This window comes from Durio zibethinus, chromosome 4 (genome assembly GCF_047325235.1).
Source record: "Durio zibethinus cultivar Kanyao isolate XHJ-2024 chromosome 4, ASM4732523v1, whole genome shotgun sequence".
Classification (NCBI taxonomy): domain Eukaryota; kingdom Viridiplantae; phylum Streptophyta; class Magnoliopsida; order Malvales; family Malvaceae; genus Durio; species Durio zibethinus.
In genome coordinates, this window is record NC_143165.1 from 630,111 (window position 1) to 702,199 (window position 72,089).

The 72,089-nt window shown below is 31.6% G+C and overlaps 5 protein-coding genes and 4 pseudogenes across 7 annotated transcripts; 5 read left to right on the forward strand and 4 right to left on the reverse strand.

Moving 5' to 3' along the window:
- The first annotated feature begins 11,147 nt into the window (after positions 1-11,147).
- On the forward strand, positions 11,148-18,319 carry LOC111287433 (uncharacterized). Its single transcript, XM_022878008.2, has 9 exons — positions 11,148-11,659; positions 12,676-12,861; positions 14,731-14,823; positions 15,185-15,367; positions 15,481-15,583; positions 15,674-15,859; positions 16,016-17,208; positions 17,399-17,811; positions 17,896-18,319. The coding sequence occupies exons 1-9, from the start codon at positions 11,432-11,434 to the stop codon at positions 17,954-17,956; spliced, it is 2,646 nt and encodes an 881-aa protein (XP_022733743.2). The 5' UTR covers positions 11,148-11,431; the 3' UTR covers positions 17,957-18,319.
- An 835-nt stretch (positions 18,320-19,154) lies between these two features.
- LOC111287407 (putative serine/threonine-protein kinase WNK5) lies at positions 19,155-23,943 on the forward strand (annotated as a pseudogene). The gene is made up of 7 exons (XR_016341325.1): positions 19,155-20,262; positions 21,140-21,407; positions 21,503-21,726; positions 21,850-22,007; positions 22,087-22,402; positions 22,752-23,097; positions 23,249-23,943. The product of XR_016341325.1 is annotated as a putative serine/threonine-protein kinase WNK5 (transcript).
- Positions 23,944-27,876: 3,933 nt separating this feature from the next.
- LOC111288502 (transcription repressor OFP1-like) lies at positions 27,877-30,381 on the reverse strand. The gene has a single exon (XM_022879410.2). It carries the CDS (start codon positions 29,430-29,432, stop codon positions 28,215-28,217), a length of 1,218 nt encoding a protein of 405 aa, XP_022735145.2. The 5' UTR covers positions 29,433-30,381; the 3' UTR covers positions 27,877-28,214.
- A 178-nt stretch (positions 30,382-30,559) lies between these two features.
- LOC149519000 (uncharacterized) lies at positions 30,560-37,136 on the forward strand (annotated as a pseudogene). The gene is made up of 4 exons (XR_016341305.1): positions 30,560-30,762; positions 31,077-31,133; positions 31,650-32,150; positions 36,878-37,136. The product of XR_016341305.1 is annotated as an uncharacterized LOC149519000 (transcript).
- LOC149519001 (S-adenosylmethionine decarboxylase proenzyme-like) lies at positions 37,013-38,677 on the forward strand (annotated as a pseudogene).
- Positions 38,678-40,973: 2,296 nt separating this feature from the next.
- On the reverse strand, positions 40,974-42,557 carry LOC111287672 (uncharacterized). The gene is made up of 3 exons (XM_022878346.2): positions 42,183-42,557; positions 41,570-41,629; positions 40,974-41,321 (listed from the first exon to the last, which is right to left on the reverse strand). The coding sequence occupies exons 1-3, from the start codon at positions 42,411-42,413 to the stop codon at positions 41,211-41,213; spliced, it is 402 nt and encodes a 133-aa protein (XP_022734081.2). The 5' UTR covers positions 42,414-42,557; the 3' UTR covers positions 40,974-41,210.
- A 5,072-nt stretch (positions 42,558-47,629) lies between these two features.
- On the forward strand, positions 47,630-48,677 carry LOC111288583 (uncharacterized). Its single transcript, XM_022879525.2, has one exon. The coding sequence runs from the start codon at positions 47,808-47,810 to the stop codon at positions 48,372-48,374; it is 567 nt and encodes a 188-aa protein (XP_022735260.2). The 5' UTR covers positions 47,630-47,807; the 3' UTR covers positions 48,375-48,677.
- A 10,271-nt stretch (positions 48,678-58,948) lies between these two features.
- Positions 58,949-60,125, reverse strand: LOC111287676 (peroxidase RIP1-like; annotated as a pseudogene).
- Positions 60,126-61,175: 1,050 nt separating this feature from the next.
- LOC111287613 (cationic peroxidase 1-like) lies at positions 61,176-63,446 on the reverse strand. The gene is made up of 4 exons (XM_022878266.2): positions 63,129-63,446; positions 62,189-62,380; positions 61,868-62,033; positions 61,176-61,746 (listed from the first exon to the last, which is right to left on the reverse strand). The coding sequence occupies exons 1-4, from the start codon at positions 63,351-63,353 to the stop codon at positions 61,361-61,363; spliced, it is 969 nt and encodes a 322-aa protein (XP_022734001.2). The 5' UTR covers positions 63,354-63,446; the 3' UTR covers positions 61,176-61,360.
- Between the last annotated feature and the right edge of the window lie 8,643 nt (positions 63,447-72,089).

Consider the following 72,089-nt stretch of genomic DNA (forward strand, 5'->3'; position numbering starts at 1 on the left):
AAAAGAAAAGGCAAGAAAAAAAAGTAAAAATGAACAAAAAAAGTAAAAAAAAATGATTGAATGGCAAGTGTGAAAAATGAAAAGATAGAAAAAGAAGCCCTAAAAAGAATTCTGTGTATAAGATAAAATAATCCTTGATTTAATCACCCTTAAATAAATTTTGGACCTATTTATCCTTTTTTTTACAACCTCGAACATTGGCTTATATTACATCCTAAAAAAATTTATATTGGATCAAGCATGAATGTTTAAATTAAGAAGCACTTCTTTAAAGAACTACAATAAAACTTGTAAATCATTTGCTCTCTTTCATTGCTAAGATACCTATTTGATCTAACAACTCATTTTGAATGAAATTGGAATTTTAAAGTGCAAGGTGGAAACAAAAAACAAACAAAGAAAAAAATAAGAAAAAAAAGAAACGAGGTTCTATGGTGAAAACCTTTAAAAGGGTGATCTAGAGTAAATATGAATACTTTGAAGCCAATTCTGTGCATAGAAAATAAAAAAAACTAGTAGGAAGCCACTTTAATTTTTGAAAGATCCAAGAATGTTGATGCTCTAGAAGTTTGAAATCTATCAAGGGATTAATTTTAAATATTTGAGCCTTTTTCTTTCATTTCTAAATGATCTTTCAAAATTTTAAGCCCATCATAATTGACCTTGATATTTATCTAAATGTCATATTTGAAAACTAAAAAAAGCATCGAAATGTTTGGTTTTCAAAAGATTCTTGCTTTTAAAAAAATTTATATCTCATTTGTGAGCTCCGATTAAAAGTATACATCCTTTTTGTTTCCTTCAAATGGTAAACCTTTCTTGAATAAACTAAAACTTTAATATGTTGAACCATTTAATCCATTGTCACATTTTTCATTTCTACTAGGGAGTACCAATTTTCAAAAAACTCTAAAGTCACATTTGTTTGGATATTTCATTGTTTGTGACCATAGAAATTTAATTATATGGGCAATTTTGTTCGTCATTTTAAAAAAATTTTGAATGATTAATTATGCATTTTTGTGAAAAATAAGAAAATCGTATTTGGGTGTAAAAAATATTCTCAAATTATGAGAACCTTTAGACTAGTTTGGATTCAAAAAAGGAAAATGTTTTTGATGAAAAATTATAAGAAAAAGAAAAAAATTATTTTATAAGTAATGTGGTGGTTGTCTTTTTTATTTTGTTATCAAGTCCAAAATACATGTTGCATGTTGTATGAAAATGGAAATAAAAAGGAAAATGTGTTGAAAAATGAAAGAAAAATTGATAGAGCACATTTGAAAAGATAAAAAAAAGTAAAAATTGGTAAAGAAATGAGATGAAAACAAGTGAAAAGATAGGAAAAAAATAAGTTGGAAAACCCGATTTGATGGATAACAAAGAATAAATAAAATTGGAAAGGAAAATTTTTGGAGAAGGGTATTTTTAGCATCCACAACGCACATTTACGTCACTATTATTATACATTGGTGTTTGCATCTATGTCAGGACATATGCATCCTAGAAGTCTTTATATTTGCATTAGCATTTTTTAAATGAAATTTTATAGTTGCAAGCAACATTCACATTATTGAAAAAATAAAACAGTTGAATTTGCAAATTTGCATTCATACCATTAGGGCTTTTGTATCATACGTGAACATTTGCATTTGTATTGGTAAAAGGCATTTGCATGTGAAAAACTTGTTATTGCATATTTGTCGAATACATTTATGCCATGAAAATTTACATTTACATCATTGTAGGGCATTTACATGGAAAAAATATTGATATCTGCATTATAGAGATAAGTTTGGCATCTGCATCTTTGTTAAGGTATGTTTCCATTGTGGAAAATCATTCATATTGCAAATCACAATAAAAAAATTTTACACTTATGATCATTTGCATTGGTGAAAAGACATTTACATTTTTGGATTGGACATTTATATTTATATCATAACTTCATTTGTCAAATTTGTAAACAGTGAAAAAAGTAATGTGGACATTCTTTTAGGTTTTGAAAAAAATAAAAGTAAAAAAAAAAAAAAGAGAAAAGGAAATTGTTAAGAAAAAAGTCTATCAAGGAAAAATAAAAGAAAGAGAATTTATCAAAAAAAAAGAAAGAAAAATAGCAAAAATAAAAAAAATGATCTATCATAAAAAAAATAAGAGAGAAATAAGAAAAATAAAAAATAGTTTGACAAGAAACTAAAATGTCAGAAGGTTTTGAAGAGTCAAAAGAAAAAGATTTGCAAAAAATGGATGGGTTGTTAAAACAATGATTCAAAAAGATAAGGGACAATACAAAATAAGATTTAAGTTTAGTTTAATTGGCACTTAAATTGTAAGCCCAGTTTAACTAACATTTAGATTTAAGCCTAGTTTAGCTACCATATAAATTTTAAGTCCAGTTTAACTGACATTTAAATTTAAGCCTAATTTAGCTGGCACTCATATTTAAGTCATGTCTAGCTAGCACATGGATTTAAGCTCAGTTTAGCACTTAGATTTTAAGCCCAGTTTAGTTGGCATACAGTTTTAAGCCCAGTTTAGCTAGCGTATAGATTTTAAACCCAGTTTAGCTAATACTTATATTTAAGCCCAGTTTAGTTGGTATTCAAATTTAAGCCCAATTTAACTGGCACTTTAAGCTTAGATTAACGAATACTCGAGCCTAGATTAGTTGACACTCAGATTTTAAGCCCAATAAAATTGGCACTAGTTAAAAAAATATTATGATTAAGTTTTCTTCAAGATTACTCGGTAGTGATATCCGAATCAATTTGCATCTTTATTCAATGGTGATATCTATGTATTCATATTCGTATATCATTAAAGTTTTATCGGTGGTGATATCCAAGTAATCATGTTTAATTATCATTTGCATATTCACTTGGTGGTGATAATCAAGTTCCTTTCGATGATAACACTTGAAATTCAAAAAGTTTTAAAATTTTGAATGATTCATTTCAAAAAAAGATTCGTAAGGCTTTTTGGTAGAATATTTTAAATTTTAAAATTTCAAGGCATCTTTTTAGAGGAGTATTTGTAGATGTCGAGATTTATAAGTCCTATTGGCAAAATATTTTAAAACTTAAAGTTTCAAGGCTTCTTTTTAGAAGAGCATTTATAGGTGTTGAGACTCATAAGACTTCTGAACATAGTTTCTAAGTCCTTTAGGTGAAATTTGTAAGTCTTTCAAGCCGAATCTATTTTTAGTGTCATAATTTGTAAATCCTCAAGGCAAAATATTTTAAATTTCAAGTTAAGATTTTAAAATTTTTGAAACCTCTTATGGCAAAATAATAATAATAATAATAATAATAATAATAATAATGAAAAAAAATAAAAAAGAAAAACAAAAAAGAAAAAAAAAGGCACTTAAACTAAAATCTTAGAAAAGGTGGTTTGAACCAAAAAAAGAATGGTGGTTCAATCCTAATCGTTTTCATTTCTTAACTCGTGATTCAGTCTCAGTTATTTTTATTCTTCAACTTGCGATTCATTCTTAGTTATTTTCATTCTCTGACTTGTGATTTAGTCTCGGTCATATTTATCCTTAGACTTGTAGATCAGTCCTAGTCATATTTATTCTTCAACTCATGATTCAATTCCGATCATTTTTATTTCTCTACTTGTAGCCCAGTCTCAGTAATCTTTATTTTCTGACTCACAATTCAATTCATTCATTCTATTTTACAATCCAAGTTCAATTCAGATCATCTTCAACATTATATGCCTTTTAAAAGTAACAATAATAATAATTAAAAAAAGTACAAAACAAAAAAAACCTAATAAAAAAAGGAAAAAAAAAACATTAAAAAAACAAAAAAACATTAAAATTTTTTTGAAAAAACCCAAATCATTAACTTTAGACAAAATTGTAGTTATGTTTTTGCCCTATTCCTAATTCTCATAAATGTGTAAAGAGAAACAGTTGTAAACACCAAATTTTATCTCGATAAGTAGGTTTCAATTGATTTTTTAGTCTGATTGCACATTTTAATTGGAGCTAAATTTGATGCTTTAATCAAATTTACCCTTTAAGCCTAAGCCATTTTTTTATTATTAATTAAATTACCTTAAAATCCAAGAAAAGCCAATATGGTAGCTCAATAAGAACATTGGTTTTTTTTAGACTGTTGAATCCAAATTGGGTATTATTCTAAGCTTTTCTATTTTCACTTGATGTTTTGTTTGATTTTAACATAAATTCATTGATTTTTTACTCCCTTAACTCTACCACTTACCATTTTAAGCTTTTCGATTTTTAATCGATTTTTACCTACTAACCTTAACATACCTTCATAAAAAAACTCAATGTTCAAAAAGCAGCATGCTTCACTAGTCCCAAAAAGTTAGAAGCCATTGCTGTATTTCTGCTATACTAATCTAAGAAAACAATTCCAAGGTGATTAACTCATGGTTGAATAATGGGATTGAAGAAAGGAACATGAATTATTTATATTTTAGGGACCATTTAAACAAAAGAAGGCTTTTTAAAAAAAATCCATTCGATTATAAAAAAAAAAAAGCTTGCAACAAAAGTCTCAAACCCTAAACGCAAACTATCCCAACTCCATCCCAAACCACAGTAGCACTAAGCATCCTATTCCATGTTCATTGCACCTAACCTTCACCCCATTGTGACCACACATCTCACTGTATGCACCCATTCCCACATTCGCACCACTACTAGACCTCAAACCTCCACACTAGAAACCATGCCATCATTAGCCATTAAACTATCCTCTACCATCACCAATCACCACCATTGTAGACCACCATCACAGCCCGTGTAAAATGCCACCACAGCCCCAAGGCTTTTGACCTCCATTAGTAAAAATCACCCCTACACGTACCCAGAACCAAGCCTTTACACTTTAACAAAAAAATCAAGCAAACTATAACCCAACCCATATACCAACACCCCAACTAACCCTCGGTAAAACTTAGACTCGCCCGCATCCTTGCTTGTGCCAACACTGGCACTAATACCGAGTTTGTTCCAACACCTCAGCCTCTCATAATAAAAAATGACCCATTGTCAAAAAATTCTCAAATAAAAAAAAAAACCTTTCATTTGTTTCTTTTTTCTGTAAAAAAAAATGTCCCAATCAACACAAACCATAAGAACAATAGTCATAATAACAAAAAAAGAAAAAATCGAGGATGAGAATGGGGATTATTTTCAATTAAAATAGTTTATATGTTTTAGAGATCTTTTGGAAAAGGAAAAAAAATGAAGTAAAAAAATGAGAAATTAAGAAAAAAAAAGTGAGTAGGCATTAGGTTTAAGAAGTAGGAAAAAGGAAAAGTAAAGAAAAAGAAGAAGAAAAAAGGAAAAATAAGAGAGAAAAAAAAAAGAGAAAAAATTTGAGAAAAGAGATTAAAAAAATCAAAAAGAGAGATTTTTTTATAAAAAAAAAAAGAAAAAAAGGCTTTAAAATGCCAAAAAAAAAAATGGAAGGTAGGTTTGAAAAGTCAAGTCAAAAAAATTTTGAAAAATAAAAGAAAAAAAAATTTGAAAAGTCAAATAAAAACTTCAAAAAGTCAAAAAAATGAAAAGTAAAAAAAAACCTTTGAAATGTAGAGAAAAAAAAAGTTAGGTAATATTTGGTTTCATAAAACAGTGCCATTTTTCGTTTTTATTTTTCAAGAAAATAAAAAATATGATTGAAGATGCATTTGGTAATTGAAAATGAAAACAAGTTTATAAAAAATAAAAATGAAAATGGGTTGAAATATGAAAACAAAAAAAAAAAGAAGATGTTTTCAACTATGAAAATAACATTACTTTTTTCCTTAAATTTTACAAGTTATCATGTTTAAACACTTTATAATGTCATTAATTAATAAATACATATTATATTTTTATAATTAAATAACATTAATAGTAATATTATTGAATATTTTATTTATTTCCTTATTTTTGCATTTTAGAAAACAATTTTTATTTTTGTTTACCAAATACATTTTTAGAAAACAAAAAAAAATAAAAACTATTTTTTTAGAAAATAAAAATAAATAATATTTCTCAATCCAAATAGAGCCTTAACTTTTGAAAAGTAAAAAAAAAAATAAAAAGACTTTGAAAAGTAAACAAAAAAAAAAAGCTTTAAAGTCAAAAAAGTTTGACGAATAAAAAAAATGTGTGCTTTAAACAAACAAACAAAAAAAAGGGAAGAAAGAAGCAGATTAGTTCTATTAAAGGCCAATCGGTTCAAAAGTCTTTTAGACATTGGATTTCATTTTAGGTTCTAATCCAAAACTTTATTTTGAGGTATATTTTATTTTATTCTGTTTATTTATTTTATCATAGTTTTGGTATGTTTCTTCTTGTCAATTTGTTTATGAATGTTTGATATTATGATATTATTTATGTATTGCTTGCAAAAAAATATTTATTTTTTTTAAAAGAGAAAGGATAATTTCTATTTAAAAATATTTTTTAGAAAGATGGTTTTAGAAATTAAAATGGAATAATAGGTTTTTTTTTTAATGAAATGCAATGACTTTCAAAACCTTACCTAGAGTTTGGAGAAAATTCAAATCATGTGTTAAAAATTCTAATTCCTCTTAGATATTGGAGAATTAAAGAATTAAAAATAAAAATTAATTAAGTAAATTAAATTAGAATTTAAAATATAAAGTAAAAATTTTAACAAGTAAATTAAATAACAAATAAAATTTATTTCACTTTTAATTTTTAGAAAGAAAATGGTAATAAATAAATAGGAATAAAATATGCATAAAACTTATTAAATTGGTTGTCTTAATTTTTAGTTTTTATTTGCATAATTTATTTGTTTCATGTTACATTAATATAAAACTATAAAAAAAAAGAGAATTATGAAAACTAAACTTACTTTGAAAGTCTGCTTAGATGTTGAGAATAATTGACAAAGTTTGAATTATCGATGATTCCTATTTTTTCAACAAAAAAAAAAAAAAACCTTTAAAACCCTTAAGCTCCAAAACTCTAAAACCCTCAAAACTCAAAACCTTAAAACCATCAAAACCCTAAATTTTAAAATTCTAAAATTTGAAACCCTAAAATCCAAAATCTTAGAACCCAAAACCTTGAAATCCTAAAATGAGATCCTAAACCCTAAATGCTCAAAACCTTAAAATCTTGACCTAAACCTTCTAAAAACATCCTAAAATTCTAATGATACGTATGAAAATCTTACATGAAATAATTTATTCCTGAATGTCATCTAGAAGATAGAGTATTTAAAAAATTTTATTTCACCAAGTTTTTCGTGCAAGTCCTTAACTTGTAATAATAATAAGATTAAATATAAATAATAATAAAATGAGATCTTAAATATAAATAATCGCATATAAACTCTATCTAGATGTTGGTGAGTTAGGATATTCTCATTACATTTAAGAACTTTATTCTAAAATTGCATTTTATCATTATGCATATCATTTATTAGCATATATGCACTTATCTATTAATTTCATTCATTTCGCATGTTTATGTTTTTTACTATTGTTTCTTAGTTAATTGTAATATCATCAATTTTTTTTCTTTTTGTACAAAATGTTTTTATGAAAAGTATTATTAAAAAAATAGATTTTTAAATAAAATAAAATTAACATTATAAAAGAAATAATTCTTGGTACTCTACCTAAATATTGAAGAGTCATCAACAATTATCATCTACAAAGAATGCTTATTTCATTTTAAGGAATGTTGTGACAAATCTTAAGTAAAAAAAGTTATCCATAAATTCTGCTTAAAAGTTGAAAATTTTTAAGATAATTTTTTAATTTAAAAATTTTCTTAATATTCCTAAACAAATAATTTTAATAAAATTTTTTCTTTTTCAAAAAAAATTAAGGAAATTATTATTAAATTTCAAATTGAAATTATTTTATCTAACACAAAAAATAATGCATAATTAATTAGTATCAATTTTCATGAGCGTTGTGGAAATGCTAATCTTTCCTCATACATAATTGACTATCGAACGTAATTCTATTTTTGTAGACTAAAAATAATCTTTTTGATAAACTTTTGGACTCATTTTATCATTTTATTAAAAAAATAAATTATTTAAGTGATCAATTATACCTATAAAAAATTATTTATGATAATTTTTTATTTTTTTCGATTTTAAAATTTAAACATCTAAGATCTCAAAACTATTATGACAAGTATAAGAGCTAATGTAACCGGGTAGCTTTGCTATAGGAATCGATACCTTAAATTTTTATTTTTCGAAAACGAAAGTTTGAAAAAGAAACAGAAAACGAAATTCTCGAATGCTGCCAATATAAAATACTTGTTTTCTTTTTTCTTTTTTTTTTTCCGATCGAATCCACCCTGGGCCTCAACCTGATGCCAAATGTGGCCCAATATTTCTGTTTCTATCATCTCATAATTTCACCTTTAACATCTTATAATTCAAGTTTGAAATAGAACCTTTTCAATTTAGTGATTTAGTATTTCTAGTTTGAGGCGTAGTTTAATATTATTGTTCCGATTGAAAAAATTTTATATATTGTAAAAAAATTATAATTTATAATTTTGGAATGTTTTAAATTATTGTAAAAAAGTAAAATAAAAAATTACATAATGTTGGAAAGAAAAATTAGATTATTTTTTCAAAATAAATAATTAAATAGAAATTTGATGATTTATTTTTAAATCATAAATTTTCGTAATTAATTTTTACAGGTGATTTATTTTTAAATAAATCATAATGTATTTAATATTATTTTTGCATTTAGGTTTACTAATTAATAATGGATATTTAAAAACAAAATCTTAATATTAAAAGCGGGACGGTGTGCGACAACCGTATATCATATCCATTCACCATGCTTATGAAACAAAATAAACTAGTTTGCCCCGAGTCTTGTCCCGATTTTCAAAAGAATAAACCACCTTTTTCAAGGCGGATTGATGGCCAGTCTATCAGGTGAGTCATGTATTGCGATCTCTACTTGAGGAATTTTTTTTAATTAAGATTTTAATTATAGTATATTTTTAAGATTCGGTGATTTGGGTATTGTATAAATTATTAAAATTTATATATTTATATTATATTTTATAAAAAAATTATTTATTATAATTTGTGTTGATATGAAAATAAAAAGTATATATTTTTATTTTGTTAAATTCATATATAGTAATTATTAAAATTTTAAATCATATCATTTATTTTTATATTACGTTTATATTATATTGTTATGTTATATTTTTAATTATCAAATATGATATTATTGTATTAAATGTGATAATTAATAGTTTGATTTAATGAATTTTTTTTTGCTACATACGAAGAAGTTCGGGAGAGAAAAGATTTTAAACTTTTGACCTTTTCTTTTCTAAGGAGGAGTAACAATAGTTAGGTCAACATTAAAAAAAAAAAAAAAAGTTAGGCCAAATGTGATTCAACAAAATGAGCTTTGTTTTTTTTTTTTTTTTATAAATGTTTTTTACAAAGAAGCTTATAATCTAAAATAAAAGAAGAGATCATAAAGTATTGAGATTTAAATATTAAAAATTTTGATTTATTAGATATTAATTTTTAAATTTGATTGGATAAAATAATTATTAAATCTTGAATTTAATGTAATGAATTTTAATATATGTCATCTCAATTGAATGAACTAAGTCAATTAAATTTTGGATTCAAAGTAATAAATTTTAATATATGAAGAGAAGATATTACTTTATTAATATAATAATATTTAAATAAAAGAAAAAAGATATGAAAAATAAATTAAAAGTAAAAAAAGTAGAATTAAGTATGATTTTGAGACATATAAAAAGAATAAATTATTAAATATAATAGTAAATTTTTTAATTCTATAAGCGGGATTAAATTGTGATATATGTTCTTTAGTTTATATTTAAAAAATAAAAAATAAATTTTTTAAAAAATAAGATATGTGTTACTATTTTAATTTGTTTATAAAATTAAAAAATTTCACTATATATGTATCAAATTTTTTTAAAAAAATAAAAGATGAAAAAGACAATGTGATAGATTGTTGGTGGAATTTAAAAGTTACATTATTAGTAATTTAATAGGATAATAATGCATAAAAGAAAGAAGGCAGCAATTTTTTTCCCAAGATTTATATATTTTTTTAAACTCTATAAATGAAATTAGATAGTTATAATTTATATATAATAATTTTATTTATTATTTATTGATATATATATATATATACACACTAATTGGACATAATTGGGAAAAATTTTCATTGTGAATTTATACAATAATTTTTTATATTAAAATTGCTAAAATTGACAAAAAAAAGAGTTAATATTAACTAATATATTAATGATTAAAAATATATTTTAATGAAACATGTGTCAATTGTTAAGTCCTATTTATGAAACTTAGAATTTCACTATGGAGATATAAAAAAAAATGTGACAATTGTATGTAAAATTTAAAATTTTCACTATTTGTATATTTAATAGTTAATAGGATAACCATCATTCATTAAAGGGAAATAAGGCACCGAATAAAAATTTTCCAAGATTTTTGTTAATACTTCAAGAGAAAAATTTACGCGAAAGAGTTTAAATAATGCATTTAAGAAAAAAGTAGTAAGATAGGAAATTAAATTAATTGTTTTTTTTTTTTGGCTAAATAGATTAAAAAAAAAGCTTTTGACTTAAAATTTAATAACTATCAAAGTTTTTATCATTTTTTTAATTAATTAAAATTTTAAACATTTATTTTTATTAATTGAATCATTATAATAAAAAATAATTAATTATTTTTGTTTAATTGATAATTTAATTGAATAAAATTTACGTTTAAGGGTTAATTTTTAGATAAAAATAAATACTTAAATATTCAATTAAATTAAAGTAAAAATTTCATAATTTAATTGATTATAATAAAATATAAAAAATTTATTAATTTTTCTTTGATAAATTTTTTACCCTTTACTCTTTTTTAAAACGGTTTTCCCTTTGATGGGGAATGGAGGCACGTTTACCCTAACAAAAATGGCAAGCAGTGCTGCCGCGGTTAAAACTTAGCAAGTGAAAAAAAAAATCGTCACTAAATAAGATTAAAAAAAAAAAAGAAATAATCAATTAAATAGAAAAGGAAAAAAATTTAAACGGTCAATTGATCCCAAAAAAACTTTAAAAATAACTTCTGGTCGCACTCTTTTATATTCTACATTTTACGACCACCAAATTTTCCGTTCAAAAGATAGAATCCACAGTTGCACCGCCGTTTTGTTGTAATTTTCCTGCCGTTTTATGCTTTTCTCCCCTTTTGAAACCCTGTTCGTGCAAAATATCCTTCAAATTAAGAAATAATAAAAAAACGTGTTTAGATCTGAAGGCGCAGTTGGATTGGGGGGGCGGCGTATCGAAGCGCTTGAATGATCGGACGTTCTGTTGAGTTCTGAGGGTGGAGAACTGGTTTCCGTTGGGAGGAGAGGGTGGTTTTTGATGGGCGATCACCGAGATTGGTCGCCAAAATCAAACGACGTCGTGTCTAACCAGAGGTCTTCATCGTCATCGAATCAAGCGGGGATTGGTGCAGAGTATTTGCAAAAGGCTGAGGAAGCAACGCAGGGGATCATAGCCCAGGTTCAGCCAACGGTTATTTCAGAAGAAAGGAGAAAATCGGTCGTCGATTACGTTCTGAGACTAATTAGGAATCATCTTGGTTACGAGGTCAGATTATCAAACATTAATGAAGCTTTTAATTATCATCGTATATGCTATAATAATAATAATAATAATATTATTATTATTATTATTATTTGATCGAATGTTAACATTGTGTAATTAGTGAGTTAGTTGGAAATTACTACTCTATTTGTTATATTTTACTGGGAATGGATTTTTAGAATGGAGTTGAGTTTAAAACTGAACTCTTATGTAGTTTGGAGTAACAGGAAAAAGAATTCCAAATTTAAGAGAAAATAAGGTTAGTATTTATTGATTAAATTAGAATGAAGAGTGGTGGCAGTTTGTTTTTGTTATTAAAATGGTTTCAAGAGGGGACAAAGTGGAGTGTAAGGTAATGTGGTTTCCGACAAAGGGTTGCTCCGTCAGTTGATTATGTAGAAGGTGGAGTGTGGGTCATTGGTAATTCTCTATTATCCTGTCCTAACCATATGTCCTTTGTAGATGAAAGTTGTTGATAAGACCTAATAGTTGTTATAGATAGATATCAACCCAAATGGAACTTACAAATTCTGTTACATGGATGAGGTTCTATCGTGTTAATGTTCCATTGTTATGACTGTCAAAGGTAGCCAACTTCTCTTCTATTGGTAGTTGGATGGAATGATAAGACTATTGATGGGGTGCTTTTGAGTATTTGACGTCTATGATAGTATTACTTTTGTTAAATTCAGTTCATTTACCCTGAATTAGGTTATCAAGGGGTTTTTTAGACTTACTCCAAGTTAGCAAAGCCCTTAATTGCAATTACCTTGGATTGTAAAAGTCAATTGGAAAATTTATCATTTAATGTTTGCAGCTGAAAGGAACCTGGTTGTTGTTGACAGACCAATATGTACATTTTATTTCAATAACATCAGTAGTCATATATGTCTCATTGTCTTTTTATTTTTCTTGTTTTGATAGCTTTTTATTGCTTTGATCATGAAGATAAGAGCATTTTATTTGAAGTAGTGAACAGTTTAGATAGATATTAATAATTTATCTTGTATTTATTTCAGGTATTTCCATTTGGGTCAGTGCCCTTGAAGACCTATCTTCCTGATGGAGATATTGATTTGACAGCCTTTGGTGCCCTAAACTCTGAGGAGGCTTTGGCCAATGATGTATGTTCTGTTCTTGAAAGAGAAGACCAAAACAGAGCTGCAGAGTTTGTGGTGAAGGATGTCCAATTAATTCGGGCAGAGGTTTTTAACTTCCTAACATGTTGCTACAGATCTTTTCTTAGTCAATATTATTTGTATTTTGCTTATGTAGGAGACTAACCTGTTTATATTAGGTTTACTTCATCCCTTATTTTTTTTGTTGACATTTACATCTATCTGCATTTTGAGTTTCCCCACCTTGACCATTTATTTTAGTGTTATTATTACCTGGACAAATGAGCAGAAAAGTAATTTGATGCATCCACATGTTTTCTCTTTGTCATTTTGATGAATGTTATTTCTGGAGAAACACAAGGACTAATGATTTCTATGCTTAGATGGAGATAAATGCTATCCCCACGAAAGAGTTTCTCCAATTAAATGTTATACACTTAAAGACCACAATAATTTTTCCACTTTTGGCTTTGTACATAATTTGTCTGGTCATCTCTGCTTCTTAATTGTAGTCCATTGCTGATTGCTGAGGGGCACAATGATTTCCAGATCATTGCTGGTATCTCTACTGATCAGTTTGGGTGGGTTGAACCTGTGACATAGACAATGTATGCTTAAAAGTTAAAACCCTATCCATGACTGAGGGTGGGATGTTTTGACTGGACTATGGGGGCAACTGGTGTAACTGATAACTAGAACACGTACAAAAGAACATTATTATATCTTCTTCTTTTTTATATCTTTCTGAACCTGTGAAATTGTGCATACTTAAATGCAGCTCCTATCTCAAGTTAATGGACAGTCAAGTAATACTCTCATTCCTTTATGCATGTTTTCAAACCTTGTCTAAAAAGGCAACAAGGTCTGAAAGTTGAAATATAGAAAGAGCAGATGAATATAGACAAAGGTAATGCTGAACTTATAGACCATTTTAATTGCATTAGCTCTGCCAGCCTGTTAGCATGGAGTTGTCATTCTAGGTTATTTTTAGATGAAGTCATTCTAGGTTATTTTTAGATGAATAGAGAGGGTGACCTGTGATGTAAAGTTCAAAATACATTACTTGATTATCTCTACCTCTTGACTGAGAAGTATTTTAAAGTTGTTGCAAATCAATTGATCCTAGGCATACGAGTACTATTAATGCTTAGTTATAGAGCGAACTGAGGGAACAGTAATCTAAGATATTATACATGATTTGTAAATTTGGCTTGGTGACAAAAGGCCAATATTTGGCTTCCTTGATGATGCACCAGAAGTACTTTGAGCAAGAGAATATGTATGAATGTCATTCTCTAATCAAACATACAAGCTCACTGCTAGAGTATAGTAATGTTTGATTCAATGAATAATGATTGACATAACAGTCTCTCTTACTTGTAAACTATGTTGCCTACGAAGTTTGTTTTTTGTGTCATATCATAGATCCTAACTACATGTCTCAAAGTTGTATTTTCTTTTCTCAAGAACAAAAGCAAAACTTTTATAAGGTTTATTTTTTGCTGAAACTTTAACTAAGCTTCAGCAAGAGTTCAACCCTTCATGTTTTGTGCCATTTTGATATTTGTGACAACCATTCATTTTATAAATATCAGATTCAGTGGTTTTTGCAGCGATGTTACTGTTTTCCCCCTGATAAATATCCTTTGTTACAGTTTTTCAAGTTGATCTTATTTTTCAATTTGTGGACTGCAGTATATAACTATGTTGTGTATAAAACACATTATTGTGTATCCATGGCCATATTCAAATATGTTAGTTCTTTTACTAGGCGAAGACTTTACACGTGTTTCTTTACCATCCCAGATTTCATTGGTATGCATGGTAGAAATGATTGCATATTCATATGCTCTTGCATTATTTGAGATGATTTTTTATTGTAACAATGTACATTTCAGAAATCATTTGTTATCATATGTAGCTGGTCATCTTTAAATTTGGCTTCTCTGGTGGCAGGTTAAGCTTGTAAAGTGTCTAGTGCAGAACATTGTGGTAGATATCTCTTTTAATCAGTTGGGGGGGCTATGTACGTTGTGCTTTCTTGAGCAGGTATGGTACATTATCAAAAATTTGCGTGTGAATGAAAGCCGTTTACTTTCAAGTTAATTGAGTTCATCTGCAAATAGACAAAAAAAAAAAAAAAAAACGAATTGCTCTCTCTCCCTCTCTCTCGTTAAATATATGACAATCAACTTCTTCCCCTTTCTGATTTCATGTTTTCATGTTTGCAGAACTTTGTTAAAATTGAGATATGGATATAAAATCTCTGTTATTCTATCTTTCTGTATATGTACATGTTGGGAGAGCTGGCATGGTTATAGGGGTAGGGGTGGCTGTATCATATTGGATATCAGCAGAAATGTGCCTTTTTTTTTTTTTTCATAAATTAACATCCCCAATAACTTTACAGGTTGATCGTCTTATTGGAAAAGATCATCTATTTAAACGCAGTATTATACTGATAAAGGCTTGGTGCTACTATGAGAGCCGTATTCTTGGGGCTCATCATGGTTTGATTTCTACCTATGCTTTGGAGACTTTGGTGCTGTATATTTTCCATCTATTCCACTCATCACTTGATGGTCCTTTAGCGGTGAGTGCTGCAGGGATATTGGCAGTGTAAACTAACTGATCACATAAATGTAACTGATTGATATATTTCAGGTTTTATATAAATTTTAAATGTAACTGATTGATATGTTACAGGTTTTATATAAATTTTTGGATTACTTTAGCAAATTTGATTGGGAAAACTACTGCATCAGTTTGAATGGTCCGATCCATATATCCTCCCTGCCAGATATTGTGGGTGAGCAACTTCATTTTACTTTCATGCCCAATTGTGTTTATTCTACTTTATACATGATTAAGTTGCTTATGTCATTGATCCTTTTTGCAGTTGAGATGCCTGAAAATGGTGGGGGGGATTTACTGCTCCGCAATGTTTTTCTCAGGGAATGTGTGGAAAAGTTCTCAGTTCCATCAAGGGGATTTGAGACTAATTCGCGCACATTCCCTCAAAAGCATCTAAACATTGTAGATCCTTTAAGAGAAAACAATAATCTTGGTCGCAGTGTAAGCAAAGGTAGAATCACTTTTCCGTAAGCAAATTCCATTATTCATTTCTTTTGAACTCAAAACTTCTAAGTCTTGAGGATAGGAGAAAAAATGGTTGTTTAGTGATTCTTGAACTGATCAAGAGGGACAAAAGGTCAATCATAATATACCTTTTCCTTTGTAGGGAACTTTTATCGTATAAGAAGTGCTTTCAATTATGGGGCTCGGAAGCTGGGGTGCATTCTTTCCCAGGCAGAAGAAAGCATAGCAGATGAACTTCGTAAGTTTTTCTCAAACACTCTGGATAGGCATGGAAGTGGACAGAGGCCTGATGTTCAAGATCCTGCCTCGTTGTCTAGATTCAGTGGATTTGGTGCAACATCATCAGTTTCAGGTACAGAGTCATGTCAAGAAGATCAAACCTTTTATGAATCAGAATTTTCACATGCAAGTACCATGCCTGGGAATTATGGATCTGATAATGAGGGATCATTGCACAAAGTCAGCAATGGTAATGTATCTGGAAGGGAAACAAATTTTAGTAGAACCCTTAATGAACCGCAAGGTTCTGCAAATGCTATGAGTGTTTCAGAAGTCCGTCTCTCTGGGGATGCTTTAGACCTGGCAACCGCCAGAATTCAAGGTCTTGTAATTTCAAATAATGCACATAAATCTTGCCCTCTGAATGCAGAGGACGGTGTTTCTTCATTGGAGAATGTACGACATGCACCTCATCTCTATTTCTGTAGCTCATCTTTGGATAATGGAGATATAAGAAATGGAAATGCAGAATGCAAACAATCAGAAAATTCTGGCTTGACTGAAAAGAATATGACTTCTGGTATTCTTCCAGCAACCAGTGAGGAGCTGGGTACTAATGTACATGGTGATCACAGCAAGAATCAGTTGGTTGTTAGTCAAGGGGTTCAGTACCCTGTTGGATTGAAGCACCATCCCTTGATTTCAAGTTCTGCTTCGTCATCTGAGGATTTATTTCCTGGATATTCCAGTTATCCGGCTTCCACTAGTGCTGCTGGGAGTCAGGAAGCTTTGAGCTCATTGTCAGATCTTTGTGGGGATTATGATACTCACTTACGTAGTTTGGATTGTGGCCGCTATGAATATACGATCAGTGCTTCTGCTCCTTCAATTTCTTCACCTTTGGTTTCTCAGTTACAGAGCAAGAATTCATGGGATGTAGTACGACAGTCAGTGCAGTTCCGGCGAAATGCAATTTCCCCGATAAATGCTAATGGTGTTGTACCACAGCAAGCCTACTATTCCATGAACCCAACAATGCTACATGGTTCAGGCTTTGGAATGGAAGAAATGCTAAAGCCTCGAGGAACAGGGACATACTTTCCCAATCCCAACACGGTATACTCATTCTAAGCCTTTGGATTGGGCTTCTAAAACTTATGCTGAAAATATGAAATTTAGCCTCTGTTGCTAACTTGCAGTGGCAGTGTCATAGTGGCATTTTGCTGGTGCTGTTTTTCTTTTGTTAAAATTTTCTGGTTGGGCCCTTGTTGTCTCAATGTGGTTTTATGCTTAAATCTTTTTGCAGAACCATTATAGAGATAGGTCCTTGACATCAAGGGGAAGGAACCAAGCACCAGCAAGGTCTCCGCGCAACAACGGTCCTTCAATTAAATCCCCAGATACTAATTCACCGGAGAGAAGCAACCGTGAGATTGCACAAGTGCAGTCATCAAATCAAGTTGGTGGAAAATCTGGGTCTTTGGATCTCCACCACTTTGGTTCTGAAAAAGTGTTATCCCCTAATGCCAATGGCTCAGTGCATCAGCGAGACAGGGTTGTAGAATTTGGGTCAAAGAGGTCCCTACCATTTTGGCCAGCCTCTACAGAAAGTAACAAGCAACATAATCCAGGTTCCCCTCGCGCTCAAAACTTGAGTGCAAGTCACCCACAATTAGGAATGCAAAGGCCAAAATCAGCCGTGGGCATGGATCAGAACAGGTTTGAGAATTGAGTGTTGAAATTCTATACGGCAGAGTAAATATGTGTACTATTCTCTCTAAGCTTTCTCTTCTAAACATGCAGGATCATTGTACAATCATTCCATTTAAAAAATGAAGAAGATTTCCCACCTTTATCCATCTGATAGCTGTGGAAAGCAATGATCTTAATTTTTGCGGTTGAAAAGTTTGGAAAAATAGAACAATTACAGCTAACAAAGCCAGCCCGAGCCTCTGCTTGTGCGAATATGGCTCTTTGGTAGACATTCCAAAGCTCAATGTCTGGAGATTCATTATTTTTGTGTTTTATTTGTCATAGTTGTACTTTAGCAAGTAATCCATGTATAGGATTTGTTGAATTATGCTTTTTTTTTTTGCCAAGGTTTTGATATCTTTGCCAGTAGCTCTTGGCGAAAAGTGTAGGTACAGATTGTTATTGCTGATTGTTCATGTAAATTATACTGCAAAAATAGTGTTATTTGCGCAGCTGTAACGGTTTAATTCTTCTAGTTATGGCTATCGATGTGGTTCGGTGGTTGCAATACAATTTGATATCTAGCTTTGTGCTGATGAAGGCCATGGCCAAAGTCAGCTTCTGGGCTTATTGCTTTTGCAATCCCTCTCGTAACCTTTCTGGGTTATTCTTTGTTTAGAAAAATGAAATTTGACAATATCATTGAGCTTTTGAGCTTGTTAAATAAGTGAGAAAGACAAACCAAAAAGATTACTACTTGTTTTATCCATCAGATCAGATATTACAAGTGATTAAACTCAAAATATTCTTCTTAAACGTATGAATTTGTCATTTGATGCCACATGGTTTGTGACTTGAGACAAATCCCACAAAGAAAAACAAAAATTTTGGCACTATCAGATTCTGAACTTTACTAAATTTTCTACACAAAAATAATGATGTCAATTGCATATTTAGAAATACAAAATGCTAAGAATAGTTTAATATGATTCATATAATTATTTTTAAAAAAATAATATTTAATAAATTTGAAATTTCATAAAACTATAAAAAAAAAAAAAAAGGGAAAAGAAAAGATTGTAACTTTGTTGACTCTTTCTTCTTCAATAAAAAAGGGTGGTGACTGCATACCTAAAACTAAATATCAGGTTGAAGTTAACACTTAAGATTACTTGAAATGGTCTATTTTTTATAAAATATATATATATATATATATATATATATATATATAGAAGTGTTGATTAAGAGGCAAATTGATTTTTTTTTCCTTTTCTCAATTCTCATTTTAAATGTACCCAATTTACCATTCTTTTAAGTTATTTAATTATAATTATAATTACAATTTTATTTATACATGTGTTCAGCCCCAATGTCAGCTTCAGCCTCAGCAGCAGCCAGCAGCCAATGTGTTCTATCCTGAGTCCTGACTTTTGACATTTAATTCTAAAATCTGTCATTGGACTCACTCTGTCAAATTGCGTCAGCTCTTTTATTTGGCGGAGAGGGGACCGCACCGCACTTAACCTCAACTCTTCCATTTCATTAGCTTCTCATCTTCTTGTCAGTTTGTATATTTTTACCACCAACACCAACCCTCCACCATTTTTTTGCCTTTGACACAGCTGTCTTGTTGATTTGCAATCCGAAAAGCCTTTCAGACTATCTCAAAATCTTTAATCTTTCGGTTCATCCGAAGCTGAAAATCTATGTTTGGGATTGCTCTCTCCTCCACAATGGTGCTGTCAAAGCGTGGCCATTGGTTTTTCAAGTTTAGAAGTCTAGTTTCTTGTCAAAGTCCCACTCCCACTTATCACTATCTTTTCAATTTGTAGAAAATAGTTCTCCTCCACAAACCATTTTTGATCATTTGCTCAACAAAAGGCTTTTCTTTTCCTTTTTGTTTCTTCTTTCTTTTACCATTGGCTGACACAGAATATTCACTTTCCCTACCATACCAATCTCTCCACAGTCCTTCCCACACGCCCACAGTTTTCTTTGGGCTTCGGCTTCTTTCTCTCTAAAAATCTTTCTGTATTAACCAACATATGGTCTTAACTCTTGTCTTTCTCTCAAAAGGCTTAATGGTTTCCAAGGACTACTTCGACTTCTCACGTGCAGGTGTGGAAATGGCTTGGATTATGCTCAGTGTCGATTACTCAAGGCTCTTTTGGTTATTGTTTGGCGTCTTTTCCTATGAAAATCATGAAGGAAAGCCTCGGATCCTCTATTGCATCCCCCTTACTAATCATCAACTTTCTTTCTTCCATAAATTTGTCTGCCTTGTTCTTGAATTACACTAGTAGATAAGTATATTTGTGTTTTGAAGTTACATATAATATTACAATAAGCTAGACCGAGAGGTTTTGAAGGTACCTGATTTCTCGGACCATGTACAAAACACGTCTAGGAGGATGTGTTGATGCAGTTAAATCTCAGCTTGGATACGTTGAAACCGATCCATCTGGTCGGTATGGGCGTGTAAGTTTTCTTCGATTCATTGACTCTAAAGTCTTTGCTTTTTGATTGATGCGTGAATTGAAGATGAACTTTGATAGCTTAACTAAGCCTCAACAATACAAAATCAGCTTTTGAGTAGGAATGAATATTTCCAACATCTTTTGCAATGATAATGGATAATTGCGGGTCATATTGACTTGAGAGTAATTACCCTCTTTTCCGTAACAATTCTTTGGTGCAGCTCTTTTTGAGATGTGGGCTTTTGATTTTTTTTTTTTTATGTGATATTGGGAAGAATCCTCAGAGATCTTAGAATTTTCTTGACTGCTCGATGTTATTTAGATTAATGTCAAAGAACTAGACGGTTTCTAGGAAAACAAATTTCCCATATAATTTTCTTGATAATGTATACATAGTGTCTGCTGCTGCATTAAACATAACAAAGCATGATTGAAATGAATTTGGGTTTAAGCATAATCCATGGTTCAAGATTAGTTCATGATATCCAATATTCCTTTGGTCAACGGCCTTGTGAGATACATAGTTCTCATATAGAATAAGCAAATAACTCCACCACACCACTATTATAATCCGGCTAACAGAGATTCTTTCAATTTCCCTTCAAAACCCGAACAACAGTTTTTGTAGATTTATATATATCTATATTTATATATATATATATATATATATATATTGATGACTCGGTTATAAATATGATTGTAGATACCGGAATATTCAAATTATTTTTGATTCCATAAATTTTCCATATATTAGAATAGGATCCATTAATATCCTGATCATATTGCAAATTAGTGAAGCACATATATAAATGGAGGAATTATGCATTGTTTAAGTTTTAAAATGACTCAATCTGTGATGATACACGAGAATTTCGCAGTTTAGAGAGGTCCTTGGTAAAGGAGCCATGAAAACAGTGTATAGGGGGCATTTGATGAGGTGCTTGGAATGGAGGTGGCATGGAATCAGGTGAAGCTTAATGATGTCTTCCGTTCACCAGAGGAACTGCAGCGGCTTTACTCTGAGGTCCACCTCCTCAAGAACCTGAACCATGATTACATCATACGATTCTGCACATCTTGGATCGACATTGATCGTAGAACTTTTAACTTCATCACTGAGATGTTCACCTCTGGCACCCTTCGAGAGTAATCACAAGACCTTAATTACTGTCAGTTGAACTGATATGTTAGTGAGGTGTTATTGTAGTCTCATTTTTAATATGTTGTAGGATGCAATACAGGTACAGACAGAGGTTCCGGCATGTGGATATGCGAGCAGTTAAGAACTGGGCTCGCCAAATTCTACATGGTCTAGCTTATCTGCATGGCCATGACCCTCCAGTGATACATAGAGATCTTAAGAGTGATAACATTTTTGTCAATGGCCACCTTGGACAAGTCAAGATTGGTGATTTTGGAATAGCTGCCATTCTTCGTGGGTCACAACATGCCCATAGTGTTATAGGTAAGCTCTCAATTTCCATCATCCACTCAAATTTTATAAATTCAAGCAAGTCTGTCTGATTTTCTAGATTATCATATATATCTTTATATATGTTAATTTCTTCAAACCGGCGTAAAATACTAGGTACGCCAGAATTTATGGCACCAGAACTGTATGAGGAGGATTATAATGAACTAGTAGATGTATACTCCTTTGGCATGTGTGTATTAGAGATGCTTACTTTGGAGTATCCATATAGTGAGTGCTCCAATCTGGCTCAAATCTACAAGAAAGTGACTTCGGTGAGTTCTATTCTGTCTCATTAATTCACCACTAAATTAATCTATTACAGTTATGTGCTATGATCCTTCTTTAATCCAGGGAAAGTTGCCAGAGGCATTCTACAGGATTCAAGATGAGGAAGCCAGGAGGTTTGTTGGGAAGTGCCTGGAGAATGTTTCCAAGAGGTCGCCTGCCCATGAACTCTTGCTTGACCCATTTTTGGCCTCTAATGAAGGGAATCTGCTGCCCATCCCAAGTGTCTTGTGCCAAAATCTGACTCCTAATGGCCCTGTTGCAAAGCTAGTGCCTTCTGTTGAGGTTGATCCAAGAAGGAATACTGATATGTCAATAACTAGCACAATGGATACTGAAGATGACACAATTTTTCTCAAAGTACAGATTAAAGACAAGGAAGGTACTGCCTTAAGCTTCTTTTCCTATAAACTTCCTTTTTGTTTTAATATTATTACCATCAATTAGCATCATGTTTACTGTATGAGATATAATATGAGATTTTATTTCTTTGATTTCTGCAAAGATTCATTTAATGCATTGTGAAAAAACTGTGGAGAAATTAATTCCCTCTTGTGATTATATTTCTGTACTATTGTTTACATACTGAAGAAATTCATCCTTCAAAATATCTTTCTTCCTTTAAAATGTTTATTGGACTAATCGAAATCTGTCTTCACAAGGTTTGATTTCCGTCAACATCTGCATAATGCCATCCTGTATGCCTTAATTCATGATTTCCCGTATTACAGGTCTTGCTCGCAACATCTATTTTCCCTTTGACATAGTGAATGACACTGCAGTTGATGTTGCCTTGGAGATGGTGGAAGAATTGGAGATCAATGAATGGGAACCGTTGGAGATTGCTGATATGATAGAGGAGGAGATATCCTCCCTGGTTCCAACTAGGAAGGACTGGGGCTCCTCTCAAAGAGGATCATCAGCACAGCTTTAAGTATGAAGATGACGAAGAATATGATGTCCATAATGGAATCAGCACATCTGCAATTGATGTTTCCTTCCCAAAGTTCCATTCTTCCTATGAAACACAATTTTGTCATGGGAAAAATGTCACTTCTAGTTGCAATTGGCCCCAAGGTACGTTTAGTCTTTTCCAGTAGCTTGACCATCATTTGAAAACCTGTTATCTTGCTTATCCTTCATTGATCTTTGGTGGAAAATACAACTCTTATCTATATCAGTCTTCTTTTGCTGTCCTACATTTAACAAGACATGCTCATTCTTGCAGATGAATTCAGCATTAATTATGTAAGTTCAAGTTGCTGGATGAACTCTTTCCAGTGCTCTAACATGAATTATAAAGGTCATTTAGATTCAAGTCCTCAACATGGGGACCATCCCTGCTTTTCAAAGAACCTCAAATCTGCAAGATTTTGTCCATCAGAGAACCCGAGTACTTACTGCTACAAACAGTGCGACGCACAACTTGATTCATGGAGGTTTTCTCACTCAAATGGCAAGCGGAAGATGACAAAGATTGGTTCACTTGTAGACATATGCAGCCAACTGCTGCACCTATCAATAATGGCAGAGATAAGCCAAAGGCGCTTATATAAGACCATTGGAGCGGTGGAGAGCATTGGATTTCAGGAGCCCGGAGAGGTTTCAGACAAGGCATGTCTTGGTGGCAACCTGAATGAGAGGATTCCATGATCATGACGAAAATTCTGTGGGAAATTTAGTTGGTTAAAATCACTCTAGTCTGTCTGTTAACATTCCAGTTGCTTTCTGGTGTGTGTTCGAGGAGTGATGCTTGTACAAGTTCTGAATCTTCATTCTGGTTTAGTTGAAAAATTACTGCAACTAGAATTTATTCCATAAGATATCACTATATATATATATATATATATTTGGCTTGAAGAAACTTTGTTGTTATAGAATTTCTATATATTGGACTGAAAATGAAACATATTTTTATTCTTAGATTCTGATAGATATTTGTTCCTCAGACAATAAATTCTGCCAGTGTTTTTGCTACCTGTTCTCATCCCAGAAGGCATGGTAGGCATTGGTAATTTTAGATCTCAAGTTCAATTCTTAATTTCCCTATGTCATGTTACTGATTGGATGATGACAATTTTGATTCTAATTGTTCGGTGAAAAAGTTTTAATTTAATCAGATAATTAAGTCAATAAAAATATTATTAAATAATTAATTAATCACATAAAAATAATAATTAATTGATTTAACACAACCGATCTTATGATCACAACTAAAAAAAAGATTATTAATTAAAAATTAAAAACAAATCAAATCATCGACAATTAATTTTAAACAAATCAATATATATGAATATTTCATTCTTCTTTAATCTTATTTTTGACTCAAATATCTTATTTTTGACTCAAATAAACGTGTATCTTTATAAATTACCTCAACTATATAAATTATTTCAATTTCATCTAATTCACTTGAGCAAAACAATTATAGTATCTACGCGAGCTTGTACAACAGGGTAAAGAGAAAATCCCATGCCCACCAAATAATCCCCACAAGATTTTGTTAGTCACATTGCTATCATATCCATCTGTCACTAACATGTTTACTTACACAAAAAGTCTACCTCAATTAATACTATATATTTACTGTTTTAAATGGGGTTGGCCCGACGACCACTTGCTTAGCAATACCTTTTTCTCCTTCAAAAAAAAAAAAAAAAGTTTTTACCCTTTCATGTATTATTTTATTTAAATAAAAAGATTATTTCAACTCAACTCTTTTGAAAATAAAGATTTGTATTCGTTATAATAAAATTTTCGGTTCATATTAACATAAATTTCTTTCTATTATCAGAGACTATGTGGCATGGCTTTGTCAAAAGACAAAATGTAAGTAACATTGATATGATCCTTATGCAGCAATATATATTCTTTTCTGTCCCATTATGTTTGTTACTTGTTAATCTTTTGGATCAAACTAGATTAATTTTTATTATTATTTTAAATAAAATCATAGAAATTAAAAATAAAATTTGTAAAATTTAAATTTTAAAAATTTTAAAAAATTTTAATTAAATATAATATTTTAAAAAATATGGATCAAAGTTGAATTCATTTGATAAAAAATTCAAATATCATCGAAATAAACATAGTATATATAGAGGTAAAAAAATAAAGGAAAAAATATAAATTACTTATTAAAAGGAAAACTAGTATTTCAAACGAATTAATTATTTTGTAAATAATAATAAAGAAATTTGAAGAATTCATTGTAATAAATCCAATTCAATAAATTTGTTTTTTTTTTATCTCTTTTTAAATGATTTCTTATTTCAATATTTTAATGTCAATCGTTAAAATGTTATTTTCTTTGATGAATTAATTGTCATTTCCTTAATTTAAGATTTTCTTTTTTCATATAAAGAAGTAGAACTAAATTTTAATGCCAAAACTTCAACAAATAAAAAATGGTCCCTTTATTTGATTTGAAGATCAATATAATTCATGTTTTTTTTTGTGTGAAACTCATGTGAAAAGATGTTATAAAACATGACAAAGTCTGGGGGTGCAAGTAACTGGCAAAGTACTAATCACGCACGTGCAGCAGTTGGTTGGGGCATTGCTCTCCAATAATATGGGGTCATGTTGCTTGGGAACCCTTCCACCCTACGCTACCCTTCAAACTTTGTATTGTACGTTACCCTTCATTTGCCCATTTATAATATTATTATTTTGTGGGTTAGAAATATATATATATAAATTGTGTTGGCAGCAGTCAGGGATGAGAATAATTTTAATTGGATCGATTTAATTTTATTTTTTAATAATTTATAAATTTTTAAAATTTTATATTATAATTTTTAATAGATTTATAATTTTATTAATTTTTTTTTTGGGTCACTCCCAGCAGTAGCCACAATCTGCGGGTTAATGTTGGTCCCTCTGGTCGATCTCTTTTCTTTATTTTCTTCTGTCTCATCTCATGTCTCTCTCCGTTTTTTTAATCTCTTCTTTGACTCCGTCTCTCCTTGCGGCTCGCCGACACACTCCCGAAATTGCTTCAATTCGGCATTTTTTTGTTTTGGAAGTCGTGACTCTTTAGTATATATCACAAAACAACAAATATACATTCAAACCAGACAAAATCAATATAAATTTAAAGTCATAAGATTTTATAATTTTAATAGAGCCTCTTTCTTGTTGGCCAATGAGATTCATGGGATATAGTTGGCTAAGATTAGAGTAAATTAATGAGGTCCCAAAAGAAATTAATGCTCCTTTCGATACAAAAAAAATTTGAAAAAGATAAATTATTCAATCATTCAAAAATAAAATATTTAATATTTAATAATTTAAGATAAATAATTAAAGATAATGCATATAAAATAATTTCATTAAATAATTATTAATTGAACTCAAATTTAAAAATTTTAAGTTAAAAATGATTTTTGTCCATTGAACTAATCATGTAGTGAAATTAATGTTTAATAGAAAGTCAATGCAGAATGCAAAAGTACAACTTGAAAAAAAGTATTAGGAACCGCAAAATTAGGGATTAACAGAATAATCCTATTAAGAAAATGTAAATTTTTTTTTTATTTTATAGGGTAGGTAAAACCAAGCTTCAAGCTCTTTGTCCCAGAAAGAAACATCACTTCAAGTCCCACATTTCTTTTCAAGAAAAAAAAAAGGCAAAAGAAAATAATGGAAAACGAGTACTGTTACTCTCACAAAAAAGAAGCATCTAATTGCACAAAGGGAGAGTAATTTGTTAGCTAATCTGAACACTTTATCACGATCGGTAGAGTCTGATCATGCTTCCAAGTCAATGTTTCCATGTCCTTAAAAGGACATTATAGAAAAATAAAGGAAGAACCCCCCAAATCATGTCTGTTAATATTGCTATTTCTGTTTGAAAAAAAAGTACATTTGCCTTTTGTAATTATCGATGTTAACTTTAACTTTATCTCTTCGCCGTGGAAATTTTGAATTTTACAGCTTTGTTTTTTTTACAATGTGCTATATTGCCTGGAGCAGGAGATACAGATAGATATAGCTTTAGAATTGTGAAGATAGATAAAAAAACTGAACCCTCGTCCTTAAAGGGTATCTTCTTTTGGTAGAGAAAACCTGAAGCTGATGGAAGAAGCTGTCAGGAATTGTACGGACGAGGGACCCTTTTACATGTAATTCATATTCATAGAATCATATTGAATATCTGTTTTGTTTTTGTATTGTTTTGCGCACTATTCCTTATTTGATTTTGGTGCATGCAAAGTACTGATATATTCATTCAACAAAAATTATTGTCCTTGTGGTCTCTTTAGGAAGTAAATAAAACAGGCATGCCATTACCACGAGGTTAGTTTAGGTAGCAAGAGAGAGAAGACTTTTTTTATGTCAATAGAATTTGATTCTTGTAAAAAGTTTTTTGGAATAAAATTTTGAATGCATTAATCAGACGTAGAGAAATATATTTTTAAAATCGTCTTTAAAATAAATTAAGTTCAAATAAAATCTGAAAATACTTGGTACTAAAAACTTGCAGGATGCTACCTCATTTCCAATAATCGAAGCTTCTTCTTTTTTTTTTTAAATTTTTGGACATGAATTTTTTCATTATTGGATTTTGCTTCAGCCTTCCTCCACTGCATGAAGTGCAGGTAGCTGTGGGCTCAAACTTTGTTTTCCAGTTGTCCCTTTTGAAAACAAAGAAGCTTGTCCTTGTATCAGGCTTGAAGTTGCAACATGTAATAGATTTTCCATTGCTTCCTATTTCCCTTTTTCTTTTTGGAGTCCAACTGTCTCATTGGCAATGTTTAAGTGCAAAAGATCTTGATAATAGGACAATTTAGAAAAGCTAAAATAAAAAGCATGTCTTCAATGGATTCTGTTGTCATTAGCTGCACATCAAGATACGCTGCCAAAATTCATCTCTTTTTCTTTTTGGCTAAATGGTTTTCATTCTCATGAAAGCAGGAAAAGCCTTGTTACTAAAATACAGTCTCAACAGATCAGAAATATGATGACAGAATAAAACAGGGCTACCTAAAAATTCCAAAAAAAAAAAAAAATCTACCTCCTGAATTTTCTACTTTATTCAACTATAAATTGATATGTAATTGATTGGTAAAAGATGTTCTTGATTAAATTGCTGATCACCTAAGAACTAGTACTACTTACTTTGAAAGGAGTAAATGAAAAGAAAGTAAAAAAATGATAGGATAATGATAATATTTATACTTGGTAGGAAATTATTTCAACTGGACATCACTCAAATCAAACCAGATTTGCTTGAAAACCTTAATGATAAGGTCATGATATTCGTCGGAATTCAGAGAAAGATAACAGCAAAGCAAATCCTCCAAGTCCTTTGATGCGCTGATGTTGTTCTCCATAATCATCTCCACCATTGAGTCCATGAAGTCTCTCTGAGGATCATATGACGACTTCACCACCGCAAAACTATCCGATAGACTCCTCCTTGAGCTCGAGCTCGAGCTTGACGACACACTTTTTCGAGCATGAGCCTGAATTCTTCTGCTTGCAATTTTTGGAGAATTTACTCTAAGCCTTACACCAGGAGAATTGACAGGAAATTTCCTGACAGGACTAGTGTTCTTGTTCTCTTTCACTGTAATTCTCTCTTCCTCGACAACCTTGACAGAGAGTGAACTATGAGCATTTTTTTCCTCAAATTTAGCTGAACTCCTTCGATACTTGGTTGGTTCATTATTCTGCTCTTTCTTCTTGATATGCTTTACCATGTCGCTGAATTTAGCAGGCTTGGTTATGATCGGAGGGAGTTCAAGCTCAGACAACTTGGGAAACTCATCTAGCTTGTTGAATTTCTTAACAAAAGACTTGTTATCAACATCGATAACGATATCATTAGCTTTAGAATTGACTTTGCAGCTACAAGAAGTCGGCCAGGATACCATGTTATCGAATGATTCAGTTGTAAGAATGCAATCAGACCTGAATTCTTGCGGGAAAGACTCACAAGGATTTTGGTCTGAAGAGCTATCATCAGAAGAGGAAGAAGCTGAGTATTCTGGTGGGGAATCAGCCTTAGTCCAGAGCGTGGCACGGCAGCTACAACCGGCAGAAACAGAGGAAGTAACAAGTTTGTTAGACGACCTTATATTTCTTTTTCTGGATCGTTGTTTAGAAGATTTTCTTGGTGAGTCAGGGAAATGGGCATCCACGGATTTGGTGTTTGTTGGAGAAGCATAGAATCTATCACTTGGGATAAGCTCCCTAGTGAAGTAATAAGACTTTCTTGGATAAAAATGGTGGGGTTGCTTTGTTTTTGATGGCTTTGTTGTTGTTGTAGCAGGAGATGTCGGGTGTTGTTTTTCCCTGTAAGGGTTGGTACTGTTGCTATGGTTTCTGGCTCTGCCTATGTCTTTCAGCTTGTAGAACCAGGCATTGGGCATCATATCTGATAACCTAAACCTGTAATTGCCCATGAAAAATTTCTAGTTGTATGAAAAAAGTTAAAAGGGTTTATAAACTACAGAAACCTCTAAAATGTGAAAGAAATTAAAAATGTATTTGAAGATAAACTCTTGATCATTCTCCTTGATATGGGACTGACTGAAGAGCAGAGGCTGTATAAAAGGTAGAGATTGATTGAAATTTGGAGAACTGATGGGGTCCACGAAGGGAGAAAAAAGTTGTCAAAGGAAAAAGCAATGACTCTTAATCACCAAACCAAGTAGACATTTTGTGTTATTATAATCATTATTATTTTATTTACCTCTTAAATAAAGGTGATTCACCAGCTTAAACCTGCTTTTTTCCCCTACAGGCCCCAGATTCTATGTGTTTCTTACTTGATTAAATCAGCGGTTTTCCATGATTTTCCTAATGTTCTATCCGCTTGGCTCATATGCCAGCCCTCAAATTGACCCCACAAACCTCTTTTGTTTTCACCTGCCATGTAAACTAGAAAATAGGTTTCGGCTTAGGAAAAGGGCACCTTCATGTTCAGCTTTTTATCTGCTATTGCATTTGCTTGCGGCTTTAATACACACACACACACTTATAAATGGGCTATTTATCAAAGCTTTTACCCCATTACTAGCACTTTGCTTTCTGCTTTTGAGAAATCGACTTTCAACAGAAAATGAAAGCAACAAAATGAAAGAAAATTAAAAAGGAGCTTTTGGGAGTGCAGAGTTCTCTTTGGAACTTAGCATTATATGCGTCCAACATAGAAAATTCTATGGCCCATCAATACAGATTTTCAAAAACGCAACTGTATTCTCGGCAAATAATTCTGCTACGGATTACTCTTTCTGTTTAATAGCAAAGAGTCGTAAAGGCCTAACTTAGCCCATTTCTGAGCCTTGCAGCTTGAGTTCTTCTGATGGATTTCTGGATTTCACAGCCCAACCATGTATTATTGCAACCAATTACCTACATTATACTGGAGCTGGAGAACTACTTGAAGTCTGTGGCCTTACCGGATTCTTAGGACCTAAATTTTAGGTAAATGTGAATCTCGTTATCATTAGTTGTGAGTCATAACAAACACAAAGGGCCCCATGCACATGAAACTCTCTGTCTCTATCTCTCTCTCTCTTATGTAGCGATGGACCTTGAAAATCATTATCTGTTAGTCGTGGGGCAGACCGATCGAGCAGAAACTGTGGCATTGCGTTATCAACGTGTGATTGTAGAAGCTTATCCTATCGTTGTCCGAATTCTGGTCATCCACTCATCCTTGAGTAGCAAAATGAAAGAACTTCAACAGAGCCTTTTTCCTGGCCATGACCCTTTATTTTTGGTTCTATTGTGTGCATCACGATAAATTTCTTAAAGTTTGGTGTATGGTGTTAGAAGACTTAATTATCACTTGGACCAGCTGCATTAGGACGATACTGAAAGCTCATGGACTATATATGATTCAGATGGATGGGTTCCCTACAATGCAGGTTGAGGTTTGGTGAACTGGTCCCCTGCGGATGTTCGATGGAGGCATATAACCAATGTTCTACTTTATAGTTAATGTGTCCAAAATCTAATCAATTTAGAGTGGGGACCTGGTGATTTCTTGTCCAGCCAAAATATTTTGTAGTTAATGGCACCTTGTTGGTATCTTGACGCAGGAAAAATTCAGGGAGGTTATCGTTTTGTCCAATCCAGAATGTTTTCCAGACTGATGTGTAAGTTTGCTAGCAGGAATCTTTTCACATGTAGTTGTGGTTTATGAAACAATTAATGGATGGAGATTTTAGGCCCAAAGCAGTTTTTCTTGAGTGAAATGCCAGAGCTATCAATAAATTTTTATGGATATCTAATCACTTGTTAATTGATTTATGAACAATATAATTTGATAATAATTTGATGAATATGATAATTAAATAATTAAATATATAATTTATTATAATTATTTATTTTTTACATATTTATTTATCTCTTGTTATTTTTTAATTATCATATGAGTAATTTTTTAAATATGAATATTTAATTATAAATATTTTTTTAAATAAATCAAATACATTAAAAATTATAAAATAAGAGTTTTTATGATTAATAATTAAAATTATTATATTTTATAATAAATTGAATAAAATTTTAAAAAATTTTACGAATGATCACAAAAATTTTCATTATATTCACAATCATACCTAATGTGATATGACGGAAATCGTGATCACAATCGTAGTTTAAATCCCTACATTTCAACTACCCCAGAGACCCAAGAACGTCACGGTTTCCCTGCGGATGATACTAATGCAAATGAGAAAGGGTCATGGCAGATGTGGAACAGATCTCCCCTCGGTCAGGATGGTCTGGGTTTGGTGGGTGGTCCAGCAAGCTGGCTTTTAGCTCTGGCTCTAGAGCATAATAGATCAAACAAGGAAAATTTTGTGTACCCTTCTACTCAGAAAACTATGGCGTCATTATTCGCAAAAGAGGACCCTATTCTTTGCTGGCACGCAATCTCCTCAGAAGTTCTTTCTTGGTAATGGCCAGAACGGTGGAACATTCAGTCCTGTAACTGGTTCAAGTGATCACGATACATGGTTACATATTGCTTTCTTTTCATCATTGTCTGGCAGTGATAACTATTTTCCAATCAATCCTCAGGAGGAAATGAGTGAAATGAGTTATGGAAGTCCCAGAGGATCTACATGTACCCATCCATTTCAGCCGTCTCCTTTGAATTGTTGGCCCAAGTGAGTGCATTGAACTTATATCCTACCATTAAATGTAAGGTTTCACATAGTTGTAGATGGAAAAACAAGAACCTTGAACGTTGTCTATTTTATTTGTTGAATCATTTAACTGTTGATTTGAATGAGATATCTTTACTCTTGGCATTTTGAGTTAGCTCTAATTGGCTGAAAGCATTGTACCAGTGGAAATTATTAGAACTTTAGGAATGAAATTTTTTGTATCTTTTGGACCTATCTTTACTCATGGATTTGAAGTAAGCTATGTGTGATGGAGGCTGTTGTACTAGCGGAGATGATTAGTCTTCTAGGAATAGACATTCCTGCATCTTTGGCTTAATTGAGTTGTTAATACTTAATTATATGAACCGCTAAATCTGAAACAGCAGAATATATGATAAATGAAGCAAAATTTTGTTTTTGATGCTTGATATACATGCCTGCCACTAACTTGCTTAAAATGCATTTGTAATGTAGATATTAATTGCAACTGCTGCTTTTTTTTTTTTGCACTTGTATATTTTCTGTTGGTTACCTAGCCTACTTACCTGTTATGTTTTATGAAGTTAACGGCAACCGTTATGCTCCCATGGTTTTATTTCATACGTGCCCTTAGTAGAGTTTTTTCCAACGGTAAGATTTTTTAAAATCTTTATTCCTTAACAAGGGTATTTTTAAACTTATTTCTTTAAGAAAGGTATTTATGCCATGTCAATGACATGTCAGCTCTATATCATATTTTTTAAATAACAATTTAAATGAAAAAAAAAATTTTAATTGAAACATTAAACTTGTAAGGGGTTTTTTTTTCCTAAATTATAATATCTTATAAACCCTAAATCTATTTTTCCCCTACATTTTACCTTTTTTATTAAACACAATTTTCTCTACAAAATTTTGGAGCACAAAGGTTTGCAAAGAGAATTATATTTGGCAGTATTGTTCTTGATCTGAAAAAAATTTTCGATTCTGTTAGAATCCTAAACCTTGTAGTTATGGCGTTGAATTGTAATATAATCTCCATGTTAATTAGATAAGCAAAATTAGTAAAATTCATACTAGAAGGCTTTGTTTTTACATGCATAAACCATAATTTATTGGGTCATTTTAATTTAGAATTTTTTTGTTATCAATTTTTTTCTTGACAAAAAGAAATTTGTTTGTCATTATTGCATCATTCTCTTCTTTTTTTTTTTTTGGTGAGAGTTTCATACATTTTGATGAACTCAGAATTTGAACTTGAGCTAAGATAAACCATATAACTAAGGACATATTTGCTTATGTAGCTTTTTCCATGATCAGGCCATACAGGGCTTAAGATTAGAGTTTAATATTTCATAAAGTTTACAACAAGCATTAATTAATATGTGAATATTGCCTGTTTATGGACTTCTTTATAAATGAATGAAAAATCATACTTTTAGCTTATATTTTTGTTTACAATTTCTAATTATAGGTAGAATCTCTAGTTAAAGATATATGCAATACAATTTCATTTGCATTGTTTGAATTAAAAGTAAGTTGATTTTAAAATTTTTACATTGTAAATAGCTCGGCAAAGTGAATGGCTTTTCTACTTGAATTTTTTACTTTTGCTTCCAAAGCAATTTCGAATGGCATATTTTATATATTATTGAATTCTTATTATATATGATATTGAGCTAATAATTATTTTTTATTATTTCAATGCTAGTTGGTAATGTCAGAAAGAGAAATTCCAATTTTTTGTTATTTGAATGGTAGCTTCATTGAAAGATTAGATGGCTTGTGTTATGATGGTCCTCCTTTAAGAGCAATTAAATTGAAGTGAAAAACAAAATTCAACACATTGATGGACAAGATTTATTGTATTACATGATTTGATAGAGAGCGAGCATGACTAAATTTGGTTTGTCGGTATCCAACAATAGTGCAATCATCAATGATTAAATATATTCGTTTACCTATTGTGGATGATGCCAATGTAGATATCATGTTGGAAATTCCATCTATTCATCCCTCTATTAGCAATGTTGAATTGTATTTAGAAGTGGAATCAATTTTTATTGGACCTGTCGAATATAGGGGTTAATCCAAAAGTTTTGTTCCATTTGCTCAATTGCCAACACAAGACAATGACACTTCGTTGGATCATGCTAATACCCACCATGCTAATCAACCAATTTTGCCAAGTACTAGTGAACCTACCATGGAAAGGCAAGTATTAGTCATAGATAATATTTTTGGATTCTCAGATTGCGAAAGTATTAGCCAATATGACAAAGATACTAGTGCAAGTATAACTACAGTGAAATAATTAGTTTATTCTGAATCTAACGATATATTCAAGGATATGAATGTGAATAATGAAGTATTTGAAAAAAAAAACATGAGGAACATGAAAAGCAAGAAGGTTTTGAAGATGTCAACCTAAAAGTTGATAGCACCACTATAGAGGTGCCACTTCATGAGCCAAACATGCCATTCTTCACCAATATTGACTGAGTTGATCATGCTATTACTAGTAATTAGACACCACAAAGCCAAAGTTTTGCTTGGAATCTTGATCTTGAGTTGAGGAAAGGTTTAATTTTCCAAGATAAGGCAGAATTGAAAAGAGCTGTACAATTGTTCTCCATCAAGAGACACAAAAAGTATGAAGTGGTGGAAATAAAAAAAATATGGTCATTAGGGTGTAAAAGACATCGAGAAAGTGGATGCAAATGGAGGCTTCATGCGTATCAATGTAAAAGTCATGAACTTTTTGAGATTACTCAATATGATGCCCCTCATATATATGTCTACCCAAGGTTGAGTCGTGATCACCCACAACTAGACTCAAATTTGTTAGCACATGAGATTGAAAGTCAAGTGAAAGTTGAACCTTCGATTACAATTGTAGCTTTAAATGCTAAGGTAAAAGACAAATTTTCTTATGATGTTTCATACAAGAAGATGTGGCATGCAAAACAAAAGGTCATTACAAATGTTTTTGATGATTGGGACATATCTTATAGGGTATTACCTAAATTTATTGTTGCACTTGAAAAGTATAATGGAATGATTGTTATATGGCAATTTGAGTAGTTGCGTGATTCAACTATTAGAGTATTCGGACTATTCCACCGTATTTTTTGGGCTTTTTCACATTCCATTGAAGGGTTCAAGTATTGTAGACCAATTATAAGTATTGATGCTACTCACTTGTATGGAAGATATAAAGGTAAAATGCTTATTGCAATGGGAGTTGATGCTAATAACCAGTTTTTGCCACTTGCATTTGATATTGCTGAGGAAGAATCTTTTGATAGTTGGAGATGGTTTCTTACTTGCATTAGATAGAAAGTGACTTAACGAAAAGGGATTCGTTTGATATCTAATCGTCATTGCAGTATTCGTGCAGCAGTGAATGAGCCTAGCTCTAGATGGCAAGAACCATGGGCTTATCATCGAATTTGCTTGCGACATATATGTAGTAATTTCAATGATAAGTTTCATAATAAAAACTTGAAAATACTTGTTATAGAGCTGGAAATGCACATCAGTTACGAAAGTTTGATACCATAATGAAAGAGGTAGAAAAGATTAATCTTGAAGCTTGAAAATGGTTAGATAAGATATAAGTGCAATAATGAGCATTGGCACATGATGGTGGTCGACGTTACAGAATAATGACAACTAATTTATCTAAGGTGTTCAATAGTGTGCTAAAAGGGGCTCGAAATTTACCTATCACAGTATGTGTGCAATTAACCTTTTATCAATTGGTTAATTTTTTTAGCACCAGGCGGGGCTTTGCACTGGAGGCATTGGCAAAATGAGACTTGTACACTCCTCATGTTACAGCTAAACTTCAAGGTTATCTGGCAAAGGCCAACACACATGATCTTGTTCTATTTGATATACAAAAAAGAGTGTTTGAAGTAATAACTGCATCTTATGGTGAGAGAATGCAACGAGGTCATAACAAACAAGTTGTTCAACTTGATAAAAGAACATGTACATGTGAAAATGGCAAACTTATAAGTTTCTCTGTTTTCATGTGATGGCTATATGTGGAAGGTTGGCACTTGATAGTTGGCAATATATAGAAAAGTATTATTCCATTGAACAATATTCTCAAACTTGGACACCTAAGTTTAATCCAATCTCTCATGAAGCTTATTGGCTAGAGCCTAATATCCCGTAATTATTACTAGATCCTAATCTTAGACGCTCAAAAAAAGGTTGACCACAGTCTACATAAATTAGAACTGAGATGGATATCAATGAAGGTCGAACAACTATTCGTTACGAACTTTGTAAATAACCAGGCCATAATCGTAGGACATGCCAAATGAAAAGACATAAAGATTCAAATGTAGCTGCAGTTTAATATGAAATATAAGGTATTTCTTATTCTTTTTCATTTAAGTTTATTGAATATGTAATTTGATAACTTGTTTCTTCAAGGAATCTACCAGCACCTTATATTTCTTACACCCCATTTATAAATTATCAAATTTTTTTATTTGTGCTTATATCTCTGCTTGCATTTTCTTTATATTATTTTTGTTTTCCATTTTCAATGCTAAAATTTTTAGCAATGGATCTTTGAGATGAGACTTTCTATTTTTTACTCCAATTTCATAGATTGATAAAAGGAATTTATTTGTCTAATGCTGGGAAATAATGGATAATCATGAGTAATATTCTTTTTCTTCTCAAGTTAAAAATTATTTAATACATATATTTTTTTCAAATATATGCAGGGTTACCAAGAATTCTAAGAAGAATTGTGAATGGAGTGATTGCAAATGGCATATCCAAGTAGTTTTGTTGAGCAAGCATATTGTTTTTATTTTTAAGACATGAACTTGTTCATTTCATAGTTTCTTAAAGGTTTTATGATTTTGCTTTCAATTTACTAGTTTTATCTTTTAATTATATTATGAAAATGTTGGTTGCTTTGTAATTTGATTGGTTTCAACATAATTTTTTTAAAGTAAAGAGCATAAAATATTTAAAATCTTTTTGCCTAAATAATCATCAACTTCCCATTATTCAACTGCAAATATGTGCTTGATTCAAAGAAAATTGAATATTTTTATTACCCAAAACAGAATAGGGAAGCTTTAATACAAAGTTAATAGCTGCAATATCAAAAAACAAATGAATATAAAAGAGAAAAAAAAAATTACATTTTGAATAGTCTTTCACAAAGTTCTCATTTATAGATCCCTATTGACTAAGTCACAAGAAATCCCAATGACATTTGCAAGTCTCTACCTAATATTCTTTGCAACTGATCTTGATGGAGTAGCATCTGTAGAACTGATTTTGCCATAAATTCTATAAGGTATTTTTGTGGGAGTTTTATCTTCCTTGGTGCTCAGCCCTATCCTCATCGTAACTTCTCTGAAAAAGTTGCTATCTTTGATAACTATTTTGGGAAGCTTGGTGCTGGCAACAATGCTTATACAATGGGTGGACTCGATAAACAAAAATGGCATGTGTACTCTGAGTCTACAAAATCAGTTATCACCAATGGCCCTATTTACACTGTATAGATATGCTTGACTGGTTTGGATAAGGAAATGGCTTCAGTTTTCTACAAAGACCAATTAGGCTTGGCAATTCTGATGACCAATAAATCTGGCATAAGAAAGATCCTTCCAGATTCTAAGATATGTGATTTTGAGTTTGATCCCTGTGGTTATTCAATGAATGCAATTGAAAAGGCTGCAATTTCTACCATTCATGTTACACCAAAAGATGGGTTTACTTATGCAAACTTTGAAGCTGTAGCTATGATCTGAAAAGTTTGAATCTAAAGCAGTTTGTGAACAGAGATAGTATTCCATATAGATTCAACAGAGACAGTATATGATAAATATAAAACAATGTATAACAGGGAGGTTTTGACCAGATATCATTACTTCAGCAGTAATGTTAATAATGAAGCAACACAATCCTACCTACCAAGCATAAAGCAATGGAGTTTTTTCTTACACTAAGATAGAATAGAATCTTTATTCCTTAATAAAAGCATTTTTAATCTTATTACCTTAATAAAGGTATTTTATGACACATAACCATTTTGATATTTTTCTTTTTCATTGTCATTGTTGCTCATATCTTTCTATAACAAAAATGAAAATCTTTTATAAAAAATGGAAATTAAAAAAAAACTTTAAAACTCATATCTTTTTTAACAGTGTTAATTCACTTATTGAGAATAAATTCATTTTCTATTTAGAAAACAAACTTAAAAGAAGCTCTACAAATTTTGATGGGGTTATATTTTGAACTTGAACTATAGAGCAAAGAAGGGTATCGAATATTAAAAAAAGTATTTGATACAATAGTAAAATAAAAAATGTTGAAACTAAATTTTATTTAAAACGAATAGCATGAATGTAATCTATCCATATATAAGCAAAATTTGAAAACAATGGTCTAAACATGAGAGTAATAAAATAGAACGTTTACCTGATAGTCTTCTCAAGAACTTCATAGCGATTCAACTGACAACCATCAGCTAACTCAACAATCCCATCATAAAGTCTTTGAAGTTCTCTTGAACTGCCTACCTGCAACAATACTGTCACTCTGTCAGAACAACTTCACAACCCCAAACCTCAAAATTAACCAACACAATGCCGGTAGAACCCACGTAATCATAAAATTTTCATATAGTCACAAAGCAAATCAAGTGAAATTCCTATTCAACTTTTAGCATGTGTAAATAATTTCATGAATTTGAAGCTGTATTCAAAGTTATGCATTGCTTTCGGTTAATGAAAGATTGGTTCACACAAACAACATTTAAAACAACATCAATTATAATACCCTTTTTTGATAAAAAAAAAAATTAGGCTACCCCGTCAAATCATCCCCTAAAGCAAATTTTTTTCAATCTCATGTTCTAATAATAGAGTCAAGCCTCAAACAACATATGCTTGAGTATGCATTGGAAATTCTTACAAATTAATTGATTTTTTTTTAAAATGGCATAATGGAAATAAAAGTAAATATAGCAAAAAAAAAAGATATAGTAATCAGTCAGAGTCAAAGTAATAGTAGTACCAATTATGGAGGATGACTCTCCATTCGGTTTGAACCCACCTAGATGAGATTTCCAACGTTTAGCTTGGTTACACAGAAACTGCTGCAATTGGGGCGTATTTCACCAGAGTCCATAAATAAGTTTAGGTATGAGATCTGACAGAAAATACCTAGAAATGGGTGTATAATTAACTCGCAGAAATGCCCGGTCAAAGAAGGGCTTCTTAGAACTCTGAAGAAAGGCTTAAAGCAGAGCTTTCTCATTGACTCAAGAAAGGCTCAATAATCAAAAATGGTTCGATGAGAGCTTCAATCGAAAAAAAGCCTACTTATTTTACTTGTATACAGGAAGCTTCATTCTGTAGTCTGGATTTGCCTTGCCTACTAGGACTATGCTCTCTTAAGTGCCACCCATCTTTCTTCCCATAACTCAATTGCCCCAAACTCGACCACTATTGCCACTGCCACCATTGTAATTTGAACCTCTATACCTGGACAAGTCACACTTTTTTCCCTTCAAAAATTGAAAAAACTCTCTTGCAGCAGAAGGCTGTAGTGGGTTTTCATCTGATTCAACCCCACAAAAAAGGCTAGTAAGGAGACACAAAAGGTTCATTCTTGGCATTAGCTCCTTGAAAGGTCGAAGAATTGAGTGGCTGGGGTTTAAGGTTTTGTTTTAATTTGTTTGTTTTTGACATATTTTTTTTATTGACGTGGAAATTTTTTTATTTAATAAAAAATAACATGAAAATAATGTGGCTTAAACAATCTTATCTAGAGAAATAAGTTTAAAATAACTATGATTAAAGAATAAAGATTTCTAAGGACATCATCTTGAGAAAAAACTCGCCCTTAGTATGATAATTTTAAAAATAGTTTTCAGTGAATAGTACTTCGTATCAAATTGAATAACCAATTTTCATTTTAGAGATGTTCCAAAGGCCAAATTGGTTATAAAGTAATTGATTTGACTTTATCATTGCCAAACTTTTGAGGGGATAATTGTAGTGTGATTAGGTCTGTTCATTGAATAATCCATCTGAACAAATGGGCAGCTGTGTTTGTACAGCCATGTTTGTTTAACGCTTGTCGGGGCACTGTTATATGTTTGGCAGGAAGGAATGGGCTGTGCAAGCTTCAGGAGAAGCTGTTGGAAAGTCTTTGGTTGCAAGGCCCCATGTTGGGGGTTTATTTCCCACATCAGATGTACAGTCACTTTGGTGATTTGATTGAAATAGGGAAAAAAGTGACAAATTGCCAATTGGAGGGACTTTTAATTCTATCTCCTCTCACTTCTCAATAGGGAAATATCCTGTTTTGATGGCGAGAGTTTAGAATACTTGACGACGCATTGTATCTTCCTTCTCTTCTTTATGAGGGAGACTAACCTTTACTTAACATTAGCTTGGATAGGGAATAAACATGGCATGCATTCACTTGCAGGCTTTGGCACATGTGGCAGACTGGGTTTGATTCAGGGCCCTTGAATTAATCTTCAGTGTCGATGTTATTGTTAACCTTATCATTCTCATACATGCTAATAAGCATAACAATAATGATATTACTTTTCATTTTTCAATCATATGTATCGGCATATATCAATTTTTTTTCTAGCATGTTTTTGGGAATTTTAGTAATTTTATTGTCGTTATATAAAATAATAATTGTCTATGACTGGATAAAATAAATAATTGTAGTCCATGAAATTTTCCCAAGGCACCAATCGTCCCCAACGTGTTGTTTGTCATCCTGGTGGTTGATTTTTCACTTGAGCAAGACATCCAAAATCCCAGCCCAGTAATGACTTTTAATTAAGTGCATCAGTAAATCATGGAATTGTGTTCGACATTTCTGATCCGGACAACTTTAACAAGCAATCAAATTTGAGTAATACATATCTTACAACGTTTCATTATTATTCTTCTTATACATTGCACAATCGCACACCAGGGAGTAAAACTTTTTACACTATTTTACAGAACATATCCTTGTGGTTATCAATAATTTAGGCAACGGTTATGAATCTGCCACTGATGCTTACTCAGCACCATTACAGGCATGGAGTATGGAGCATACATCAGTTGTTTCGAGAAACTTCTCTAAATTTGCAAGAATCAGAGGCCCATACTCGAAAACTATCCTCTTACACTGACAAGAAAAACACACCATGTTATATAAGAGTTATAAAGCATCCATGGGAAGGGGAAAAAGGAAAACCAATAAACAAGCAGGAGAGCAATTAGTCAAATTCTAAACATGGAGATTTCTGACCCTTAAACACAACAACTTGTACAAAAACCGACAGTTATGCTACTGGGGATTTATATAATGTAAATAGACCAACAGTAACTGATTTTTATGGATGAATAACAAAACCTAAGGTTAGTTTAACTCACCTTGTTGGCATAGTTCTGCACTGAATTACATCCCTTCAAAAGGAGCTCAATTATCTCCAGCTGCCATCAAGGCAAAAATGGGGTATCAAAATTAGTAATATTGCTGTCTGTTATATTGCACAAGGTATATACTTGTAATCATCCACTTGATCCTTCTTTACTTTAGCAATAGGCATCAAATAACCGAAATACCAAAGTATACTAGCAATACATCAACATCTCCACTACCCACTTACAAACCAATTTGCCAAACCTCATGTTGTCCGTATATACATTATATGTCAGAGACATTGCCTACATTTTCAAAGTAACTCAAAAGTACATTGATGATAACCCAATATAGAAGCTAGATTCAAGGAACATTTTACTGATATGGAGCAACTGAAAGGAAAGTGATAAAAGAAAACAGAAAGCAGAAGAACCATCAATGATGCCACTCTGGTGCCCTCTCAATCCACTCAAACAAAAGAAGAAAGGAAAAGGTTTTATATGTGTGTGAACTAATCCCAAGCTAGCAGTATTATATCTGATTCAACTAAAGCAGAAATTATATACAGGTATTCTTATACCAATCATCAACATGTAGTTTTCAAAAAGATGGAATAACACAAACCTGTGTATCAGGATCTTTCAACTTAAATAGTACTTCTGAAACAGCACGGTGGCACATGCCACAGCTCTCTTCACGGATTTGTGAAGATATAAGTGCAACTTTTTGACATAGGTTGACCTCTTGACAGAAAACTTCAGGCTGTATTGAAGAGATTTCCGTGGAGAAGAGAGGAACATAGTAGTCCACCAGTCTAATGCACTGTGCAGTACAGATCAGATAGTTAATTAGCATTTTTGGACTTAGGAAGAGAACAAAAGGAAGACACTAATTTTAAAAAATATCCCTGAACATCAAGTGGAAAAATAATATTCAATATTTTAGGCTTTTAGGGTTCAGTGAGTAGTTGGCACTTAACCATCCCCTTCTCCCCCATAAACTTTAGTTTAACAATACCTTTATACAATATGTTTGATGTAGTTGCATAACACTTAATGCTTATCATTGTTATAACCTATTGCGCTTTAATTGATATAGATGGAGGTGGATTTGCCATTTAAACTAAGTATCCTTCTTTTATAGTCAATGAATCAAATATAATGATGAAAAAGTGACCTATACAGGAATTATCCTGCTGGTCACTTACTATGCATGATGCAAAGATATACGTACATAAATACATACATATATATATATATATACACACACACACACATATATGCAACTAAGCTGGATGACTACCTGCTTTTCGGAAGATGATACACTGGAGCAGCTCTCATGAAGCATATCAACTATCTCAGTCCGGGTGTGGTTTTGTAAAAGGAAATCAATTGATTCAGTAGCAAATTCCTCACACAAGGTGCACACATTGTCATTCCGAGCAACCTTATCTACTACTTTCGCATCTTGCCCCTGGTTTATCTGCACAGCTGAACTAGGAATTCCATGTAATTACACTTGATTATTTCGCACTTTCACTGAACAATCTTAATTTAAAAAGTTAAACAATTTGCAATTTAAATTTTCAATTGAGAAAAAATGTACATGCGCATCTTACATCTTCAATGAGCAATCATTTAGGGATCTCACTACCATCTATTGGCAAAATGTGCCAAAGTTTCAAACATCTGCTAAATATGGATATTAATTCATAATGCAATATGCAAGAGGTATATTAACAGTTGAAGCGAACAGCCCAGATAATTCATGTTGATTAAGTATCCTCTATATATTTTGAGGGAACAGTCAGATCATCTTTGAGGATACATTGTTTTGATGCAGTGGATCTTGTTATGTTACAAAGTAACAAGAGAGAATTACCTGATGCTTAAGAGATTACCTCCTCAGTGGCTTCTAGCTGTCTAGCATCACATGCCCAGTGTCACGGGTCGAGACTCAAGCTCCGAACCCACGCGGCTCCGGGACCCGGGCATTCACCCTTCCGGCGTCCCAGATCAGCCTTCCGCCACGGTTCACACCCTTGTGAGGTATTGTCCGCTCTGGCCCCCCGGCCTCACGGTTTTGTCCTACAAAAGGCGCCTCACAAGGCGGAGATGGTGTGAACCCTTTTATACCCCAGGGACCTTCCTATTATGTTCGATGTGGGATTCAGAACTCTCCCTTAGGTCCGTGACATTCTCCCGCACCCAACCTCGTGACGCCCTCGTCACGGAGGCCGGCCACCCTGCCTACCTCCCTCGAGGCGCTCGGCGTGGATCGAACGGTTTAGGGCTGGCTCTGATACCACTTGTCACGGGTCAAGACTCAAGCTCCGAACCCGTGCGGCTCCGGGACCCGGGCATTCACCTTTCCGGCGTCCCAGATCAGCCTTCCGCCACGATTCACACCCTTGTGAGGTATTGTCCGCTCTGGCCCCCGGCCTCACGGTTTTGTCCTACAAAAGGCGCCTCACAAGGCGGAGATGGTGTGAACCCTTTTATACCTCAGGGACCTTCCTATTATGTTCGATGTGGGATTCAGGACTCTCCCTTAGGTCCGTGACACCCAGCTAGCACCCAATACAAAGAGGAACAAGAGCCCAAATCTCGCATCCATAATGCCTGGAGTTATTCACCACATAACATAAGAATCCCATAATGCAAATGAAGCACACTAAAAAGAAACATTCAATGTCTTTTAGATGAACATAACCATAAAGTAACGATTCTATAATACCAATAGACAAAACATTCAAACTATGTCGAGTGAATTTTAAACAACACATAAATTACTTAAGAGGTGCGGCCATAGTTGACAAGATATGAATGCCAATACACAAACCAATGAATGATATGCAATGCTATTAACTTTTTACCCTAAAGCAGATGTTGGCAGTGTGCCAGATACAAATCGACATCTCCTTTTTCCCATCTTTTTTCAACTAGTGGTGAGTCCATAATGTGTTCCACATATATCAGTTAACCATTTAGACGATTAGCCAATATTACCTTTAATTACTAGGTATATCTTACTAGCAAGAGACAGGTGGTAATTCTAGAACAAGCTAAGTATGCTATTGACTCCATGAATCTTAACTTAAAGGATCAGGCAAAAGAAAAGAAAAAAAAAAAAAAGCTGAAACTATCCGAAAGCAGATTATTTCAACACCAATACTTAAAACTAATAACAATTCATATTCTTGAGGCTTTCAATAATTAAATTAAACCATAAAATGATGAAAAAAAGACACAATATTCACACTAATATCAGATGAAAGAAAAACCAAAATATTTAATAAAGAAATGGAAGAAAACCCTTCAAAGATTTTGCATAAAATTAAACAATCGAAACTAATTAATAGTAAAACCCAGATTAACATAATAAAATAGGATTAATGAATTGGAGTTCAGATAAGATCAATGAAAGAATTGAATGCAAGAGAAGAGTTTTACGTTCGGATAGAAAAGTCAATGCAGATAGATTGAATGGAAGGGAAACTTTCTTCCCTTTCGAGTGTCGTTTTGGGATTGTCGTTGGCTCTGCCATTTTTAAACTCATCCATGTAGCAGTCTACGCACATTTAAGTCTAATTATATTAAAAATATTTTTAAAAAGTATTAAAAATTATATTTTTATATTGACAAGACTGCCAATTGTCGGTTCGCTACATCATCAAACGTTGACAAACTTGGTTCTCTGATCCATCTGATGACTGGAGCAGTTTCCAATATTGTAATGTCTTCACAAGAATAGGCCAAAGAAGCTTTGAAAACCAACGAAAACAGTTTCGCTTCTAGAGCCTGTATACTTGATTCCAAGATCTTGTCTTGTGATTCTACAAATATTGTTTTCTCCCCTTATGGTAGTTACTGGAGACATCTACGCTAAATTTGTGTATGAAAAGCCTGTCGAATCACTCAGAAAAGTTAGAGAATTGGAGGTGTCAAATCTCATCGAGACTATTTCTTTATCTGAAAGTTTGCCAATCCATTTTAGCAAAAACAATTTTGTCATTGACATATGGCATAACATCAAGAGCAGCCTTCAATGAAAAATGCAAAGAGCAAGAATCATTCATATCCAATATCACTTAGGTTAGTAAGTTGTCACTTGTCAGGAAGCTTCACCATTGCTGATAGGTACCCTTGTGTTAAAGTGCTTGAATTGATTAGTGGAAGGCCCAAATTTGAGAAGCTACATGAAGAAGCTGATAGGAAACGTGAACCTTGAGGGCTTCATTGCCGACCACAAGATCTGGTTGATATTCTTTTAGATCTCCAAGACAATGGCAAACTGGACTTTCCTCTATTTGTTGACAATATTAAAGCAATCATCTTGTCAGTTTTCTAATTTTTCATTTGCTGCATAATGCATACAACTAATGAAAGTAAATAATTGCTTAACATCGAGAATTAATTTGATATTATCTTATTTGCATAACTGTTGAATGGTCAGTGGCAGAACTGTTGAAGAACCCCTTTTGATGGCAAAGGAAAGGTGGATGATGCAGGCATTCATGAACTGAAGTTCGTAAAAGCAGTTATCAAAGAAATTAACATTAAGGCTGCACCCAGATGTGCCTCTGCTACTAAGAGAATGCTGCGAGAACTGTCATCTTGGTGGTAAATCAAGCTTTTGCTGCACAAAGCTTGTAGCATTTCTAAGAAATAATGCCATTGTTTCATACAAAAGCCCCCAAAATAGAATTGAACCTTGGAAAACTGGGTTGAAACTGAGTATTATAATATTCAAAATCAAAAACTCATTAATTTTGTAGTTTTCTCAAGGGTAAGATTGAAGATAAACAATGAAGTTCAAACCAACGCAAATCTTTTTGTAGCACAACTATGTTTACTAATACATATATATTAAAATGGAAACAAAGTTCAGAAGTGAAGGGACAGAGGTAGTGGTTCTTTAGTGCATTCGTTCCGTACAGTTCTCAAGAAAATGATCTACAGAAAGACGTTTAGTAAGTTGGTTTTGCCTTATCAATTGGCTTGTATAAAAAATATAGTCTTGCTTCCATTGTGATACTATTTGCAACTTCGTTGGGATGTTTGTAAATGCTGGCTCAGTGAGACAGTGAATGGGTGGTGATTGAGATTCACGTGGAGGTCCTGACTGAACCGACATCATGATTAGAAAAGGCTCCCACGACGAGAACGACCTCGACTGAGTCGTTGGACCAAATGGCTCTCCTTATTCCTAGTTTCCTACCAATGTAATCGATCAGAAGCCATTGATACGGGACAATGACCTCACAGTCATTTTTGCATCTAAACCAATGCTTGGCTTTTCATATCAGCATCGCTGGATCCTCTATATCGAGTCCATTTCTGGTCATTTATAGGTGAAGATGCACGAGAAGCACCACTTTCAGCAAACTATAATATCATTAAACGACACAAACTACAAAAAAAAAAAAAAAAAAAAAAAAAAAAAAAACCTTGAAATGAAATCTATGTTGAACTTTGACAAAAATAAACTATTTTGAAGAAATACTTCATAATTTCATTTTGAGAATCTCAGAATATAGTTTAAAACATGCAATTTGTTACTTAATGACTTACTGCTTTTTTTTTTAAATGCAATTTGGAATAAAAAAATAATTATTGGTGTATCGATATTTAAATCTTAAATTTATGAAATAATATATTTTTAAAAATAATTATATGAATCAATTAAATTAAACTCGATTACTATTATAAAGTCCAATCATTTGCTCTAGAACAATTAGATTATATATTTGAAATTTACCATGCTTACGCAACTTATTAAATATCAATTAGTCATTATTGATTAAAATTAAACTTGAGATGAGTGACATGGTTCTATATATTAAAACTGACTCAAACTTTAAAAAATTCGTTTAATTGCTACCTCTACTCTACATTCTGGCCGGCCAGGTACACTTAAATCGACAGGTGAACGGGTAAAAAATGGTTACATGCATAGAAATTAGATGAAAATATTTGTCTTTAAAGCTTAAGGGATACCCATTTTGACACAATTCTACAAGTCAATAATCAATTTCACAATATTGCATGTAACAGTAATATTCTTAATCTACACATATGACTTTAGGACTGCTGGTCCTGCTGTTCCTATAATATTATAACCTCAAAAGTGTACAGAGCTTAAAGCATAAAGGCTAAAGCTTTCCCTTCTGGCTCTTGGATTCTCTCCTTTATATCTTGTTACTCACTGATCACTGAAACCCAAAAACACCATAAATTTCATCCAAAGATGTTTAGCGCAAGCCCTGATCTTCCCCAGAATAAGACCCTCCAAATTATGCAGGAAGACAAGTTCTTTTCCAGGCTTTTATCCAAGGAAAACTCTGTGGCCAATCCTTCTTTCAGGGTCTACTATGGTGGAGTCTCCGGTGCTGTACCTTTCATGTGGGAGTCTCAGCCTGGTACCCCCAAACACACATTCTCTGATACATCTCTTCCTCCTCTCACTCCTCCTCCTTCTTACTACTCCAAGTCCAACTCAAAACCCATCAAGAAGCACTCAAGATCTGGTCTTTTGCACGCATTGTTTCCAAAGATGATCAGTTTGAAGAAAACCAATGCTGTACCTTCATCACCTTCTTCTTCATCATCGTCCTATTGGTCTTCTTCACCAATATTTCTTGCAATGAGTCCCGGGAAATATAATAGCAGGAGCCGATTTTCGACCCCACGTTCTTCGTTTGATTCCAGAGCAGATTATGAAGAAGCTGCAGCCATTGGATCACCAACATCAACTCTGTGCTTTGCCATAGGTAGAGGAAGTATCAGTAAGCTCCGTGGATGCTACGGCTGGTGAAGTTAAAGCCTTATCTTCAGCTATATTGACCACGGATCTGGCCAAGATATAGATTTGCGGGATGATAATCTCTCTCATATTCGTGTTGATTTACTCTGTAATCATCTAGGTATCTTAGTTCTTCTATGGGAAATATCCCAAAACTGTTGAATGCTATGGTAAATCATTTAGTTTTGCAGGAAGAACTGTTGTATTTTTCTCCTATGTGTCAATTTTGTAATCACTCCAAAGAACTTGTGGCTAAATTTGGCAAAAGTAAAAACCTATGAACCTTAATTTAGTAAGTTCCCTTTTTAAGGAAAACACTCTCAATTCTCCTAATCATGAGTACAATACTCATTGATTCTGTTTATCAAGGAGGGAGAGATCATTTACCGTCATGAACATCATCAACATCATCATCATCATCAACATCATCATCATCATCATCACCATATCATTCCTGTTGCCCTCTTCGATAATCATTAAAATTATCATAATTACCATCATTATGTTGGTCAACACAACTTCTAGGCTTATTGTGGCTTTCTACCCTAATCAGCCAGAATAATGTCCAAGTTTGGATTTTATTTACTGTGATGGAGATAATTTTTACTTGTAGGAGTAAATCTTGATTGGCTGACCTGTTTTTAGTTTTAACCCAAAGAATTATTGGCAAATATAAAGAGAAACAGACTATATTAATCCAAAATGGAATAATATTGGAGGCTTCACTCTTACTAATTTCTATCCAACAATGGGATGAGACTATTTTCAAGATTTTTTTCTTATTCAAGTTTTTTTCTTTCTAGCATAGAAGATTCAAATTCAGTTTTTGAATAGGAAAATTTGTGTGTCTCTGAATCAAATGTCGGGACGTATTTTTCATTCAAAAAAGGAAAAAAAAAGTGGCTAGGAATTTGCATATGCACTTGTTCAGTTACCCTTGCTGATCTTCACTGGACTAACAAGGATAGAGCTAGAGGGGGCAGGCAAGGGCCACTACGGCGCCACCAAAAATTTTTTACTTTTTTTTTTTTATACAATGATCATCAGTTTCATTTAATTATTACTTTGATCTCTTTTTTCTTTGAAATTATTGTTTGGTATCTCTTTTATCAATTTCCTACTTACGCCTCTGTGTATTAGTACTACTAGTTTTACAGCAGCTGATATTTTCTTTACAAATGTATATCATCGTAATTTAGTACCCTACATTGATCTTCCCTGATCTCAATGCTTTATCAACGGGAATATTTTTTGAAAGGACACTAATAATTTTGTTCAATAATTTACTTGTTTGATATAAATAACATAATCTTGTGGTGCAACGTGGGTGTTGATTAATTGGTGCAGATCTTGTTGGGAAAAACAACACCCACAAGCAGAACCCACACACAAAATAGTAAGTTCAAATCAAGAATAAAAACATAAATATATTTGGTTCGGCCCAACTTAAAATAGCCTACTCCAAATTCAATTCACTAACAAATAAATCTTTACAACTATGAGACTTTTGAGACTTTTAGAATGAGAAAAGTCTCCTAAAACTCCTTACTCAAAACTTAACCCAAAATCCAATTACACCATTTAATAGCTTACTCACTTAGCTATTTTCTTGGTGTCTAACTCTCTAGGATTACTAAACTAAAAAATAAAATACCTTATTTATAAGGGTGAAACCCCTTATACTTTTACTAAACTCCCGATGTATGATACTGGACAAATTCAAAACTCACTAACTTTCGATGTGGGATTATGAAATTCAAGGCAAATCCCAACAAATCATCCCTTAACTTGAATCTCTAAACACTTCAATAGTATTTGCAAAGCTAACACGTTTACCTTTCTTCTTTTCTTTCATCATAGGGATCCCAGCAATTGAGCTTTCATCAAGCATGTACAAGTGATTTTTGACCCTATTCCCTTGTAGAATCACACTACCATTCTTGTACACTTTCAACCAATCATTATTACCATAATATGTGTACCTCCGAGAAGCTAACTCACCCAAAACAATCAAATTGTAGTGACAACTTGGTACATACCTTACATGATGAAGTGTCCTAATAACACCATTATAAGATCTAAGGCAAACACTCTCAATTCCTTGAATCTGCACCTTTTCTTTGTTAGCAACCATAATATCCTCATACTTTTCATTCTCATCCAACTCCACAAAGCAACTCTTATGATTGCAAACATGAACTGTAGCAGCTAAATCTAAAATTCAACCTTTATCACTTTTCAAAGTCTGAGTTTCATCAACACAAGTTGTCAAAACAACATCATCATCATCAGACACGACAACAGCAGTATCACTCTTTTCTTCATCTAATTTTTTTTCATCATTCGCCCTTTTAAAAGCAGTCATATACGTTCTCAGCTTCCTGTAGCGTACTTGGATATGTCATTTCTTACCATAATAATAACATTCTATATCACTGTAATCTTTGTCTCTTGACTTGGATCTCTCTTTTGATTTATCAATTTTCTTTTGAGTCCTCCTCGATCAAAACCCTCTACAGCTAGTGTACTTCCCCTAAGTGATGAGTTTTGAACTCCCATAAACTTTTCATTCTCACGCAACAGGACAGTCACATCATCCAACTTCAAAGTAGACCTACCCACCAATACAGTCTGAACTAAATATCTATAAGACTTGGACAAAGATGACAGCAAAATTAAGCCTTCTTTTCATCTTTTAACTCATCAATAGAAATCGCTAGCAATTGAGAAACTAATCTATTAAACTCATTCAAGTGATTATGAAGACTCATACCTTCTTTCATCTTCAAAGAATACAGATTCATCTTCAAACATGATCTATTAGTTAATGACTTTGGAGCATAAATACCTCAAGCTTTATCCCATAAACTTTTCAGAGTACTCTCAGTCAATACCTTGTATTTTACTTCTTGAGCTAACGTTAATCTAATAGTACTAACAGCCTTCTTCTGAATCTTATTCCAATTAGCATCAGACATTTCTTCAGGCTTACTACTCTCTAATGTCTGATTCAACCCTTGTTGTGCTAACAGATCTTGAATCGTATTTTACCATAACATAAAATTACTCTTTTCATCAAATAACAAAATCTCAAACTTAGGCATAGACATACCAGACATACCTTCTTCAGATATCTTCAAACACTATTTCACGATCTCTTAGATTCACGAACCTTAAACCTCGAACCTCGTTCTGATACCACTTGTTGGAAAAAATAACACCTATACGCAGAACCCACACTTAAAATAGCAAGCTCAAATCAAAAATAAGAACACAAATATATTTAGCTTGGTCCAATTCAAAATGGTCTACTCCAAACCCAATCCACTAACAAATAAATCTTTAGAACTATGAGACTTTTGAGACTTTTAGAATGAGACAAATCTTCTAAAACTTTTTACTCAAAACTTAACCCAAAACCCAATTACACCCTTTAATAGCTTATTCACTTAGCTATTTTCTTGGTGTCTAACTCTCTAGGATTATCAAACTAAAAAATAAAATACCTTATTTATAATGGTGAAACCCCTTATACTTTTATTAAACTTTCGATGTGGGATACTGGACAAATTCAAAACTCACTAACTTTCGATGTGAGATTATGATATTCAAAGTAAATCCCAACAAATTGGTATCATATTGTTGGAAATAATGACTCAAATCTCATAAGAGATTTGTTTGAGATTTGTTTAAGATTTGTCAGATATTGCTTGTGGATAAAAAGACTTGTAAAAGAAGAATTCTAAGAGAAAGATGATTCTTAATAGGTAAGTTTAACTTGCAAAAAAAAAAATTCTAAAAGAAAAGGGATTCTTAATAAGTAAGTTTGACTTACAGAAAAAAAATTCTAAGAAAAAAGGGATTCTTAATAGACAAGTTTGTATGGTTATAACTAGGTGAAGTCTCTACAGGATTAGGTATAAAAAAAAGATGTAAGAGAGTTGTAAGATTTTATGAGATAGACACCCTATAGGAGTATTGGAGCTCTACGTCTTATGGGTGTATATGTTTATTTATGAGTGGACTAGAAGAGACTGAGATGATCTACATAAGTATGATGGATGAGAGCATATGGGTATGTATTTAGTTATATTGAAAGGGTACACAAAAGTTTGAGTTTGTGTTTGTTTGGGTTGAAAATACTTCATAAGACTAGAGAAGATTAAGAGTGTCTTATAAGTATTGATTGTTGAGTGAGATTGATGATTTGATGTATGTTTGTAATTCTCTACAACTGGCGAATCTTGTTTTTCATCCGTAGATGTAAATTAGTTGGACCAAATCACGTTAAATTGTTATCTCTTGTGTGTTTGATTAATTATTTAATCTTTTTTTCGTTGGTGTGATTGGATTGGAGGCTTTTAGCCCAATAAATAATATCAGAGTTGTGTGTTCCCCAATAAGTGGTATCATAACTGAAGGTTCGAAACATGAGAAGAGTTAAAAATTCAAGATGTGAAAAGAGCCAAAGGTTCGAGACGTGAAAAAGCTGAAAGTTAGAGATATGGGAAGAGCTAAATGTTTAAGATGTGAGAAATGCATGATTGAAACATGGGAAGAAGCAAGTTTAGAAGAGCTCGATTCAAGAGAAGAGTTTCGATTTAAGTTTTAAATATTGAGGATTAATTTGTATGAAGCGTGAAGACACAAGAGAAGAGAAGATGATTGTAAGATTTTTATTATAAGTGGAACCAAACATATTAGCATAAAGACAGATGATTGATGAAATTTGAGTGAAGGTGAAGATTGTTAGGAATAATGACTCAAATCCCATAAGAGATTTATTTGGGATTTATTAGAGATTTGTTTAAGATTTGTCAGATATTGCTTATGGATAAAAAGACTTACAAAAGAAGAATTCTAAGAGAAAGATGATTCTTAATAGGTAAGTTTGACTTGCAAGAGAAGAATTTTGAAAGAAAAAAGATTCTTAATAGGTAAGTTTAACTTACAGGAGAAGAATTCTAAAAGAAAAGAGATTCTTAATGGGTAAGTTTGTATGGTTATAAATAAGTGAAGTCTCTACAGGATTAAGTATGAGAAAAAGATGTAAGAGAGTTGTAAGATTTTGTGGGATAGACACCCCATAAGAGTATTGGGACTCTACGTCTTATGGGTGTGTATGTTTATTTGTAAGTGGACTAGAGGAGACTGAGAGGATCCACATAGGTATGATGTATGGGAGCATATGGGTATGTGTTTGGTTATATTGAAAAGGTGCCCAAGAGTTTGAGTTTGAGTTTATGTTTGTTTGTGTTGAGAATACTTCATAAGACTAGAGGAGATTGAGAGTGTCTTATAAGTATTGTTTGGGTTTGTGTTTATTTGGGTTGAGAATTCTTCATAGGACTAGAAGAGATTGAGAGTGTCTTATGAGTATTGATTGTTGAGTGAAGTTGATGATTTGATGTATGTTTGTAATTCTCTATAACTAGTGGATCTTATTTTTCATCCATGGATGTAGATTAATTGGACCGAACCACCTTAAATTATTGTCTCTTATGTGTTTGATTTATTATTTGATTTTGCTTTCGCTGATGTGATTGGATTGGAGGTTTTTAGCCCAACAGATCTCTCTCTCTCTCTCTCTCTCTCTCTCTCTCTCTCTCTCTCTCTCTCTCTCTCTCTCTCTCTCTCTCTCTCTCTCTCTCTCTCTCTCTCTCTCTCTCTCTCTCCCCCCCCTTGTGACTAGTTAATACATAGAGGAAAGATGGATACAAGTTCCTATCTTGATATTTAATTTGGGTTCTCAGTTCTGCTTTTTTTAGTCTTTTTTACCATTGTTTTCTCCTACTAGACTTACAAATCTTGTCTCATTTAAGTCAGAGGAAACCTCATGTTGGCTTTTGTTAGTCTTTAAGTACATAAATTTTTCCACCTACTTCAACCTTCTCATCAATACATGCTCATTTCTTATGTATATAAATAATCTGTCACCATCCAGTGCTTTCCATTCTTTCATTTTACAGTTGTCTAACACAATATCAGATCCAAAGTAAATTGGGAAGACCACTAAAAAACAACCATAACCTGCCAAGCTAAGGAAAAAGCCAATATAGATGAAATTAAAGCAAATAAAGAATGTTTTGATTAAGGATGATGATGGTTTATACACCAAAAGCTCATCTCTTTCTATTGCAAAACAATTAGTAGTCCGATTAGACTTGTAAAAGAATAATGTAAAGCAACAAATAACGGCTAATTTAATTGATAAAAAGAAATGTCTTTTTCTTTATCCACCACGATTCGGTTGTCGTAGAAAATACTTTGAAAATAAAATTATTAAGATACTAAATCGATATGAAAAAAAAAATGTAATTTTGAAATAATCTAAAAGGGAGATTAGAGTCAAGCAATGCTTCGAAATATCCTAACCATAATAAAAAAAATACTACGCCAAATTAAAGTTAGAAAAAGAAAAGTTAATTGATCCATTACATTGACCAATTTTTTTTTATACAAAATTGACAATCATTGTAGATAAAGTAGAGGCTTCTTTTTTGAGACTGTATTAAAAAGAAAGGCTATCAAATTAAATAAAGAAGAGAAAAACAATGAAAAATGTACGAAAAGATCTCTCGTTCTTTACCTTTGGTAAAAGAGTAGATAACTAAAACAACCAAACACTTGATCTTTACGCTATAAGTTGTCGGCGGTAAAGAACAGAAAAACAATGAAAAATGTACGAAAATATCTGTCATTCGTCAGCTTTCATTAAAAGGTAAAAGAGTAAATAATTAAAACATCAAACACTTCTTCTTTACAGCTATAAGTTGTCGGCAGTTTTGCAGGTGGTGACCTGGGTTGTCCACAGCGTATCCATACACGTGAGGCTGAGCCATTTTTCTGTATGGGATATTTTATACAGAAAAACTGCTTGCCCTGCGGATATCCCTGGAACCCATTTGGTACTGGCTATGGATTCAATGATAAAGCATGTCCCTTTTCCAATTAAGCTCAACATGCTACCCATCTAAAGAAGAAGATAATGCTGCAGCCAATATTATCAACATAAATGGAATTTTCATAGATTCAAGGCTGCTAAAGGTGAAGAAATGTGCGGCTGGATTTAATTACTACCTTGGTTAATCCTTGGTGTATTATTACCAGAGGCTTTATCAATATTAGCAATGCATACATTGTAGGAGTACCTTATTGTATTTCCTTCAGGAGTTCTGAGAAATGGTATCTCCTCCTCTTATAAAAGAATAAGATGTAATAAAACTTTCTAACACATGCTACAGCATACTGGAGTTGATGAAGATTTGGGTTCGAGTCTGCCAATGAACTTCATTGGTGGGGGACCCGTTTATTCAATGTAAAACCTCGCTTCCAATTTACCTTGATCATGGGAAGCCTCCCCTCATCTTAAATATTTTCTGAAAAAATACGTACTCCAGGAGTAGATTAATTTAAAACAAATTAAAGATGGGATCTTCCATGGATTGTAAGCAATCAAAGTTCCGACCCTATTTACCTCTTAACAGAAAGGAGAGACAATTATTAGAATTTTTCGTAAGTAAGTTATTATTAATTAATGATTTTAATTTAATAAAATTAATTGATAAATTTAATTTTAATACAAGACAAGTACGAAAGCTCAAATAATTTAATATAATCATCTAACTATAGGCTTTATACATCTTATTAAGTGTGACATGATAATTGTATAAGTCTTTGGTCCGGTAAATCGTTGATGAGAAGACTTACGAGATTATTTAATTAAAAAGGTTAAAGTTCACTCTTCACTTTTTATATATGAAAATTACCCATTTTAGAAATCACTAACAAGAGAGAAGAGCGAAGTGGAAGACCTTAGTTACTTCAAAAATTGTTTTCCTTCTATGAATTCATGATGACTATCCAAACATTTATGTCTAATCTCTTCAATTAATGTATGGTATTCTAATTTTCACACAATAATCTTAAGTAAGTGCTTACAGCAGAACAATGCATGTAGTCTTATATCAGAATTTCATATTTAAGCCAACAGAAGTCCAGGACCAGGAGCCAACAAATTTGTTTCCCACAATTTATTCACAGTCAAAAGAAGAGAAGATGCATATATGTCTACAATAAAGTTTCAATTATCTGCAACATATGCTACAGCCTATATTGATATAAACAAAATACATATTTATGGGCCAAATTGATTCCCCTAACCTCTGTGAAGATTGTTTAATGTAAGGGAATTAGTACCAAGGGAATGTAAGTAGCTGTCAATATTAACCTTCATTCTTTGTGGTCACTCCGGCCATGCTGCAATGTTCCCATATGACGAAGTTTGGAAATTATCTCATTGCAATAGTACCATATCTACCTACAGATATACACATAAGAGGAACAAGTCTTAACCTTCAAGAATGAATAAAACCAATCGACCTAATCAGGAGTTAAGCCAGAGAAGCAAAACATTCCAACCTGCAATTTTGCATGCATATTCCGATGACTTAAAATGCAAAATACAGATGCTAACTGTTGAAATACCTTTTTCTCTGCAGTTCAAGCAGCATCAAGGAAACTTAGAATAATTATATTACTCACCATCTGATTAGTTTTGTGTTGCCATTGAGGAGAGAACTTAATTTCTCAAGAACTTCCCCACCATAAGAGTATCTCTCATTCTGTGATGACCTTATAACATATAGATATGATAAAGGCATACATGTAATAAAGGAAATTAATGTAAAGAGCGAGAAAGTGGAAGACCGTAAAAAAAAACTTGAAAACTAGAAAGTCTTAGATGAAGTTCTTTATATAAAGTTTGTGAAGTTCCCTAATAAATAAAATATAATATCAAAAATCAAAATCTATAAATTAAAAGGTTTCATTAAATATATCAAGTGTGTAAATTTTGAAAAAATTTTAATAAATTTTGATATATATTTTTAGATGACATTTTTAATAAAAAAATATTGACAAAATTTTTATCATTAAATATGTATCAATCAAATTTAACTTATAAATAATTTTTTTAATTTTTTTTACATATTATTGATTTTCATATTAAATTCCATCAATCTATCGATTTAAATTCTTAATTAAAGTTTTTATTAAATCATTTTTAAAAAGAGACTTCACAAACTTCTCTTTAACATCTTCATGTAAATTTTGTCCTGAAAACTATACCTTAACCTCTTTAAGCCAAATGGCTTTAATGTATGGGTCACTCAAGATTTTTGAGACTTATTGAGACATAAAATAAAAGAAAAAAAAATCATAAAAAATAATTTTAAAATAAAAATTGAATAAGAATATTAATTAAATGTTAAAAATGACATAATTTTGAGACATTAAAAAGAAAATGAACAAAATTTGTGGAGGGGAGTAATTAAATCATTGGCTTATATCATTAGAATTAAAGGTGTTCATAAACTCAACTGCATGGAATCATGTTTGATTTACATTTTCAAAATTTTGCGTAAGACTTGATCCTAATTGGCTTACTCATTAATTTCATATAATCCGATCCATTACTAGTTAAAATATTTTTAAATTATTTTAAATTATTTTTTTACTTAACTCTTTTATCTTTTAAATTTTTTGAAATCAATTATTAAAAAAGTGCAAAAATAAAATATTTTATATTAGTATAAGTTGATCTCTTCTTATATATTTTAATATTTTTTTAATTTATACTTTGAACAAGTTTTAATATTGTATTTCAATTAGTGTTTTTATTTAAGATTATGATAAAACTTTTACCATCTACTTAGTATTGATAAAATTTTGTTATTAATATATATATTTATATTAGAAATGCTTGTTATAAGAAATGCTAGTTTCATGTGATGGTTGTAAGATGAGAATATTAGGAAATTTAAGTAAAAATCTTATTTTAATCATTTTCTTATTGAATAAAAAAAATTGTCCTATATATATACACAAAAAACTATATCGTGCTTAACATTTATTACCAAAATTTATTATTTTATTATTAAACCGCCTAGCTTCAACTTACCTAAATATTGATGAATGTGACATTATTTGAGGAGACACTATCTAAAACACTTGAAATGAACAATTATGAAATAAATACAATGAATATTCAAACAAATTAAGGTCCATATAAGATAAGAGTTAAAGGGAAAGATTTACGTAAAGTTTTATAGATAAAGTTTGCAAAATTTTTTATTAAAAATAAATAAATAAAAATAAAAATAAAAAATCAAATCTGATAAATTAAAAAAATCTAATAACATAAATTAAGTATTCAAATTTTAAAATTTTTTTATTAAATTTTGATATATTTATTAAATAGATATTTTTAATAATATTATTAATAAAATTTTTATCGTTATATAAGTATCAATTAAATTTGAATTATAAATAATATTTTTAATATTTTTTTTACATATTATTGATTTTCATATTAAACTTTATCAATCTATAGTTTGGATTTTTTATTAAAAATTTTATTAAATTATTTTTTTTAAATTCATAAATTTCATCTAAATAACTTTATATAAGTTTTGTATAGAAGACCTCTTATTCAACAACAAATGCAAAAGATTACCAATTATTAATATAGAAAAAAAATTTTATGACGAATTGGAGTTGGAAAGTAGCAAAGCACGGCAGCTTCATCAATTCACCTTCCAGCAATTGACACGAATTTGTCCTTTCTTCCCAGTCAAGGGCTTGATGTTTCCCATCTTAATCACCGACTTTGGCAAAATCATCCCAGAAAGCTTCAGAATTCAAGCTGTAAGTCTTTACAAGTTTATCAGGTGAGCCACCATTGAAAAGTGCTTGATCTGACGTGCACAGACCCCTTTTCTTCACCAAAATTTGAAAGTATGCAGTGTCAAAGTGTGCAGGTGATGTGTCAAAAGCTGCAAGGTTAGAGTTGCCTCCGACAAGATCGAGGGCAAGTTGCTCTACGCTATTTTGCCAAGGTAGGGTCAATATTGGTTGCATTGTAAATTCTGTTCCTAAAGATAGCACATTGTGACAACCCGATGGTGTGGCCGCCAGACAGAGCTACAAGGTCTCTTCGGTTTAGGCCCTGATTCTTAAAGTTGTTGATTAATGAAGGGAGGTCCATGGATGATGCAGACGGAAGTACACTGTCTGCTAGGGTCCTGCTAGCTGTGGTGGAATCTCTGCAACCCAATCGAACCTTCCACGTCGGGCCTTCTAGCTGCAACCATGATATAATCTTGGACAAGAAATGTTTCTTATTAATTCAACTGATAAATTTTGCCAATGAAAATGAGTTGAACTTTAGCGCAACAGCCAATATATCTGCACAAGAGACCACAGGACGTCCTCAAACTCTGTCCACATCAGCTTTAATTCGGTCTTCCACTTCAAATCCTCTCACAGAATTCAAATTGCATATGAGGAGTAAATGGCTATAGGCTTTATAAATTTGCTGAATTTCTGTATTTGAGGTTTCTGTTGTGACTCTTGGGGTGGTGGGTGTCGATATTTATAGCTAGAGAGGAAGTATTTTGGACCGCATGGATTTGTTAGTTTTGGACTTTGCACATTATTTGGACTATGTCATAGGATCTTTTGTTTACTAGCCCAATGCGCTTTGGTCACTCAGGCAAGCAAACGAGGAACCTTCACACCTGTACATGAGGCTGCTAAAATTATGATGAAAAGCTGAACTTACCAACAGTGTAAACAACGACTGATTACAGGAAGATTTCTCGTTGAGGCATCAACTAGGATGTACAGCTGAATAAACCTCTCATGGCTAGCTTCAAGGTCTAATAAAACATGCTGAAACAGAGCCTGAATTAATAGCTTCATTTGTTAATCTTAGCCAAAAAGACTGCATTTTTTGTTTCTCTCCCTAAAGGAGGACCAAGTAGATGATTCAGCAATTTGACGAAAACTGTTTCGGAAATAATCAATTTGAGTTCCAAATATTACTCATACATAGCTTAACCACATTCATATAGCCGATGGCTAATTAAATCGATATATGGATATGTCAAACATTAATTTAATTACCCTTTTTTTAATTTATATGGACATAAACGTCCCTAACTTAAAAAATTTTGGACTAACCAATATATAATAATCTCTCATTTCCTAAATCTCATCTTTTTCTCTTTTTTAATATTCAAATTTGAGAGCCAACCGACTTTTGGATTAGTTAACATATCATTAAAATTGACACTTAGAAAATACAAATTTAAGAGAATTTAAGCGTATAATATTTTTTTTAGTCAACTATGTAATAGAACGAGAGGATTTAAGAGTAGATTAAGAATTTCGAAAAATAATATTCAAATTTGAGACATATAAATTATAACATTAACTTAACATTTATAAAATTTCAAGATTTAATATAATTACCTTTAAAAAATAATATCTAACATGTTTAGAATTTAAACCTCAGCACGTATTATCATTCCTTCTGTCATCAAATTACGACCTTTTTTATCTAAATAAAAATAATAATAAAAAAAAATTAACATCCATGGGTGTGCTCCAACTCTACAATAAGAAGGAAGTTTTATCATCATTCCTAATATAATTAATTATTGGGCCTTTCTCGGGTACTCGGTTCAACCCATTTGGTCACTGAACTCTTACTTAATGATGAAATAATTATTGGAGACAATTTGTGAAAGATGGGGTTTGTCTGATTTGGACCTAATTATTCTAGTGCTATGGGTTTCTTTTAATCTCATTGTTTTGTTGGGTGAATTGCCTATCACTGTTTAATTTTTTTAGTTTTTACCATTAATAACCAATTTGAAGAAATGAAAGGAGCCTGCAAATTAAAATGATTTCACCGAACCTGTCAGTTTGCTCCATGATATTGGCAAAATTCAGCATAATTACATTAGCTTGCTAAACTAAACAAATTTATTCAATTGCAGCAAGTGCAAGTTGAAACGAACATTGATTTTCATTACAATTGGCCAAAAAAAACCTTAAATTACATGAACAACATTCAATTTTTCATTTATTCCAACATCTATTCCATTTGAAAACTGAAAAATGGGAAATATCAACACTAAAAGATGGACAACTCAATTGACTTTCCTACAATTCTTCCTGATTTGGCCTCGTTTTCCCGTGGGTGGGCTAAGGTTTCCCATCTTTACCATTGCTTTGGCAAAATCTGTCCTAAAATATCCCAAGTTGGAGCTGTAAGCATTAACTTGAGAGTCCGTCGAACCCCCACTGAAGAGCTGTTGGTCGGAGTGTAATAATCCTTTGTGGCTCTTCAAATTCTTGAAATATGCATTGTCGAATAATGTTGGACTTCTTGTGTCCAGAGGAGAAAGGTTGTTGACTCCTCCTCTGCGTGGACACTTTGTTTTTAGCGAGGTTGCAAAGGAGGAGTCAATCGTTTTCTCACTGTAGATTCTTGGGCGGAAGCTTACGCACCTAGCTTTCCCGATGGTGTGAGATCCTAAAGAATTAATCAACAAAATAACATCATTTCCTTGATGTTAACATGATTTTGGTAAGATTGTTAATCGATTTTGATGGTTAATAGTAAAGAAGTTGTAAACAGCTCAACATATATATACCTGAGAGGGCTACCATTTCTTTAGCAGTGAAACCTTTTTTTGAGAAGGCTTTGATGAGGCCACTAAGGTTCAAAAATGGAGAGGGAAGGTTGGAATTAGCAGCCTTGAAGCTTGCAGTGGTTGAATCTCTTCTACCCAACAGAACTGTCCAACTAGGTCCTCCAAGCTGAAAGAAAGTCTAAGTCATGATGAGTATTGACAGTGTGATACATATGTTAAAGATGATATCTGAACTGTAATATAATGTTTAATATAATATCTGAACTTTAAAATATGGTACAAATCATGATTAAAATTTAAAATCAGGATCTTTTCACTTACGGCAACAACGGAGTCACGAGCAGCAACTGCGACAATATCAGCACAAGAAACAACACCAGGGCACAATCTCTCCAATCGAGACTTGACGTTATCAATTACTTTATATCCTCTCACTGAATGTTTGTTTGGACCAGCCTTTTTTTCTCCCTTTATATTTGCTGTATCATCCAACAGTATGGATGCATCACATCCCTGATTCATAATATATAAACAAACTTGTAATTACTCTAAATGATCTAAACTTGTAAATTACATGAGACAATACGAATCTCATGCATGATCATAAGGTTACATTTCCTAGCGCCAAACAAATAAAATGGTTAATACTAAAACACAACTACAAAGAAGTGTTTGTTAATCATTTGCAAACCCCAAATAAAATGGTACTGTTGGAATTTAATTAATAATTGAATCCAGGACATGTTTTTGTTTTATCCAAAGTCAATCCATTTTCGTCAAGCTATATTTACAGGTTATTGATAAATATTAGTAATACCAAATTATTTAGATCAGCTTATATAGTATGTTAAAATACAGAGTTAGATGTAGGTTAGGACAGTTCCATCCCCCTACCCCTTCCCTTTATTTATGTTAAAACGTTTTGTATTCTTTTGAATTAAAATTATTTACAGTAAATCTTTGTATGCAAGTGACAGCTTCCTAACTTTTAAAGGAAAAAAATAGATAAAGGTAAGGGAAAGTTAATGAAGAATATTCAAAGCAAATCAAAATAGGCAAATGATAAGGGAAAGTTAATGAAGAATATTCAAAGCAAATCAAAATAGGCAAATGAGAAGGGAAAGTTAAAGAAGATATGCATTATAGGCATGCAAATTGATATCATGCATGCAAGGCCAAGCAAGAATTAATGTTTCATGGAAAAATTAAGTAATTTGTAGCATTAATTAAGCTGGAAAAGATGAAACAAAAGAAGACTTGCATTGACAAAGCAATCGTGGAAATGAAGACGGAGCAAGGAAGCCCCCATGCGAGCCTCCTTCGATACAGCAGACTTCACTTCTGATTTAATGGTGGCAAGTGCTTTAGGGCATGTTGTTGCATAAAAGTTAGAGGACAATTGGGCAGATGCCACATTGATAAGAATAAAAAACAAACCTGAGAAGAATTTGAACTTGCTAAAAGGAAAGGAATATTTGGAAGCCATGGACAACAATTTTGCAAGAAAATATCAAAAAAAAAAAAAAAAAAAAACCGATAAGTATAGCTAGCTAGGCTTCAAGTTCTGAGCTGGGTAGTGGTGATATAAGATGTACATAAATTCCTATATTTATAGAGAGCTTTGCCTTGGAGGCTTCCACTCTTTTGCATTTTTCCAACCTATGAAGTCAATGGAAAATAAAAAAAGAAAAGAAGAAAAAAACCTGTTCAATAAAGAGGTGAGGGGTGAATTTTTAAACTTAATTAGAGTAAATACTAAATAGATAATAATTTGGGTTTAGCTGTAATTTTTTTTATTTGCAGTTGTCAAAATTTTAACTTTAAATTTTGATCATTAAAATTAAAAATTCAATATTATATCATTAATTATAATTCATATATGTAAAAGGTGACAGTGATCTCTTTAGTGCATGTCACTGTTATTAACCCCTTGAAACAATAAAACGTTAGGCGAAATGAATAAGGCCTTGTCTCTATTCAATTAGACTTTAGCGAAAATGTGTTTGTCTCACCAAAAAACAAAAAAAAAAAGATGAGAAACGAAAGGGAAACAAAACTCGTCCATGCGTTTATTTCTTCCTTTCGTTGGATTGAGTGGACATGCGTTTCTTGTTGTAAATTTATGGATTTTTTATATATTTTTTCTAGGTATGAACTTAGGACCACAAAAGGGAAAAAAAAATAATGATTGTATCACGGGAACAGTTATAACATATGGAAGCTGTCGTCAATTTAAATTTACAAATTTTGTAAAATAATTGGTGCTACATTTCTAAAGTCAATAAAGATAACACTTTATGCAATTATTAAACCAAAAATTAGTGACCTATATTTCTACGTTCCATCCAAAAATAAATAGTTTTATTCAATGTTTTTTATGAGAAAATTTACAAGTACCAGCTAAACATGCATGTTGAAAATGAAAAGATAATCGATAGCCTTAAATCAAAGTATCCAAACTAATTATAGGGTCAATTATATATTTTTAAAAAAATTTTAGACTAAAATTAAAGTTTGAATTTGAAACTTTCAATTTTAAAACTAATTTTATTAAAATTCGGTATCATTATCATTATATTATAATGTACTAAAAAACTATATGTAGCCACGATTCTTTCCTGCTATTTTAATTTACCTAACACATTTTAATGTATTTTTATTTTTTTTTTCTTTCTTTGCAAGGGATTAATTGCCAAGACAATACCTTGATGATTTCACTTATGTTAATTTATCATTTATCATAATTATATAAGTGTCATCTTCATGTTTGCTTCCATCTAAGTTTTTTTCATTGGAATTAAAAAATTAATATTTTATCAACAGATCATATAATTTTATTCTTTTGGCTTACTTCATTTTTAATTAAATTTTAAATGTGTAAATTTTACATTGCGCAGTTGAGAAAAAAATTAACTAATATGAAACAAAGATTTAAGGGCAAGATTTCCTTAGCCATTATTACTACTATTGACACACTTGAAGTTGTTGGGTCTAAAACAATAAACATAATAATGCAGAATCAATATATCATAATAAACCTATAGTAATAGATAATAATCAACAAATAACAACTAACAACATAGAAAAAATAAAGTACATTCAGATTTACTTGAAAAACCCTTTAATATAGAGGAAAAAAATCACGGACAACAAGAAAAAAACCTCCACTATCAAATAATAAATATACAAAAAAAAATTTAGCTAAAACTAAAGCTAATCAATAACTAGAAAGACAATTGGAGAAATCGTATTAAATAGGTTACTCAACAAATACATTATAGATTTATTTTTAGACAGCTTCAAATCCGATCTTTACTATTTAGAATGTAAAACTCTGAATCATAAATTTGCTGATAAAATTTTACCTCAATCAGACCACGAATCAACTTTCATTCAACCAACTCTCTCTTTTCTCTTTTTTTTTTTTTGTATTTTCCTGGCTTTTTTTTTTATTTGTTGTGCCACATTGTTTTTCACCTTAAAACAGCCCTTACATCTTTTTATTAAGTAGCTAGGGCTCTATGTAAAAGGAAAGACTAAGGCCCATGGCCTTTGATTGGTCTAAACCTAATTACATGGGGTTAAACCCCATTTTCCCAACAATCTCCCTCTCCAACCCCATTAGGAAGAGATTCATCACCATAACAATTTCATTTAGAATTAACCTTGGCCAAGGAACCCATCCTGATCAAGTTACTACTAAGCTAAAGCTTCTTTATATGAGGCATCTTAGTAAGTATATCTGCTACATTCTCATCATTATGAACTTTTCTTCAATAACATCTGCTATTTCTTAATCACCGAATGTAATCAGTGATATCTTACATTAATGTGCTTCATTCTAGCAGTGTACATGATATTCTTACTCAAATCTAAAGCATTCTAACTATTATAAAATATCATATATTCTTTCTAATTCAATTCCAATTCAAGAAGAAAAAGTTCATCCAAAGCTTTTTTTTACCTGTTTTGGTTGCTCCAATATACTCAACTTTTGTAGTTGACAAAGGAACACACTTTTATAACTTAGACTACCAAGAAAAAGCTTTTTCTGTAAAAGTGAACAAATATCCTGAAGTAGATTTCCTACCATTAAGATCACCTACCATGTTAGTATCAGTAAACCCTTTTAAACTTCATAACTCAAGCACATTTTTAAAATACCTTTCAAATATCTGAAAATTCATTTCACTACTTCTCAATAAACCTTTCTTTGATTAAAAAAAAAATTGTTCACTACACTAACTGCATGAGTAATGTTAGGTTATGTACAAATCATAAGATACATTAAAGAACCGACTATAAAAGAATAAGAAATACTAGATATAGTTAGTTGTTCTTTCTTAGTCACCAGATAAGATTTTTTACTCAAATGAAAATGGTTGACAAGTGGATTGCTAACTAATTTAGCATGTTGAATGTTGAATCTACTAAGCACCTATTCAACATATTTTTTTTTGTAATAATCATAATTTTCTAGCTCTCTTATCTTAGATAATATCCATATCAAGAATCTACTTTGCTGGACCTAAATCCTTCATATTAAAAGACTTAGACAATTATTCTTTCAAACTATAAACTATACCAGTATATTATCCCACAATCAACATATCGTCAATATATAATAAGAGAATAACTAAGTTACTATCAAAAAAATTTTTAACATACACACAAGGACCCACAGTCATTCTCTTATAGTTATGGCCCACCATAAAAGAATTAAACTTTTTGTAACACTATCGTAAAATGTATTTCAAGCCATACAAGCTTTTTTTTAGTTTGCAAACTAAGTGTTCTTTCTTTTTTACTTCAAAACCCTCAAGCTTATTCATAAAAAATATCATTCTACAAGTCACCATGCAAGAATGCAGTCTTGACATTAAGTTGTTCAAGCTCAAGATTCAAACTAGCTGCTAATCTCAGTATCACTCAAATGAAACTCATCTTCATAATTGAAAAGAAGATCTCATCAAAATCGATGCTTGGTTTCTGAGAAAAATCTTTCATCATCAATTGAGCTTTGTACCTCACTAGCTTGTTATTATCTTTTTTCAACTTGAACACCTATTTATTTTTCAACGGCCTTTGTCCTTTTAAAAATTTAACAAGATCATATGTACCATTTTTTCATAATGACTATCTTTTTTAATTGCTTTTAACCAGTGTTCTCTACTGGAATAACCTGCACTTCTTGAAAGCTATTTGACTCCCTCTCACTGGTAACTAAAATAAAATTTGAACTTGAATACCTAGTACATGACTTGTGCTCTCTAGTAAATCTCTTAGGCTGAGACTTTACACAACCTAATGTTGAAGGTAGCTTTTCCTACTCAACATCCTCTAGTGGAAAGGACTGCTCACCCTGTTTAACACTCTTAAGTAAAAAAGATTGCTCTTCTTGTTCAAAAGTAATTGCATCTGGCTCATCACTAACGTGGTTGGCTTATTCATATCCTCAAGTTCTATTTCTTGTTCATTTCTACCATTTTGTCTCTTTCTTATGAAACTCATATCGGTATTAAAACATCACACTTAACAGTAACTTGTGTAATCTTCTCATCTTTTTGAAAGTCTATTATGGTTTTTTTCATAAAAGATCATATCTCTGCTTCTAATTATCTTTTTCTTCACTAGATCCCATATCCTATACTCAAATTTCTCATCACTATATCTTATAAATACACATTGTGTGATTTTACTATCAAGTTTTGACTTCTACTCTTTTGGCACATACATGAATGCTTTACACCCAAAAACTTTTAAGTAAAAGTATGTAGCATCTTTCTGTATCCATACTCTTTTTGGAATGTCAAAGTCTAAAAAAATTTATGGTGATCTGTTAAGTAATTAATAAGCTGTGTTGACTGCTTCACCCTAAAATGGCTTTGGTAAATTTGTCATCCTCAACATGCATTTGACTTTTTTCATAATGGTGTGATTCATCCTTTTAGCTAACCATTATGTTGTGATATTTCAGATTCTGTCATCTCATATCTAATCTCATGCTTTGAATAGTACTCTTCAAAGTTTTGGATATGTATTCTCCATCATTATCAATCTGAATACACTTTAAGGGTAGCCTTGTCATCCTTTCTACCATAGCATAAAATTTTTTAAAATATTGTAATACTTAGCTTTTATTTTTTAACATTTACACTTAAGTCTTAAAGGTAATAAAATACTTACTACCACTCAATGACTCAACTTTAATGGGATCACATATGTCAGAATAAATCAATTTCAATCTAATTTCTTTTCTTTGAAAACTCTTATGAAAAAAAACTTTACGATGCTTACCAAATAAATAATGATCACATGAATCGAGAGACATACTTTTGGTTAAAGGAATGGGAGACTACCTCGTTAAAACTTGTAACCCCCTATCACTCATGTGTGTCAGTCTCTTATACCATAAATTTGTTGAAGCATCATCCTTAACGGTATTTATCTAGTTATCGTTTAATTATATTTATGTCTTATACATTGTGCAGTATAATTTTTCTTGCAACTACTATAGATCCTTAAAGAAACTTTCACTGTCCATTCTTTTGTTGACTCTTATATCCTTCTTTATCAAGGATATTAATAGCAAACAAGTTCATTCTCATATCTAAAATATGTTTGACAACTCTCAAAGTTAACATGTAGCCCATACTAGTTTGTACAATAATATCATCAATCTCAATAATCTGTGACACACTCTTATTTCCATCGTAGTGCAACCAAAGTCTCTCGCTTTATAAGTTATAAATAACTCTATCTTAAGAACACAATGATATGCCTCTTTTGTATCAACTATCCACTCAATGTCGAAATCACCAATATAATTATAATCACCATGTGTATAAATCAAAGCAACTAAATCACTATTTGAATTTATTGCTACAACATTGTCATCATCTAAACTCTTACTTTTTTTATCTTTTCGCTCTTGCTTTAAAATTTTACAGTATCATTTATAAGACGTACTTTACCCTAATGAAAATACTTTTTTTTTTATCTTTGGACTTAGATCTATGTTTAAACTTACTATGACCTTTTGAGTTCTGACCTTTGTTGATATTTTTACTCTTATTTTTTATTACTAGAGCTTAATTCACAAGGTCTAAATATTTTTTCTTTGCTTTCTCATTAAATCTACTGTTATTTACTATCTCCAATATCACCTTGTAATCAGGAGTTGAATTAAGAACAGTCACAACTAGAGTATTTCAATTGTCTAGCAATAAACCCAAAAAAAAGCCTTTATTTCATCATCTATCTTAAGCTCTATAGTAGTCATTCAATTAAATATATCTTAAAAATCACTCAAATGCTCTGTAATCAATCGTCCATCCTAATACTGTAAAGTTACAAGCTTTTTAACAAACATAACTTTATTTATACATTTTTTTCTTATATAATGTTATAATTTTTTTCAAACAATGTGAGCATCTGTCTCCTGCGCTACATGATGGAATAAGTTGATATTAACTCATTTTTTTATTGTAGCCAGTGTCTTTCTGTTTAACTTTATTCAGCTTTTATCTTTTATATATACTATTTTAGTCGAATCATCTAATATCGATTCATACAAATCTTTGTAGTATAAATGATCTTCCATCATAGGCTTTCAAATTGAATAATTTGATGCTATCAATTTTATCATCGAATCTGTATCACCCTCCATAATCTTAAATAAAATTTACTTCTGTCATGGGTTACTTTTGTATTGATATCTCAAAATAACCCTTATTCTGATACCATTTATTAGATCTAAAGTAATAAATACAATAACACAAAAATAATATACAGTAATAAATCCACAGTAATAAACAACAATCAACAACCAACAATGCAAAAAAAAATAAAACACACTAGGATTTACATAAAAAAAAAACCCTCCAGTGTAAAGGAAAAAAATCATGGATCACCAAAAAAAAACTTCACTATTAAATAATGGGTATACAAAGTTCTTCTTTAGCTAAAACTAGAGCTAATTAACAACTAGATGGACAATTAGAGAAATCTCATCAAATGTGTGACTCAATAAATACATCATAGATTTGTTTCTAAATAGCTTCAAATCTGACATTCACTATTTAGAATGTAGAACTCTGAATCATAAACCTGTTGATAAAATTTTAGCTCAATCAGACCATGGATCAACTTCTGTTCAACCAACTCTCCTTTCACTATTTCTTTATTTTTTTGGCTTTTTTTTCTTATTTTTCTTAGTTTGTGGCACCACCTTGTTTTTCACCTTAAAACAGCCCCCATCTTTTTTTTATTAAGTGGCTAGGGTTTTGTGTATAAAAATAAAAAATAAGGTATATGGCCTTTGATGGTCCAAACCCAATTACATGAGATTAGACCCCACTTTTCTAATAGAAGTAAATGTCCTTATCTAATTTTAAGCATTTTTATTTTTCAAAAGCTTTTTGTTTATAAAGGCAATCATAGTATAAAAATACATATTAGAATATATCCATTTCCTTGACTTTAATTTCAATGAAATTATGCATTTTGTCAATTGTATGAATGTATTAATAAAAAAATTAAACCTATATATTAAAACAAAAAAAAAGAGAAAGAGAAAGAATTAGACTTGTGTGCCTATCTTTTTTTTCTAAATGAAGCTTTAAGATGAAATTGTGATTGTAATTAAAGTTATTATATAGAAACAACATCTTTGAAATTAATAATAATAATAATAATAATAATAATAATCAAAGAGAAAGTTATTGAAATTATAAGATTTTAGTTTGCAACTCCTATCTTTATCTTTTTGATAAAGTCTGAGATTCATGATGTAGAAAAAATAAAGTAGCAAGATTCCTAATTGATGACTTCTCAAAGCCTTTGCAAAAACAGAAACAAAAAACACCAATCATTTGGTTGCATGGAAAACTTTTTCTAATATTATGATTATGATTGGTTGATTTTTGTCAAAAAATTTCAATTTTAGATCAAAGTATCCAAACTAATTATAAAGTACATTATATATTTTCTAATTTTTTATACTACAACTAAAGTTCGAATTTAGGCCTTTTAATTTTAAAACTAATTTCATCAGAATTCGATATCATTATCAATTTAATGTGTATTTCGACAATGTTTAAAAAAAAATTTTAAATTAAAATTAAAGAAAAATTTAAGAAAAAAATTTGCATGTATTTACACCACATGCCAAATTATAACCTTATAAAAGCTAAACCCTTTTTTTTTTACTCATTTCATTTCTCTAATTCAATATATATATATATATATATATATATTTTCCAAAACCCAGCCACCATCTCTCTTCCCCAAACCCAGTTACCAGTGGCCTTGCTGCCATGCCATCGCTCAACGGTGCCAGTTGGCTCCCAAACTTCATCCAAATATTCTCCTCAATTTTCTAAACACTTCTATCAAACCAAATTTTCCAAAAAATGTATAGATTTTCCTAGATCTAAAGCCAAAACCAGTGATTTCCACATCTAAAAAGTCCTTTATTCATCGTCCGATTCAACTAATTTTTCAGTATATTGTTGCCACCCCTCTCTCTTCATTTCCATCATTCATGATCTTTAAAAGCTCGTGCTGTGGCTAACTGCCATCTTTGCCATCGTTAACTAAGTTTTTTTGGCTCATGATAATGCGTTTTAGAGAATGCTGGTGCGCCACTCTGTGCAAGCCATCAAGCTCACCCTTCAACTTCACTTATTTTAGTGTATTAGATTTCTGGTTTTGTTGTTATTGTTTTGATATTATTGTTTTGGGGTGTCAGTTTTGTGCTTTTATGGGTTTTTTTTCATGCATGGTGTTTTTGTTTTTCGATAGGCTATTGTTTGCTCATTTGGGTTTCAAATTGTGAGTTGTTAATTTATGGTACTAGTTTTAAAGTTGGGTATACCAAAAAATCAACAACAATTTTGTATTTTAATATAGAATTTTTAAAGAAGCAAATATAAAACAAAATGTGCTTTTGATGTCCGATTTACTAAAATCAGAACCATCAAGTGATCACCAAGCTAATGAAGCAAAATCAAAGAAAAAAGAGAAATGTATAAAATTGATTAAGATTTTGTTTTGGCATTGAGATTGTTATTGAAAATTACTATTGATTAACACATAATTTGACATTGACATTACAATTGAAAATTACTACCAAAAATTATGATTGGAAAATTAAGCTTGAAAATGATTAATAGAGTTCTAATTTTACTAAAATAACCATGAACTTAAAATCAATTCATTG

Bases quoted from the DNA above. Each gene is read 5' to 3' on its own strand.
- LOC111287672 (XM_022878346.2), bottom strand. From the start codon at position 42,413: ATGCTAATTAACTATCTGATCTGTACTGCACAGTGCATTAGACTGGTG. The intron at 41,630-42,182 runs GTTTGTGTTATT...CCTTGATGGCAG, and splicing joins TGAAAGATCCTGATACACAG to CTGGAGATAATTGAGCTCCT. The intron at 41,322-41,569 runs GTGAGTTAAACT...TTTTCTTGTCAG, and splicing joins TGCAGAACTATGCCAACAAG to TGTAAGAGGATAGTTTTCGA.
- LOC111287613 (XM_022878266.2), bottom strand. From the start codon at position 63,353: ATGGCTTCCAAATATTCCTTTCCTTTTAGCAAGTTCAAATTCTTCTCA. The intron at 62,381-63,128 runs GCAAGTCTTCTT...ATTATGAATCAG, and splicing joins TCCACGATTGCTTTGTCAAT to GGATGTGATGCATCCATACT. The intron at 62,034-62,188 runs GTAAGTGAAAAG...ACTTTCTTTCAG, and splicing joins CTCGTGACTCCGTTGTTGCC to CTTGGAGGACCTAGTTGGAC.
- LOC111287433 (XM_022878008.2), top strand. From the start codon at position 11,432: ATGGGCGATCACCGAGATTGGTCGCCAAAATCAAACGACGTCGTGTCT. The intron at 12,862-14,730 runs GTTTTTAACTTC...CTCTGGTGGCAG, and splicing joins TCCAATTAATTCGGGCAGAG to GTTAAGCTTGTAAAGTGTCT. The intron at 15,368-15,480 runs GTGAGTGCTGCA...GATATGTTACAG, and splicing joins CACTTGATGGTCCTTTAGCG to GTTTTATATAAATTTTTGGA.
- LOC111288502 (XM_022879410.2), bottom strand. From the start codon at position 29,432: ATGGGCAATTACAGGTTTAGGTTATCAGATATGATGCCCAATGCCTGG.
- LOC111288583 (XM_022879525.2), top strand. From the start codon at position 47,808: ATGTTTAGCGCAAGCCCTGATCTTCCCCAGAATAAGACCCTCCAAATT.